The sequence below is a fragment of the Neoarius graeffei genome, chromosome 3 (assembly GCF_027579695.1).
Source record: "Neoarius graeffei isolate fNeoGra1 chromosome 3, fNeoGra1.pri, whole genome shotgun sequence".
NCBI classification, from domain to species: Eukaryota; Metazoa; Chordata; class Actinopteri; order Siluriformes; family Ariidae; genus Neoarius; species Neoarius graeffei.
In genome coordinates, this window is record NC_083571.1 from 109,293,878 (window position 1) to 109,365,966 (window position 72,089).

A 72,089-nucleotide genomic window follows, 5' to 3' on the forward strand; every position below is an offset into this window, starting at 1 on the left:
GTTAAGATGCTCTTAGTGTTAAGAGGCTTTTTGGAAACCCACCGCTGATCAGTAAAGACATAAGCACAGTCTCTCTCCTGGACTGAAGCTTGACAGAATGACAAACAATTCAAACACCATTTCTTAAAGGATTCCTGGTAGTCTGGTGATTTTTCTGTAAAAATACAGTACCAGTCAAAAAGTTTGCACACCCCTACTCTACTCATTCATAGGTTTTTCTGTATTTGGACCATTTTCTACATTGTAGAACAATACTGAAGACATTAAACCTATTAAATAACATATGGAGCATATAAGGAGTTGTGTGGTTTAAAAAAAAGTGCTAAAAGAAAAAACGTTTGATATTTTAGATTCTTCAAAAGTAGCCAGCGTTTACCTTGATGACGCTTTACACACGATTGGCATTATCTTACCAAGCTTCATGAGGTAGTCACCTGGAACGCTGTTCAATTAACAGGTGCCTCGTCAAAAGTTAATTAGTGCAATTTCTTGCCATCTTAATGCGTTTGAGATCAAACAGTAAATAATAAATACAGTAAGTAACCCTATTCTACAACTGCAGTAATCCGTATGTCAAAAAACACACTCAACTAAGTAAAGAGAAACGACATCCATCATTACTTTAAGACATGAAGTGTCTTTTAATTAATAAAAATAAAGAAAAACTACTGAATTAGGAGGCGTGTCCAAGTATTGGCTGGTACAGTATCAGGTCTAATTTCCATTTTCCTTCCAATTGCACAGATGCCTATGAAGCCATCAAATGAAATCTGATCATGTAATTAAAGGTTTAATACTTTATTAATAATGTGATGGGTTTCACCAAAGCCTATTAACACTAAGGCCCTGTCCACACGGTAACGGATTCAGGTGAATCCGATACCATTGTTTATCGTTTCGGCCTGGCGTCCACACGGCACCGGCGTTTTGGGTGCCCCAAAACGCAATCTTTTGAGAACGGGTTCCAGAGTGGAAAGATCTGGCAACATTGCCGTTGCGAAGTCGTCTGGATGAGTAGAACGGATTTGTTTACGATGACGTCACAACCACGACTGTGAGTGCTTCACGCCGGGTAGAAGTGTAACGAACTTGATGCGAGTTGTCAACAAATCCTATAACTTGGTTCATGAAACGCGCTTACAAAATATTTTCACTGTGAATATTTATTATGTAATGGTGCAAAGTGAGAGAGAGAGAGAGAATATAGCCCTTAGGGCAGAGTCAATCCCGCCAGCAAAAATAGGGAAAAAAAGGAGCAATCTCACCTCTTCAGATGTTGGTTTAAGTCCTACAATACATTCCTCAAAAAGGGCGTAGAAGAACAAATTAATCCATCAACGTGTAGCATTCAATTTATTCCGGACCATTAAAGACGCCGCCTTCCGCGTAGAATCATACGTCATCCTCGCCGCCATATTGGATGGGTCAAAGCGGAGAATAAAGATGCCTCATTCATGTGCTGCGTTTAACTGTACCAACAGGTTTACCGTCCAAACGAGATCACATGGGATTACCTTTCACAGGTGAGACTGGAAAAATACTTTTCATTGTATTTGGTCATTATAACGTAATTTTACGAACAGATTTTTCTGACTTTGTGGCTAATATATGAAGTCTCGCGCATAATAGTTTATGCGCATGCGTCCTTATTTCTTCTATTGTTCTGGTGTCTCCGAAGGGACCGCCTTACAGCGCCCCTAGAGGTGTGGCATGTGTATTGCATCGTTTTCAGCAAGCGTTGCGTTGCCATATGGACCTGATATTTTACTGATTGTTGCCCATGTGGACGCGATATTTTTTTAAATAACATCTCGTTGCCGTTGTCGTGTGGATGTAGCCTAAGAGCATCTTAACTGAGAGAGAAAGTTCATTGTGCTGCTCACACTACCATTTAACGATGATCTTTGCGCTACGATGCTTTTGGGAAACTCAGCACTGATCACTTATAGGTTGGTGTAGGTGTTTAAAAAAAAAAAAAAGTCAGAATAACCAATATGTTTTTTTTTCCCCCCATAAAAGTCCAAAGTATCAAGCAGGATGACAGTCTTAAAATCAAAAACTGGTATTGCTTGTGTAGTCGAAATAACCGTGAACCCCATACCTCCCTCCCTCCCTGCACCCACACATTAGAGCTCATGTAAAACATTTATTTAAAAAAAAAAAAAAAAAAAAACACCAGCCTTCATTTTAAAAATCTTTCAATTAAAGCATAGCGACGTCTGCAGATACCCAAGTATTTAACTGGCTATGTGGCTGTTAATTCTGTAGCAAGACACCTGATTTACTCTCCTGATTATTCTAGTTACCACAAACTAAAGCAGATAAATCAAATAGCGTTCTCTCTTTTCAAAATAAGGTGGAAAAGAGCGCCACTGTGTTGTCTAGATGGTGCTTCTTCATATACACTGAAAACATTTGATCATGTAGCCAATTATTACTGCATACAGAACAACCACCACCCAAAGAAAACCTTTACTTACCTTCATAAGCATCGTATACAAACTTAGCTTTTATGATCAGAACTGAATGCAGGGTCATCGGTCATCATCTGAACAATTCTGTTTTATACTCTAGACTTTTGATGAATAATTAAAAACAAGAAAAACATTAATGGATCTGGCAATTTAGAGATTGTTCACTGCCCCATATCTGATAAAATAATACATACAAGGACACTCATGATGACAGAGGTGCTAAGTGCTGGGTTTCCTTCCTCTGACTTTCTCAGAAATTTGTCCTTGCTCAATTTGTAGTCATATAAGTAAGTGATTTTTTTTTTTTAAATCCAAAAGTAACTGTATGTAAAATACACTGAGAGCAGCTTAATTTTGTAATAAATCTGCAACTGGGATTGTAGTCAAGTTACAATGACAAATTTTAATTGATATCTTCGCAATCATCATATTTACATCCTCCATCTCCGATTCAGTGGTTACTCTGCCAAAACCATCAACACATTGATGGCTAGATGACTGGGTCTGAGCATCTCTAAAAAGACAGGTCTTGTGGGCCGTTCCTGGTATACAGCGGTGCTTGAAAGTTTGTGAACCCTTTAGAGTTTTCTATATTTCTGCATAAATGACCTAAAACATCAGCAGATTTTCACACAAGTCCTAAAAGTAGATAAAGAGAACCCAGTTAAACAAATAAGACAAAAATATTATATTTGGTCATTTATTTATTGAGGAAAATGATCCAATATTACATATCTGTGAGTGGCAAAAGTATGTGAACCTTTGCTTTCAGTATCTGGTGTGACCCCCTTGTGCAGCAATAACTGCAACTAAACGTTTGTGGTAACTGTTGATCAGTCCTGCACACCGGCTTGGAGGAATTTTAGCCCGTTCCTCCGTACAGAACAGCTTCAACTCTGGGATGTTGGTGGGTTTCCTGACATGAACTGCTCGCTTCAGGTCCTTCCACAACATTTCCATTGGATTAAGGTCAGGACTTTGACTTGGCCATTCCAAAACATTAACTTTATTCTTCTTTAACCATTCTTTGGTAGAATGACTTGTGTGCTTAGGGTCGTTGTCTTGCTGCATGACCCACCTTCTCTTGAGATTCAGTTCATGGATAGATGTCCTGACATTTTCCTTTAGAATTTGCTGGTAGAATTCAGAATTCATTGTTCCATCAATGATGGCAAGCCGTCCTGGCCCAGATGCAGCAAAACAGGCCCAAACCATGATACTACCACCATGTTTCACAGATGGGATAAGGTTCTTATGCTGGAATGCAGTGTTTTCCTTTCTCCAAACATAACGCTTCTCATTTAAACCAAAAAGTTCTATTTTGGTCTCATCTGTCCACAAAACATTTTTCCAATGGCCTTCTGGCTTGTCCACGTGATCCTTAGCAAACTGCAGACGAGCAACAATGTTCTTCTTGGAGAGCAGTGGCTTTCTCCTTGCAACCCTGCCATGCACACCATTGTTGTTCAGTGTTCTCCTAATGGAAGACTCATGAACATTAGCCAATGTGACAGAGGCCTTCAGTTGCTTAGAAGTTACCCTGGGGTCCTTTGTGACCTCGCCGACTATTACACGCCTTGCTCTTGGAGTGATCTTTGTCGGTCGACCACTCCTGGGGAGGGTAACGATGGTCTTGAATTTCCTCCATTTGTACACAATCTGTCTGACTGTGGATTGGTGGAGTCCAAACTCTTTAGTGATGGTTTTGTAACCTTTTCCAGCCTGATGAGCATCAACAACGCTTTTTCTGAGGTCCTCAAAAATCTTTGTTCGAGCCATGATACACTTCCACAAACATGTTCTGAAGATCAGACTTTGATAGATCCCTGTTCTTTAAATAAAACAGGGTGCCCACTCACACCTGATTGTCATCCCATTGATTGAAAACACCTGACTCTAATTTCACCTTCAAATTAACTGCTAAATCCTAGAGGTTCACATACTTTTGCCACTCACAGATATGTAATATTGGGTCATTTTCCTCAATAAATAAATATTGTTGTCTCATTTGTTTAACTGGGTTCTCTTTACTTTTAGGACTTGTGTGAAAATCTGATGTTTCAGGTCATATTTATGCAGAAATACAGAAAATTCTAAAAGGGTTCAGAAACTTTCAAGCACCACTGTATAAAATGGTTAGTACCTACCAAAAGAAGTCCAAGGAAGGACAGCTGGTGAACGAGAGACAGGGTCATGGGCACCCGAGGCCCACTGATGTGAATGGTGAATGAAGGCCAATCCATCTTGTCTGATCCCATAGAAGAGCTACTATAGCCAAATTGCTGTACAAGTTAACGCTGGCTATGCTAGAAACGTGTCCGAGCGTGCAGTGTATCGCAGCCGCAGACTGGTCAGAGTGCCCATGCTGACCCCTGTCCACTGCTGAAAGCACCTACAAATGAGCTTGTGAGCATCAGAACTGAACCATGGAGCAATGGAAGGCGGCGGCCTGGCCTGAGGAATCACGGTTTCTTTTGCATCATGTGGACGGCCGGGTGCACACGCTTTGCTTACTCAGGGACAAGACGCCACCAGGATGCACTATGGGAACAAGGCAAGCCAGTGGAGGCAGTGTAATACTCTGGGCAACGTTCTGCTGAGGAAACCTTGAGTCCTGGCATTCATATTGATGTACTTTTACGCATGCTACCTACCTAAACAAACAATGTTTCAGATCAAGTACTCTCATTCATGGCAACGGCATTCCCCAATGGCAGTGGCCTCTTTAAGCAGGATAATGTGCCCTGCCACAGTGCAAAAACTTTTCAGGAACATGTCAAATAGTTCAAGGTGTTGACTTGGCTTCCATAATCCCCAGATCTCAATCTGCCCGATTATCTGTAGGATGTGCCGGACAAACAAAGTTCAATTCATGGAGAATCCACCTTACAACTTGCAGGACTTGAAGAATCTGCTGCCAGATAACACAGCGCACCTTCAGAGGTCTTGTGGAGTCCATGCCTCATCAGGTCAGAGCCGTTTTGGTGGCACAAGGGGGATCTACACAATATTAGACTGGTAGTTTTATGACTCAATTAGTGTAACATGCACTGGAAAACAAGTAGGGGCTTGAAATTGCAGCCAAATTAACATCAGAAGCTTCACAGTGAAAGAGGAGGGTGTCTAAACTATGAATGTGTGTATACAGTTAACTCAATGTCGCAACCTGGTCTCAAGTTTTGAAGGGACCAGGACCAGATGATCAGCTCCAGGGAGCTGAGTGGGTGTCACTGGAACAAAAGTTCTCTTATGGATTGGCAAACTAACACGCCTACAGCTCTATGTGGGAAAGAGACTACTACTATTAGGTTCTTTGGATCCTCTTCATAGGTTTAAACCATCTTAAACTTGACAAACGAAATTGTAAACTTGTCTACTTAAAAATCAGTATCCCAACTGAAAAGCAAATGCACTGTGGTTGGTTGGAACGCCCATTGCAAGCAAGACAGCATCATTAAACCCGAGTATATAATGTACAATTTGCACAAACAAGGCAGCAAAACTTCATCTGGAAAAATACAAAAAAAAAAAAAAAAAAAACCCAAAACATTTTTACAATAAGAACAGTTAATCAAACCATGTGCAAACATCCACACAGCCAGGTCAAGTAGAACGACTGGCTGTTTTAATGAATAACCCGACCTGTTCAATGAACCAAAACGATAGAAAAGAAATGTTTAAACACCACTACAGTGTTTCTAACAAAGTTAAAATTGCTCTGTGCTGATAATTAGTTTTCATACAACAACCAGCTAGCCTTTAATCAAATACTTAATTATAATAAAACAATAGTTCGCTTTGGTCATAGGTTTCTGTCTACTTCATTTTGGCATCATTATTGAGCCGTGGTGAATGTGTATTTTTAGAGAAAGCTAGATTTTTGTTCCGAACAAACCTGTGCCTGAGGCCTTGTCAGTAAGGTCCTCTTCACAGCACCTTCTCGTCTGTGAGAAATTAAAATTAATCAGATTTAATATCAATATTTAACAAAATTACCAAGATTATCTGTACCTTTTCTGACTGAGCAGCATTTTAGTGTTAAAATGGCAGCATCTTTATTCTGACAAAAAGGTTGCAACTTCAGATTCAGCCCAATCAAGTCTCCTCGGTTTCCTGTAAATGTGAGTGAGTCAAGGAAAGGGAAGTGATATTTGGAATAACAACAGTCGTGTGTGCGCTATATAAAGCAGCATAACTAACGATCAGCACATGTCCAATATCCATTTTAAGTCTTGCGCAAATCAAAGAATGCTGCGATTACAGATCACCTGGTCCTATCTGCAAAAAAGATTTTAATTACAGAAAAATCTAGCTTATAATTCAGTAGGCACTCATGGTCTGTCGCTGAAGGAATCTCAGCACTTGATCCAAATCATCTTGCTCAAGGATAGAAAATACTAAAAGACCCTCAGGAAAACAAACAAACAAAAAAAAAAAAACATGGATTTAAATATATTTAGATTTGAAAGCAGGACGAGGTGATGATTTAATTTAATCCCTTCATTCCATGCGTAATGGCCATTAGATGATAGAGTGATTTTTTTTAAGCGCAAAAATTAAGTGAAAAGTACAATCAATTGATTGATTGCCGAGTTGTGTGATTCAGAGAAGGTATCTGCCCTCACATGAGAAGAGAGAAATATGATGGAGATGGCAAAAACACAGAAGTAGTAGTAGTGTGAGGTTTAATGACCAGTTAAAACAGCAGCCCAGGTACTAGCCCGATTTATCACATATTCAGAGGTTATCAGTCAGACAGGGTTTAAACAAATCTCAATAAGGATCATCTCAAAACTCATCACTGGGTTAAAAAAAACAAAAACAAAACAACAAAACAAACGAACAAAAAAACCACAGTGTCGATTAAAAAAAAAAAAAAAAACCATCATGTGACTTACAGCATGCGCTGGGACGGTTTGCAGCCGAGTGCGAAGCGGCTGAGATGAGGATCAGCACCTCCAAGTCCGTGGCCATGGCGCTCAGCCAGAAATGGGTGGAGTGCCTACTCCAGGTCGGGGGGGGTGCTATCTAAAGTGGAGGAGTTTAAGTATATCGGAGTTTTGTTCACGACTGAGGGTAAGGGAGGAGCGGGATTTGGACAGTCGGATCGGGCCAGCATCAGCAGCGATACGGACGCTAAACTGGTCTGTTGTGGTAAAGAGAGAGCTGAGCCAAAAGGCAAAGCTCTCAATTTACTGGTCCATCTACATTCCCACCCTCACCTATGGTCACGAGCTATGGATAGTGACGGAAAGAATGGGATCGCGGATACAAGCGGTCGAAATGCGTTTTCTCTGCAGACTGGCTGGGCTCTCCCTTAAGGTGATGATACACGGGGCAACTTTTTGGGCAATGTTGCCGAGCAATGTTGCTGGCAACGGGCAACTAGGTGAGACACAGGGCAACTTTTCAGGGCAACTAACAATGGGCAACAACAGTTAGCAACGGCAGTTTACAGTTAGCTTAAAAAAAAAACCAAAAAAATCGATGTCTTAATTTTTGCTGTGACCATTTAATCAAGCTGTCTGTTGTTTAGAGCTTTGGTGAGGTAAATTCCTCCATATAGAATATTAAAATAACTTACCGGCGTAAAAACAGATGAGGAGTCTCTTCATCTCTTCACTCCACTGACACTGAGCGGCCGCCATATTTGTTTGAAATTTCTGATCCGAACCTCACCGGAGGTCACATGACTCGATACTCGCGTTCTGATTGGCTTATCTCAAAAAGTTGCCAGAGATTATCAAAACCATTCAGAAAGAAACAATGTTGCCCAATCTCAATAGAAAAGAGTCAAAACGCAATTGCCCAGCAACACTGCCCAAAAGGTTGCCCCGTGTATCATCACCATTAGAGACGGGGTAAGAAGCTCGGTCATTCGAGAGAGACTCGGAGTAGAACCGCTGCTCCTCCACATCGAAAGGAGTCAGTTGAGGTGGTTCGGGCACCTTGTTAGGATGCCCCCTGGACGCCTCCCAAGGGAGGTTTTCTGGGCATGCCCCACCTGGAGGAGACCCCAAGATAGACCCAGGACACGCTGGAGAGATTACATCTCTCGGCTGGCCTGGGAACGCCTCGGTCTTCCCCCGGAAGAGAATGGTGGAGGTGGCCGGGGAGAGGGAAGTCTGGGCTGCTCTGCTTAGGCTGCTACCCCCACGACCCGGATCCGGATAAGCGGTAGAAGACGGATGGATGGATAGATGGATGGATGAATGAAAAAAATAAATAAAAAGGAATTGAGAATGTAATGTGGTATCACACAATCATGAAGGATTTTTAAACATTTTGTGTTTTACAAAAATGGGGTTAAAAATGATTCTTGACTCAGCCAGCTTGGTGGTCTATAAGGTTGTAATTAAAATCCATACCATAAATAAGAACGTTCACACTTATTCAGAAACAAAGACTTACAGAAATATCTTAGCACACACCCAATGGAACAAATCCAAGGATCGGGCTGCTTTCGGCAAAAACAGAAGCCACGAACAAAACACATATCCGACACACTACACAGAGTATATAACCATCCCTCCTCTTTTAGTCAGTAATCTGGTCACCCCTTTAAAAAAAAAAAATTAAAAATAAGAAAAAAAAAAAAAGACACCCCTTTCAGTACCTTTTTTTATATACAGAGTAGAAACAAAGCTTTGCGAAACACACCCAGACACACACACACACGCAAGAAAATAGAGGAAGCAAAACCACAAATAACGTGGTTGTGTTATCAATGTCCTTCATCTAGACCTTCTGTAATGGTGCCTGTGCTGCTCTCTTGCTGCTCTTTTTCACTCGGCTGCGTGCATAGACACGGAGGAAGAGTGCAAAGAACACCACGGCCACCCCCAAAATTCCCGTTGCTGAGACGGCATGGCCGTAGAGGAGGCAGGAGAGCAGGATAGCAATGGCCTGGCGCAGGGTCATAATGATGGTGAAGACGGCGGCACCGAACTGTGCGATCGTATAGAAGATGAAGAGCTGGCCACATGCGGAGCAGAGCGAGAGCAGAGCGGCGTGAGCTGCAAACTCACCGTGGCGGCCCATGAACGCCAGCGAGTCGAACAGAGCACCCGTCTCCAACAGAGAGCCCACTGTCAGGAGGCAGGAGAACAGGTTCACGCCGAACATCATCTGCACCGAGGACATTTTGTAGTGGAAAAGCTTGTCCTGCCAGTTGGAGGTGAAGCTGTCGAACATGATGTAACCGGCCAGAAGGATGACGCCGGAGAAAGTCGTGATGGTTGCGTGCTTGGTACTGCTCGAGCTCGACAAAAGGAACATACTCACACCTACTGAGATGAGCACAGCTGTAAAATATTCCCAGTATTCATAGCTCTTGTGTGACACCAGCTTGCCCATCAGCATCACAGGGATGACTTTAGAGGCTTTGGCTAACACCTGAAAACATCAGGGAAAAAAAAAAAAAAAAAAGCTCATTTTGAGTACAGTATGTCTTTATAACTTTGTTACAGAGTTCTACAACCCCGATTCCAAAAAAGTTGGGACAAAGTACAAATTGTAAATAAAAACGGAATGCAATAATTTACAAATCTCAAAAACTGATATTGTATTCACAATAGAACATAGACAACTTATCAAATGTCGAAAGTGAGACATTTTGAAATTTCATGCCAAATATTGGCTCATTTGAAATTTCATGACAGCAACACATCTCAAAAAAGTTGGGACAGGGGCAATAAGAGGCTGGAAAAGTTAAAGGTACAAAAAAGGAACAGCTGGAGGACCAAATTGCAACTCATTAGGTCAATTGGCAATAGGTCATTAACATGACTGGGTATAAAAAGAGCATCTTGGAGTGGCAGCGGCTCTCAGAAGTAAAGATGGGAAGAGAATGACCAATCCCCCTAATTCTGCACCAACAAATAGTGGAGCAATATCAGAAAGGAGTTCGACAGTGTAAAATTGCAAAGAGTTTGAACATATCATCATATACAGTGCATAATATCATCAAAAGATTCAGAGAATCTGGAAGAATCTCTGTGCGTAAGGGTCAAGGCCGGAAAACCATACTGGGTGCCCGTGATCTTCGGGCCCTTAGACGGCACTGCATCACATACAGGCATGCTTCTGTATTGGAAATCACAAAATGGGCTCAGGAATATTTCCAGAGAACATTATCTGTGAACACAATTCACCGTGCCATCCGCCGTTGCCAGCTAAAACTCTATAGTTCAAAGAAGAAGCCGTATCTAAACATGATCCAGAAGCGCAGACGACATCTCTGGGCCAAGGCTCATTTAAAATGGACTGTGGCAAAGTGGAAAACTGTTCTGTGGTCAGACAAATCAAAATTTGAAGTTCTTTATGGAAATCAGGGACGCCGTGTCATTCGGACTAAAGAGGAGAAGAACGACCCAAGTTGTTATCAGCGCTCAGTTCAGAAGCCTGCACCTCTGATGGTATGGGGTTGCATTAGTGCATGTGGCATGGGCAGCTTACACATCTGGATAGACACCATCAATGCTGAAAGGTACATCCAGGTTCTAGAGCAACATATGCTCCCATCCAGACGACGTCTCTTTCAGGGAAGACCTTGCATTTTCCAACATGACAATGCCAAACCACATACTGCATCAATTACAGCATCATGGCTGCGTAGAAGAAGGGTCCGGGTACTGAACTGGCCAGCCTGCAGTCCAGATCTTTCACCCATAGAAAACATTTGGCGCATCATAAAACAGAAGATACGACAAAAAAAGACCTAAGACAGTTGAGCAACTAGAATCCTACATCAGACAAGAATGGGTTAACATTCCTATCCCTAAACTTGAGCAACTTGTCTCCTCAGTCCCCAGACGTTTACAGACTGTTGTAAAGAGAAAAGGGGATGTCTCACAGTGGTAAACATGGCCTTGTCCCAACTTTGAGATGTGTTGTCATGAAATTTAAAATCACCTAATTTTTCTCTTTAAAAATGATACATTTTCTCAGTTTAAACATTTGCTATGTCATCTATGTTCTATTCTGAATAAAATATGGAATTTTGAAACTTCCACATCATTGCATTCCGTTTTTATTTACAATTTGTACTTGTCCCAACTTTTTTGGAATCGGGGTTGTATTTTATACGACTTCTACATTATCCAGTGGGGGGGGGGAATAAATAAATAATAATAAAAAAAATAACAATAATGTGTTTGAGCAGCATATTCCACAAGAGAGCAATTTTCAGATTAAAAAGGAAAACATAATGAAGGCTACTGGGTTTTGGTGTAAAATGAAGGCATGAGTGTGACAGTCAAAGTGTCCAGAAGAACTGTGGCTGGTTCTGTAAGATGCTCAGTAAAACCTGCAGCTCATTTCCGCATAAAACTGCACTCATTGTACCTCAGACTACTATTTTTTTTTTTAAAGCAAAAGCGTCATCTCACACCGAATATTCGCAGTTTCATTTACTATGGCTCACTGCTTACTGTTTATAGTATTTTTTTAAATGTTGAAACATTTCATTTCATCATTTTTAAGCCATTTCTGGTCTCCGGCATTTCTTTATGTGCTTTAGACTTTTACACAGTACTGTTTATTAGAGCTCCAGACAAGCAAAAGACTGAAGCAACTGACTCAGTGGCTCATACACGCTACAAATATCTGCTGTAGACTTTCATCATTTAAGTTTTTTCTTTAAGATACATAACAGAATTGAAATAAAATCAAATCTGCCTCAATAGATTAAAAAAAAAAAAAGTCTTACATTGTCTATAATATACTGTGACCTTTTAACTTTACATTTCTGAGACACCTCGCTTATTTAACAGTCCAAGCAAGTGATTCTCAAAAACTTTTTGAAACCAGGGACCCCGGTTATGCTTCATGGACCCCTTGGGGTCTCCAGATCCCATTTTGAGAACCAGTTTTCTAAATTAGCAAGCTAAACTAGCAAATCAGGCTTGTAGTACTTGAGTCCGACTCGTGCATTAATTGCAATCGGACTCGTAAATTGGAGACGAGGACTCGGATTTTTTCTTTATTTTTTGTAACATGCCATAATAATTTGGCATAAGAGATTTATATCTACATTAATTTTTGTACCAATTTCTTGCAAGAGAACGCACATTCACCTGTTCATACGTCATGTTCAGGAACAAAACTAACATTAATGCCTGGGTGCGAGTATAAAATTTTTAAAAACCTGAAAAGTCAGATGTGCATGGCGCAGCCATGCAGGGGGGTTACAAGGGTGGGGTGGGGGGGGTGAGCCCCCCCTTAGGGCTCGAAAAAAAATTTAAATTACAAGTTAAAATGGTAGTCTCTCATGCAATCTCATGCAAACGTTTATAATATTAATAGTTATATGATTTGCATATTCACATCAAGTGTTTAATACATTTCATCAATTCATCTGAAATATTTCAAGTACAAGGCTTGATATTTCAAAACATCTAGCAACTACTAATTTAAATGTTGAAACAAGCATTTTTAATATGCTTTTGCTGTGATACCTTTTTTACAATATATACACAGCTTGAGTTAAAATAAGGGGCCGCATGTCTTGATGTCCTCAGAAACTCCTGGATTTTAGCAAATAACAAGATTCAGCTTTTTCCATACACAAAAATATCTATATTTTATAATCCATTACTGACTACAAATGAGTTTTCAACCTAACAACCACATTAGAAAAGATGATAAAGCTAACAAACTTATGGCCCTTTTCCACTACCCTTTTTCAGCTCACTTCAGCTCACTTCAGCCCGACACGGCTCGCGTTTCGACTGCCAAAAACCAGCACGACTCAGCTCGTTTCAGCCCTGCTTAGCCCCTAAAACTCGCACCGTTTTGGGGTAGGGCTGAAGCGAGCCAAACCGTGCTGACTGAGGCTGGGGGCGTGAGCAGACACTCCCCTGTGCACTGATTGGTGAGGAGGAGTGTCCTCACATGCCCACACACGCCCCGCGAGCGCGCTGGGATCTGTAAACACCGCAAACCCGGAAGAAGAAGAATTACGAGAATTTCTGAAGCCTTATGCGCCTCGCCTCATCTATACACTCTTGCCAGTATCTGTTGGCGTTGTCAAGCCACAGCACCAAGACCAGCAACACTAACGACTCCATGTCCTCCATGTTTATTGTTTACTATTCGGGTCGTGAGACTACCGCTGAAAAGCTCACTGAATCAGTGACATACAGAGCATCGTGCACGAGTTCGCGGAGCGCAAGGCTCGTCGTATGCCCTTCAAATAATGCGCGCAGTAGGCTATTGATGTTTTATTATGAGCCATGTACAGTATGTCGCCGAATGTTTTTTTGTTTCTGAGTTACATGTTCGTTTGAAGGACTTAATGTACAAAATAACATAGTTGCACCCCGGAGTGTTGAAATTGGTAAACACAGTGCATTCAGTGAGGTTTGCACCGCCCTCCTTTTATTTCTGACTCTTCCTGTCACCACTCTGAGCGCTCATTCGTATGCCCTTCAAATAATGTGCGCAGTATAGGCTATTGATGTTTTATTATGAGCCATGTACAGTATCCTAATGTTTTTTGTTTCTGAGTTACATGTTCGTTTGAAGGACTTGATGTACTAAATAACATAGTTGCACCCGGTAGTGTTGAAATTGGTAAACACCGCAGTTGCGGACATTTTGTAGCCTAAAATGATGTTATGATAAGCTTTAATAAAGGGCCCGGTCATTTGCCCCGCCCCCGGCAAGGCTCTGACTTGTTCCGCCACTGTCACTGATGTCACTGTTTGCGCTGCTTAACGACATCACATGACGTCCACCCACTTTCGCTAACTCCACCCAATGTGTCCACCCACTTCCAGCCAGCACGGTTCAGCGCGGTTGTAGTCGAAATGCAACTCCAACAGCCCCGCTCAGCTCGACTCAGCTCGACTCGGCACGGCACAGCTCAGCCGCGTTTGTAGTGGAAAAGCGGCAATATTTCAAGACCTACCTTACTTTTATTTAATAATTGAAAGGGAATCAAATGTAAAAAAAAAAAAAAAAAGTTTATAAAAGCAGATACGTGCGTGAAACATGATATCACACATGTATAACACCGTGAAACAACGGGCTAGTCAGGACCGCTCGTCAGTGAGCGGCGTACAAATTGAATGTGGTTTATGGCGAAGACGAGATGAAAAGATTTGTCTCGTGCAGAGACTGTACCGCGGTAACCCGGTAATACGCTGAGTGTGAGACAGTGAGAGGGCCACCCCTATACCCCCCCCTGAAAATCTCAACGGATTTACACGATTTGGAAAAATGACTTTTTCAGAACCAAAAAAACCGGAGCTTCCGGCACATGCCAGAAAACTTGCACCCATGTTAATGGCGCTAAAATGCCTGGACAGAACGCCCCTAGGATTGTCCGCTTTGCTTATACAAACTTCTCGTGCAGTGGGGGGAGGAAAAAAAAAAAAAGTGCTGCTACGTGTTCGATATGTAGAAGAACTATCGAGGAAACGACGGGGACAACCTCAAACTTCAATAGTCATTTGGCGAGACACCACCCAGAGAAGGAAGTGACACGCTATGTTCACTGCGCTGTTGATAGTGGGCGGGGCTTGCTGAGCGATGAACTAGCATTTTGTCTGTAGCCTGTTAACTAAAATGGGGCAGTTGAGCAGAAACATTAGTCCGACACAGCAGCAGAGACGCTTTCACATAAAGGCTGCAACAGACACCGTCACATGGTGCGGGTGGAGTCTTGTTCTCGGACTTAACTCGAAATTTTCTTTAATATGACTTGGGCGGGCGGCACGGTGGTGTAGTGGTTAGCACTGTCGCCTCACAGCAAGAAGGTCCGGGTTCGAGCCCTGTGGCCGGCGAGGGTCTTTCTGTGTGGAGTTTGCATGTTCTCCCCGTGTCCGCGTGGGTTTCCTCCGGGTGCTCCGGTTTCCCCACAGTCCAAAGACATGCAGGTTAGGTTAACTGGTGACTCTAAATTGACCGTAGGTGTGAATGTGAAGGTGTGTGAATGGTTGTCTGTGTCTATGTGTCAGCCCTGTGATGACCTGGCGACTTGTCCAGGGTGTACCCCGCCTTTCGCCCGTAGTCAGCTGGGATAGGCTCCAGCTTGCCTGCGACCCTGTAGAACAGGATAAAGCGGCTAGAGATGAGATGACTTGGGCTTGAACACTGGGGACTCGAGACTGGACTCGGACTCAAGGTTTCGTGACTCGACTACAATACGGGTAGCAATATAAATATTTGTAGAGAAAATTAGGTAACTTAGGATCAAGAATGTATCTGTAGACCTCAGAAGGCGTGTCCAAGTCCATAGGTGAAAATAAGAACGGCTCTGAACGGTTACGGATAGAAACATGGGCATATTTTAGAATTCACTCTTCATGAAGGAAGAATCCTTTGGCATCCATAAATGATCATAATTTTCACTGCTAAGGCCAAAAAAAAAAAAAAAAGTGTGTTTCCGGTAACATGAAATACTAAAATAAGGTCGGTAGGTAGGAAAATTTTTTTTTTCTTAATTTTATTTTGTTCAAAAAAATTAACACAAGTAAACATCTTACAAAATAGTATTTTGGCACAGAATCCTTTATACCACACATCATAATAAAATAAGTGTTTTAAATCTTTAAACGAATAAAAAAAATATATATATATATATATCGCGAGAGTTCGAGTTATGATCTACGGAAGCGATATTTCATGATATTTTCATGTAATAACGTGAAAACACCTCATCAAGAAATAACGTGAAAATAACGTCCTCGGCTAGGCTACTTCCATTAAAAGCAGACGGCCTAGTCTAGCCTACTGTAGAACTTGGGTCGAGCAAAAACACCGAGCAAAAACATGGCTGAATCCTGAATGACTCCTATTTGTATAAATAGGGGACTACATAGGCGGCAAAATGTAGTGTTTTTCCCTGCCATGGAAGTGCACTTGTATACTGAAAAGGAAGCAATTTGCATTACAGCCTTGAATGAGGATTCAAAATGGCGGCTCGGCTCAGTTTTCCCTTCCTCCTTCAGTATACAAGTGCGCTTCCATGTTTATGCAGGAGGGCTGATAGAAGTGGCGAAACATTTTACTTTTTATCGTTTCTTTCACAACTTGAATGCGTTGAAACAAAAAATGACAAACTAACGCCGCTTACACTAAAATATCGAGGGAAATTTGTAATAAAAACTTTACGGTCGGCAATTTCGACGCGGAAATTCTCGATCGGTCGGGTTACCGGAAACACGCCATTTTTTTTATTTGGCCTAACCTTAGCCAAGAGGCTACGATGAGCTTGTTCAAAACTTCAACAATTAGTGTCCTCAGGTCCCAAGCGCTTACTGAGTGTTAAAAGACAAGGTGATGCAACACAGTGGTAAATACGCTCCTGTCCCAACTGGATTGTGTTGCAGGCATCAAATTCAGAATGACTGTATATTTACCAAAAAAAAAAAAAAGACGTTTGAATTTCAACATTAAAATATCTTGCCTTTGTATTCAACTGAGAAGGATTTGCAAATCATTGCATTCTGTTTTTATTTACGTTACACAGCATTCCAACTTTTTTGGAATCGGGGTTGTATGACGGATGTCTGAATTTACATTAAGACACACCTCAATCAGCTTAACCTTCAGTGCCTGAAATAACTGAGAAATTATTTTGCTGTGCACAGTTTACCACTGACTGCAATTTAAAAAAAAAAAAAAAATAATAATTCCAATTGCAGCTTTTTTGTCTTTAAAAGCACAACGTTTTAAGTAAAAAGCTCAATAATTAATAGTGTGTGAAACGTGAATGCATCACTTATTATAATTTAAAGTGTAGAAAATCCGCAGAGCCGAACGATCAGTTTGCATCTTACTGGCATTTATTATAAAATGTGGCTGATAATTAAAGTTAGACGGCCTTTCGATTTCATAAAAATCGGTGAAATTTAGTTCCGTCTGAAATTTGGTCACTGCAATGCATGTTTATTTCTGTAATATCTAGAAGGAAGGGAAACAACAACTAACCAACCAGGTCATTCTGTGGCTGGGAAGTTATTTAATTTCAGGGGATTCCCTAGCAAATAATGTACATGAAATCGCTCACGTCACGCAATTACGCAGACAGAGGAAGTCCATGTGAGCATGTGCACGCTTACCTTGACCGTGCACTGACAGTTCCGTCATTCTGTCGCTAAACGAACAGCTGATCACACCGAGGTGCTCGCTGAGCGCCGATATTTATTAGTTTGGTCCTGCGTTTCCTTTCCTTCATATGTAACTGTGGCAGCGGGGGCGTGGTCAAGCGCCGGTCTGTGACAGGAGGGCGGAGTCAGGGAAGGTAAGTGGCAGAATCACTACACCTGATGTCAATTAACCTGTGTTTGTGTGTCTTCCCAGTGACCGCGCCCTATATAAAGAGAGAGAGCAGAGGAAGAGAGCTCTCTCCTGAACCAGACACTTGGGTGTGTGTATATATGTATGGAAGAGTGTGTTTTTGCATCTGAAAAGAGCAAAATAAAAAGAGTTATGGAACTTTATTCTGGCCTGCCGTCTTTCTGTGCTCCTCCCCCTCCTACGAACTTCCACAGTGGTGCTGAAACGCCCATCGATCTTCTTGCTGCGCCAGCACCAGGGCCTCGAACCGGCGCTCTTGCTCCTTCCGGAGGGTGACTAGCACCTGGTGCTGGCTCTGCTGGGCCGTGGCGAGGGCGTGGACCAGGTCTGCGAAGGGGGAGGACTCCATGGGGCTGTTCTGTTCCTGTGCTCCGTCCCGGGTTTCGGCACCACTGTGGAAGTTCATAGGAGGGGGAGGAGCACAGAAAGATGGCAGGCCAGAATAAAGTTCCATAACTCTTTTTATTTTGCTCTTTTCAGATGCAAAAACACTCTCTTCCATACATACATATACACACACATACACACACACCCAAGTATCTGGTTCAGGAGAGAGCTCTCTTCCTCTGCTCGCTCTCCCTTTATATAGGGCACGGTCACTGGGAAGACACACAAACACAGGTTAATTGACATCAGGTGTAGTGATTTTGCCACTTACCTTCCCTGACTCCGCCCTCCTGTCACAGACTGGCGCTTGACCACACCCCCGCTGCCACAGTAACATAACGTCTTTTCTTCTCGCTTTCTTTCCGTTACTGTAGTCGGTCTTTCACGTTTTCATTCGCACACTCACGTCTGACGTTTTTCTCTCCTGTTTCAAATTTGTATCCCACAATGCCTTGCGTGAACAGGGAAAGCACACCACGTCATGCTTGACGTAGTCTTTTGTATTGAGTCACGGTGAAGCAGAAAAAAAAATAGCGGAGAATTTAGGGCCACATGGCCCTAAATTCATTAATTGCTCCGTTTAAAAAAACAAAAAAGAATAAAATTGGAAGTCTGTGATTCAAATTCAGTAGCTTTCGGTTCAATAAAACAAATAATTAGGTATCATGGGAAAAAAAAATTTTTATGACCTACATTTGAAAAATCTGAAAGGCAGTCTAGCTTTAAACACAAGCTAATTAACACAGCACAGGATAATTATTTTAGCTCGTTTCTTGTGTTCACAGAATCAAAGATAGGCTAGGGAAAGTCCGATCAGACATATTTAGATCCGACTATTTCCTTAACAACAGGAGTAATTTGCATGTAACTACACAAATTTGGCAAGGTGCTTGCATTACTTCAACAAGCTGTTGGAAACATTACTTTAGGACACGTTGGCATGATCGCGTCAGAGCCGTCATCAGTGCATTCATGCTGCGAATTTCCCGTTTTACCACGTCAAAGACACTCAAAAGACGAATGAAGTACACGTGTCATGCTTGTGAAATTAAGCCATTCAAGAAGACAATGAAGTACATTCCTTGTGGAACTATTTTAGACGACCTGTGCTTTGTAACTTGGTGCATTAACATGCTGGAAGTTGCTGTTAGAAGATAGTCAGGTTCATAAGTATTTGGACTTTTTTTTGTAATTTTGCCTCTGTATACCACGACCACAAAGAATTTGAAATGAAGCAAATCAAGATCGGATCGAAGCGTAGAATTTCAGCTCTAATTCAAGGCATTTAGCAAAAATATCACATTAATAATTTAGGAATTCCAGCCATTTTTACAAAGTCCTATTTTCACAGGCTCAAATATAACTGGATAATTGACTGAAGCGGTTTCATGGCCCGTTTCCTCGTTATTCCAGGGCAAATTAAGGAGATAAAAGGTCTGGAGTTGATTCCAAGTGTTTAAATTGCTTTTGGCAACTTTCGTGGAAAGTTCATGTAAATAATTTGCTTTCAAGTATTTACAAGAGTGCTCAGAGTACAATATCCCCCGCTGGCAACTCTGCCATAACTCTGGTAAAATGCGACTGAATTGAACAAAATTGCAATATGCGTATTACCGACATACAACAAAGAATCCTTCCAGGTTTCATGAAATTCCTCCAAAATTTCTGAGAGGAGTTGATTTCAGAAGCTGAGTACCCTTCCTGGGATGGACGGACATCGCCACGACATAATCCCCTTTCGGGCCTTTTGGCCAGCCGGGGATAAAAATTGTAAGCGAAGTTGATTTCAGAAAGCAAGCACACTTTGGCAATTTCATCAAAGTACAAGTTTGTTAATAATCGAGGGCATAACTCTGGGAAAATTTGCCCAAATTAAACGAAATTTCAATCTGTGTATAACTGTCAAAGAACAAAGCTTTCTGCCAAGTTTGGTGAAAGTCCTCCACAAATTGTGAGAGGAGCTGATTTCAGAAGAAAGTACACCCTCATGAAATTGTCCAAGTTATTTAATCAAGGGTCAAAACTGGGAAAATTTTCACAAACGAAATTAAATCGCAATATGCGTATTACCGTCATACAACAAGGCCTTTTGCCAAGCTTCGAGAAATTCGTCCAAAAATTGTAAGAGGAGTTGATTTCAGAAGGTGGTGAGTACCCGTCCGTCCGTCCCAGGAAATCGCCACGACCTAATCCCCCTTCAAGCCTTTCAGCCAGCGGGGGATAAAAATTGTAAGGGAAGTTGATTTCAGAAAGCAATCACACCTTGATGAAACTGCCAAAGTACAAGTTTGTTAATAATCGAGGGCATAACTCTGGGAAAATTTGCCCAAATTAAACGGAATTTCAATAAGCGTATAACCGTCATATAACAAAGCCTTCTGCCAAGTTTGGTGAAATTCCTCCACAAATTGTGAGAGAAGTTGATTTCAGAAGAACGTACACCCTCGTGAAATTGTCAAAGTTATTTAATCAAGGGTCAAAACTCTGGAAAAATTTTCACAAACGAAATTAAATCGCAATATGCGTATTACCGTCATATAACAAGACCTTTTGCCAAGCTTCGAGAAATTCGTCCAAAAATTGTGAGAGGAGTTGATGTCCGAAGGCGAGCCACCTTCATGAAATTGTCAAAGTACAAGGTTGTTAATCAAGGGCTGTAACTCTGGTAAAATGCGACCGAATTTAACGAAATTACAATATGTGTATTACCAACATATAACAATGCCTCTTGTCAAGTTTCGTGAAATTCCTCCAAAACTTGAGAGAGGAGTTGATTTCAGAAGGTGAGCACCCTTCCCAGGACAGACATCATCAAGACATAATCCCCCTTCGGGCCTTTTGGCCAGCGGGAGATAATAAAAACATTATTTTGTTTATATTAGTGTGTCCAATTACTTTTGAGCCTATGAAAATGGAGGTACTATATGTCAAAATGGCTGATGCAATAAATTTTGTTAAATGCCTTGAATTAAAGCTGAAAGTCTACACTTCAATCACATCTTGACTGTAACATTTCGAATCCAGTGTGGTGGTGTACAGAGACTAAATTACAAAAATTGTGTCACTGTCCAAATACCTGTGGACCTGACCTATGACCTATGGTCATAAGTGGATGCACAAATGGCCAGCAAGAATACGCAGATAGACCGTGGTGTACAACTGATGCTAGATTGGTACTAAGGAGCACCGTCACCGGCAGCCTGAAATGTTTTTACAAGGCAGATTGAGTGCATGGACTCATGCTGCTGAAACCAAATTGAGACCCCTCCGGCTGCCTGGTGCAGAATAAATCCAGATTCATCAGACCAAAAAATGTTGACAATCTTCAACGGTCCAGTTTTAGTGATCCGTCCAATGTAGCCTCAGAATCCTGAGGAACCCATCCACCTCAAAGATAGAAGTGCTAAGCATTCAGAGATACTTTAGCCTTCTTATTAGCTCTATCCAGTTTGGCCACTGTCTGACCTCTCTCAACAACAAGGCATTTCGATCCAGAGAACTGACGCTCATGGTAATGGCAAAATGTAAATACTGCTGTGCGTGGAAATCTGAGGAGGTCAGGAGTTTCTGAAATACTCAAACCAGCCCAACCGACAACAATCCCAAGTTTTGCCCATTCTGAGGTTTGAAGTGAACTTTAATTGAAGCTACTGAAGTAAACAAACGGGTGCCATCATTAACTCTAACGTAGTATGCAAGACTACTCTTTTCTCAGTAGCTCACTGTATATTGGTAAATCGCCATTAAAAGATGACCTGAACAGAGTTGGTTCACCATTTCTCAGTTTTACACTACAGTAAAACTATAATGACCCAGCAGTTCACTGTAGGCCTTTTATACCCTGTCCACACTCGGGATTTTGTACCGATACGAAACTACTTTCGTACCGCAACACCTGTCCACACTAGCAAGTATACCGGTACTGTAGCGGTATAACTGTATCAGTACGAAACCCACAAATGTATGGGTTTCGTACCGGTACAGTAGCGCTTCGCTGTAGTGTGGACAGATGAAGCGGTTCTGTATCGATACAAATATAATGCGCAATGAACCGTTCCTACATCTTCCGGGTTATTCATACAATACAATACGCACGCGCTTTCCAGCTGTAAATAAAACGTCAAAATGGCTCAAAACGACCGTGGAGCTACATGGAGCAAAGAAAGGAGGAAAAAGGAGAGAAAGGGAGGGGAAGAGAAGGGAAGAGGGAGAAAGTGAGATTCGTTTTCTTTGTTTCTTTCTCAACTGCCTCGCGCATTTTATACGATTCGACTGAATAAATGACCACCAGAAATACAGACTGTACATTGACAACAAAAAGCGCACACACGTTGCTTCATCTGCCATATTCTCAGAAGGAAGTTACTCGGTAACCACGGAAACATTTCGTGCACTTCAACTTCCGTGAAAGAAAACCGCAAACATTTCTCACTAGTGTGGACAGATGCACTAAACTGTACCGGTATACTTTGTATCGATACAGTTATACCACTTTCGTACCGGTATAAGTCTGAACACAGCAATAATGTCCTATTCCCAGAATACTGCCCGTCCGTGCTAGTCTGGCTAACGCGACTGCAAAGCTCTCCGAGCTATTGGTCTGGCCAAGATATTAAGCCCAACCGTTTCCCAGAGCCCGTGGTTGACCCGCCTCCCTGAAATGCCTCAGTTTGCTACTGGTTGAAGCCAGAAAAGGCTGTGACGAAGCTTAAACCAATCACATCACTCTTTCCTCTGACGTATGCGACGCGACGGGGCTAACTGGTAGATTAAACTCTTACCGAAGCCAGTCGGGAGCAAGGCGAAAACGTCCTTCCTTTCAATAAATACCTCCAGGGCTGCTCTTCGCTCCGTTTTCAATGAGAACTTCCCGTTGAATACTTTCAATACAGCATCTATGCGTAATAGATGCGGAAGCGTGAATGAAGCGCTTCCGGCATAGATTCTGTAAACATTCTATGGCTTCCGGTCGCAGTTCTACTACGTCAGTGCCTTGAACACGCCTCTACCCAGGGCCGTTGGAGATGCTCAAAGTTGATTGGTTCCCGATTTTTCGGGAGCTTGGAAGAGCTGTAGATAGCTTGCCTGGCCAGACTAACCTTGCAACAGGCCCTCGTGTTGCGTCACGCTTAGGATGGGCGGGCCCAGGCTACGCCCCTGCACCCCCACCAAGTGCCTTCAACCACCTCAGCTCAAAAGCTACATTTCTAGAAGTCTCATCTCTCAGTACAACAAACAAACATAGGATATCAAACATGTTTAAAAGTTAAATTAAGGTTAACGTGTGGGAATGCTGGTGTCTTGCTAAAATTTACAACAAACAAACAAACAAAAAAAAAAGTTTGTACCACCACTGAGGGCTGTTACAAACCACCAGCGCTGATCATCACCTGCGTAGGGAAGCTGATATATTTCAGGGCTTCATACTGGCACCAGCTGCTCAGGATGTTGGAGATGGAAGCAAACGAGTACTTGTACATGGGTGCCGTGTGCTTGGGCTGTTTAAACAGTAGGCACCAGAGGCCAGCCACAGTAAGAGCCAGGATGCGGTTCATGAACACCAGGAACTGAGAGTCTGTGAATCGTTCGCCGGTTTCCCCATGTTCATTGGCTCCATACGAACGCGTCATCACTCGCTCCTGCAGCACGCCCCACGTCAAGTATGAGCCCTGTCGCGCAAAAAACACAGACAAACTAAAGAATTTGCATCATGAACCTGATTTTAGCCCTCTGTTTGTCAGACAACGACAAATCTTGTGCAGCAGTTTTTGCACTTCCAGATTCGATACGCTGTGTTGTGTGCATGTTTAGACGTAATGTCTTATTGAAACAGCAATTTAAAGTGTAAAATTTGTATGTGCAGCTTGTAAACATCTGCAGCTATTTAACACAAATCTGTCTTAAATAACTCATTTCTTTAAGAAAAAGATCAATATTATTTGAATTGCATGGCTCCGTCTCAGAAACTGGTCTCTCATTTGGGACATTATGGTCAAAAAATAAGTTTTCTAATATTTTACCTTTTTTTTGCATTTACCTAACAATCAATGTTTCTTTTGTCATGTTTAATAAGAATAAGGATAGCATCTTGCTTTATCTGGCCTCCACTGTGGAAAATTTTTTTGATTACAATTCAAATGCTTTTGTAAAATTGATTTCCATATAAAATAACTCCATCATGAAGAATTAAAGCCCCTCCTTCACAGATGAGTGAAAATACTGAATAAAATTTCCTCTTTTTGATTGCTTGGGTTAAAAATGCCAAGTTATGATGACTGAATTGATTATTCACTTAAATATGAATAATATGATACAGTTTGGGTATTTGATATGGCGAAATAGGACACAATGGAAAAATCAAGAACACACTGGAAAGATGAGAATAACGGCGGTGGTAAAAGAACAGCGACTGTACCGACTGAAGGTCGCGTGGGTCTCTGCTGCAGCGCGCGAGCAACGGGACATCACTACCGCACCGGACGGAGCGCGAGGCGGGGGCGGGGCAAAACGACTAGCCGTAGATTCTATCAAAAGTTCGATCTAAATTGACCATGGTTGCAAAATATTGGCCAAAAATATGCAAACACTACGAAATACGAAAGTAAGATGAAAAAGAAAAAAAAAAAACATTCTATTACCTTATGCTGCAAGAAAAACAAAATAAAACTGTCAAAACTCACCTTTTCAGCGATAACATCCGAACAGATCACCCGCGTAACAGAAAGACCGCAAATGGAAGCGCGATCAACTTCTAACTGTCGGAGTGGAAAATTCCATTCTACACATGCAAATTGTTAATGCGTGTCCTTCCCCGCACACAAATAACACGCTACGGTAAAAAATAGACCACGACTCATTTTATAGCTCAGAAATTCATACAAGACCAGCTACCATCGTAACATTCTCTAAGAAACATATTCTATACCGAACTTTCAGCTTTCATTTTAAAAAACAAAATCGCAGATTTATAACTAAATTTTTATACGGCGTAGTGATTTTAAGTTACTGCTTTTGGTGAGGTCGTGACCTCGACCCTGAGGCTTTCCGTTTAGATCAAAACACACGATCGTATTGGTTTTGAGTTTGCGGAAAATGGAGTTACGACGGTGATGAAATATTTTGCGTGATGTTTTATTACGGTTATGATTATTCTGTGAGTGCACCGATCCTTAGGTGTATAAAGTTACAACTTAAAATACAATTAGTGATAACTGTAGACTTTTCAGTGGACTACAACCTTTTTAAGGGAACGCGATGTAGTCGATCGTTTATCATGTCCCAGACCAAGCCGCCATTTTTCCACTAATTTGCAGAATTTTTGCCAAATTCTGAATATTCACATCAAAGATTTAGTTTTATCTGTATTATTTCTTTCATCATTTTATTTCAAATTAAAACCAACACCATTCAAAACCGTATAGTTTATTGACGAATATATTTAGTGGGGTTCCCCCACAGTACCCAGTTTCTGAGACAGACCCATATACACTGAAAGAACAGCACGCTAATATAAAGAAGCACAAATATAATCTAAAATGTCCCATTTGAAGCAATCAGTTACCGTCTTATACTTACCTGGAGTCCTGCTGCACAGAAAAAGAGTTTGATGGCTTGCTGTGCCGATGAAGTGGACTCGGTTCTTGGTATCTCGGATACATCATCCAACAGCGTTGGTTTAGAGTCACTGCCAAACACACATGCTTTTATAACGGGAAACCAAATCCCTCGACCTGCAAGACAAGAGAAAATGAGAAGCTTTGGGGCCAAGAGAAGAGACAAAATAAAAAAAATAATTAAAAAAAAAAAAAAACACGAGTACTACAACAACAGACAAGCCAGTCCAGTCCAACCCAACAGAACTCACCAGATCACACTTAAACAAGATACGCAGAGCCATGGCCTCACTTTTTGTTTATAAATGCCTTGAGACTTCAAGAATGGCACAGGAATAGTTTTAAGCGTTAACAATAAATCTAATATAGTAATTTTTGTGATTAAAGTGATTCATATAGGTAGTGGTCTGAGTGAATGACCTTGACATCTGTGACGTCACAGCAGGAAGACTATCGGTCTCATCGCCATTTCCGCTATACTAAAACACAGAGCTGACTGCAACTCTGATCCTCCATTTTGAGCTAATTTATCGCCATGCCACGTAGATGTGTTGCTGGCTGGTGCAGTAACACGACAGAAGGTGGATTTACGTTGCATTCATGGCCCAAGAAAGTTCAAACTGAAAAGATTTGGATGCGTTTTGCGAGAAGTTCACGGGCGCATCGGACGCCTACGAAGTGGCCTCTCCTCTGCTCTGAACGTTTTACTGAAGACTCGTACGAGACCTCTGATCTGTTGAGGAGTGTTGGCTATAGGCCCGTATTGAAAAACGGTGCAGTACCAACAATTAAAGGAAAAGAAAACTATAAAAAAGGAAAGCAAGTTCAGTTGCACCAGCTCTCCCAGAGTGTGAGCCGGGGGTTGTTGCTAAAACCCGAGCCGGAACGGGATGGGCAGTGACCTCCCTGAGGTTGTTGTTAAAACCAGTGATGTCCCGTCCCGGGTTTTAGGAATTGCCTGAGCCGAGCAGTAATGGCGGAGTACTCGGTATGGAGAAAATGGAGAATGAGTGGCCCAGCCGTTTGATTTCTCCGCTGGATATGCTCGCGTCAGCAGCAATATCTCACCCTTATGTGGAAGAAGCGAATGAACGGAGAACTGAAAAGTCAGATTGTTTAAAAAACAATCGGCCACAAGATCAGCCTTCAAGAAGCGAGAACGCAGACGGGTAAGATGCGACTCTCATTTGGACACAAAACAACAAAAACACTCGTTGTTTACCTGCATTTAGATTAATATGTGTAACTTGTATTGCGTATTTAAGTTACCAGTATAAGATTATTTAATTGGCTTCAGAATGTGATTGTCTCAGTTCATCTGATTATTTAATTAGCCTTTTACGTTTTATCAGTGAAAATGCATGCATGTTGCATAAGTTATAACACCTATCCTGTTTTAATGAGAGTCAACCCACAATCAATGAAGTCAAATCAGTCTTAGTTGAGAAAGTCGGTAACGCCATTTCTTACTTTCACCATCAATTTTTATTTATATGACTTTGGTCGATAGCTGTCAAAGGCCTCAGCCTTAAAACCGGTTACCGCTGTGACATCACTCACTCAAGGCTGGCTGGCTCAGCGTGGCAGCTCGAATGCCAACTTTGTGGTCGATTTTAACTCTCAAAAATATATTTTTTATTCCCATTTATGCAGCATACAAGAGTCAAAGATAGAGATACTATCCACTCAGAAATGTATTTAAAAATAAAGGTTCTGCGTATCTCCTTTAAGGCAAACATGACCTCTGATCCTTACAATACATTTTCCCATTACCTACACATTATTATTATTATTATTATTATTATTATACACACCTGTGTCAAGATAATTAGCATTCCTGAAGTAGCGAATCAGGAGATATCCAGGGACGATGATGGTGCCATAGCCCAGGATGTTGAGGAAAAAACGGAAAAGCCACATATCCTGCCAGCCTTCCAGGAGCAGAGTTTCCCCAATCCCAGCCGCCATGGGCGTACAGAGACACAGCAGCAAGATCGGACGCACGCTGCAAAACACACACAGTGGTTCATATCCATGTTTATTTTCTTCACCACTGGTGGACACTTCACACTCAAGGTACATAAAGGCAACATTCAACTACACAACGGCCTCTTTCAGCAGACTTTCCGTCTTACTCCAAAACCTGTTCCCATCATCAGGGTTCAACATGCTCTCCAAAAATAAACCCAAATTCTTAGCTACTCTTGAAGTGAAGTCAAATATGAAATGCTTTCAGGTGCCCTCTGCATGCTCGGACACACTGCGCTGTAGAGTGAGCGTAGAGCATAACCACTCTACAACTACGGTGAGCAGAAAAGTGACACGGCGAACCTTAAGGGTGGATGCACTACAAAAGCAGAAGACCCCAGCTGGTTGCACTCCTGTCAGCCAAGAGCAGGAGCTCAGTGACACTAAACCGCTAAAGGCTGGGAAAAGACCAGGTGATTCTTAAGCTGTACCTGCATGATTTTATGCACCGTAGCCACTTGATTGGATAACGGCATGAAGCAGGTGCATAAGCGTGTGCGTACAGTGGTATGCAAAAGTTTGGGCACCCCTGGTCAAAATTGCTGTTACTGTGAACAGTGAAGCAAGTTGAAGATGAAATGATCTCCAAAAGGCATAAAGATGACTCATTCCCTTTATATTTTAAGCAAAAACAATTTATTTTCATCCTTTACATTTTCAGAATGACTAAAAAGAAAAAGGGCATGAAGCAAAAAAGTTTGGGCACCCTGCATGGTTAGTACCTAGTAACACCCACTTTGGCAAGTATCACAGCTTGTAAACACTTTTTGTAGCCAGATAATAATCTTTCAGTTCTTACCTGGAGGATTTTCACACATTCGTCCTTGCAAAAGGCTTCCAGTTCTACAAGTTTCCTGGGCTGTCTTGCATGCACTGCTCTTTTGAGATCTATCCACATAGCCCAAGAGCATTAGCTCAAAATTGAGTCCAACCCGGAACAAATTAGTAACAAGCTGAATTTTTCAGAATATGTTCAGAATACCCTTAGGAATAACATACTAAAAGTCCCCGGGAATCCACCTTGTGCTCTCTGAGAAATTCAAGATGGCGTCCAAAATGGCCGCTGATTGGAGATTTTTCAATATCTCAGGGATAAAACATAATATAAATGCAATTAAAATGTTAAATTATATGTTCTCTCATACAAGCAATGCAAATTCACCATTGTCACACTGTTAAAATTAAATTAACCAAGATTACAAGGTCATTAATGTGGAAATTACATGGAATTTGATGGTTGACATGATTGACAGATTAGCTTAGTAGGCTACCTACATACATGAACATAATGTAAGACAACAATTAGACATCAATTTCCTTAATATTTAGTGCATCTTTAAGCTTTGATAAAATATTAAAGGGAAATTAAATTTGAGAACTCTATCTTCTAAAACTACAATGGCAAGCTGTTTCAGTACACTTCTTCAACATTCCGGCGACTTTCATGACAAAAAGGTCTGCCTCAATAAAAGCTCTTGCTTATAAACAATGAGTAGACTTAAACACTTCTCAGTGCCTCAGTTGTAATGCTTGGACCTTTGTTGTACCATCAATGAAGTAGGGAATTTATTCAAGCTTGTTTAAGGGTGGAAAAAAATTAATCTTTGAGTTTCTAGCACCAGTCTTTAATGCCAGTGTGTTCGGACAAAAAATGACTCAACTCAGCATGACCTTTTAAAAATGACTGAACTCAGCATGACCTTTTAACATGCCATTTTTCATTTTACACCACCAATTTACTTTAATTAATATTAAATGAAAATAAGTGCTCCAACCCCTAGTAATTGTGTTGGTTGTTTTGTGAACAGAATAGGATGATACGGAGTGAACGAGTAACCAATGGATCCACACTCTATAATCGGGAGTGTACATTAAATAGCACATGTATAGATTTACAATTATAAGTCTGTAATTATTAGTCCTAAACATTAAGAACTGAAGCCATTTCAAAAACATATGAGATATCTTCATGATACCATAACGATTATTTTGTCATAACAGTCATTGTTATTTCTTCTTGGATGTGAATTTATGGGCCAGGGCGTTTCAAGATTGATACTTGATTCAAGGATCGGGCTGGATGAAACCTACACACATTCATAGTACTGTGCACACATTCATAAATGTGAACTGGTGACGTGCCAAAAATATGACAATCTAACCAGACATGGCAAGTGAACACATTATACACAAATATACTGTTATAATAATATGTACATTGTTATTATATAATGTTAATACACAATGTAATTAATACACACATGTTGGAATTTACTCTCCTACCCTACAAAACATATATTCTGACCTTTTAATTGCATTAATATTTTGTTTTGGGCCTGAGATATGGGCAGATCTCCATTTGGTGGCCATTTTGGACGCCATCTTGAATTTCTCAGAGAGCACAAGGGGGATTTCCGGGGACTTTTAGTATGTTATTCCTAAAGGCATTCTGAACATATTCTGAAATTTTCAGCTTGTTACTAATTTGTTCCGGGTATAACCCTATTACTCCTGGGCTAACAGATTTTCAATGGTGTTTAGGTCAGGGGACTGTGAGGGCCCGGGCAAAACCTTCAGCTTGTGCCTCTTGAGGGATTCCATTGTAGATTTTGAGGTGTGTTTTGGATCATCGTCTTATTGTAGGACCCGTCCTCTTTTTAACTTCAACTCTTTTTACAGATGGTATGATGTTTGCTTCCAGAATTTGCCGGTATTTATTTGAATCCATGCTTCCCTCGACCAATGAAATGTGCTCTGTGCCACTGGCTGCAACACAACCCCAAAGCATGATCGATCCACACCCATGCTTCAGAGTTGGAGAGGTGTTCTTTTCCTGGAATTTGGCACCCTTTTTTCTCCAAACATACCTTTGCACATTGTGGCCAAAAAGTTCTATTTTGATTTCATCAGTCCACAGGACTTGTTTCCAAAATGCATCAGGCTTATTTAGATGTTCATTTGCAAACTTCAGACGCTGAATTTTGTGGCTAGGACGCAGGAACGGTTTTCTTCTGATGACTCTCCCATGAAGGTCATATTTGTTCAGGTGTCGCTGCATAGTAGAACAGTGCACCACCACTCCAGGGTCTGCTAAATCTTTCTGAAGGTCTTTTGCAGTCAAACAGGGGTTTTTATTTGCCTCTCTAGCAATCCAACGAGCAGTTCTTTCAGAAAGTTTTCTTCATCTTCCAGACCTCACTTTGATCTCCACTGTTTCTGTTAACTGCCATTTCTTAATAACATTACGATCTGAAGAAACGGCTACCTGAAAACACTTTGCTACGTTCTTGTAGCCTTCTCCTGCTTTGTGAGCATCAATTATTTTATTATTCAGAATGCGAGGGAGTTGCTTAGAGGAGCCCATGGCTGTTGATTTTAGGGACAAGTTTGAGTCAGAGAATTTATACAGCTTTGAAATCTGCATCATCTGACCTTTCCTAACGAAGAATTTGAACAAGCCACAGCTCAATAAGCTAATTAAGGTCTGGAACCTTGGTAAAAGTTACCTGAGAACTCAAATGTATTGGGGTGCCCAAACTTTCACATGGTGTTCCTTTTCTTTTTTCACTCTCCAATTGTACAAAACAAAAATAATACACAAATCTTGCAGAAAACGCTGAAAAGAAACGTGTCGTCTTTACCTTTATGCCTTTTGGTGATCAGTTCATCTTCTGCTCACTTAATTATTCACAGTAACAGACATTTTCAGCAAGGGTGCCCAAACGTTTGCACGCCACTGTATACAATACAGTTACAATGCCGTATAATATCAGCGAGAACCCACCTGAGGTTTCTGAGATGCAGGGTTGCCTGAGGAAGCTAAAGAATTGTAAATGCCAGGGCAGTGATGGGATTTTTAGTGAGCAACTGAAATCATACCTGCAAACTCGTCAGAGAAAAAAAGGTGACAGTGTCCGGGGGGGGGGGGGGGGGGGATAATGGTGACGCCGACCTCAAGTAAGTGTTAAGAAATAAGAAAACAATAAAAGAACCAAAACACAAATTATATTATACTGAAAAACATTTATTTTTTCCTTCTCTAGCCTGGACAAGGGCTTCACAAACACTCTTACGCACGCAAACACCATGGAGGGAAACTGAAAAACACTATTTTTCAGTATGTTTTGCATGAATAATGAAAATGAATGAATATGTTTTACTTGAAAAACATTCATTTTTTTTTCTTCTTAGCATGGACAAGGGTTTCGAACATTAGTACGAATGTTTTGCAACGTTTTGTGCACCTACAAGACTGATGCACGAGTTTTAAAGATCATAGGATGAATCGCAGCTCCCTGTGCGTCTGTTTTGCAACAATGAGACTGTTGCGCAACATTTTATGTAATCTTGCAATGTTTTACTATCAGTGCGCGATTTATCAGCTTCAATTTGCCACGCTTTGTCACTAGTATATAAACTCTGTATAGTCAGCTGCTTCAGACCACCACTGACCATGGATGCTGCTGCACCAATACCTCCTCGCCGTCTATTGGGATTGCTGAATGTCCGAGTACAACTCCGAGAACTCCAGCGAAGACGTTTGGGCGTGCTGGCATTACTTATCCGTCGTCAACTCTAACCTGACTCTTACGTGCACTCGTACCATGGATTCGTTAATTGCACGAGCGCCGCGCGTTCAATCGTCCAATTACCAGATGATTCGCGCCACCCTATCGCACTCTCTTACAACACCTGCTTTCATTGTACAACAGTCGCAAGATATATCGCAAGATTTCATGCTTTTGCATTGCACAACGGTCGCTTTAGACGTGCAGGTTTTGCACGACTACTTTTTCATATGCGATTATTTCGGCAACAGTTAACGATCAATATGAAAATGTATCGGTCGCACGAATGTTTGGTCGCTTCTGATCGTGATCCAATTGTGAAACATGCTTTAGCAAACAAATATCTGTTGTTTTAGCTCCAAAAAGGCTGACTTACCTTCAATTACCATCAGAGTTTCCACATTAGGTTCAGGGGTCTCTTAACAAGCGCGAACATAGATGGCAGTGTGTTTCAAGATCCTGAGGCAAAGGCTGAGATTCCGATTGGTCCAGAAAAAAATGTCAATTATAAGAATTGTCCAATAATGGCCTATAACATGGCAGCAAGCCCACCCCCCCTCTCTTGACAGGCGCGAGCTCAGTTGAGATTACGATCGGCCCAGATGCCGCCCCCCCAAAAAAAAACCAAAACTCTCCGGTTCTACACGATTCACGTGAATGACCCAATTGACAATGAAAAAGGTGACTGTCGCCAAAAAGCGACAAGTTTGCAGGTATGTGAAATACTCCATCTAGAAATTTACTTCAGCATTTGGTTATCCTAAGGGGCATTGTTCAGTCCTGTACCGTGGTGCCCAGTTCATGGTTACCATCAACAATAAGCTTATCTGAAAACTACCATGGTATTTCAACTTCATCAAAAGTTGCATCAATGATTATTGTAGAGAGGATTCGACCAGTATATGAGAAAATTCTGCAGTCAACACAGTTTGGTTTTAGATGCAATAGTTCAACATGCGATGCCATCTTTATGACTTGATATCTAACAGAAAAAGAACAGGAACCATTGTTTATCTGCTTCACTGATCTTAAAACAGTTGACGATTGGATCCCTCGAGAAGCATTGTTTGGTGTTCTAGAAATCCGTCTTTGTTGGGTCGTCTCAATCATCAGAGCCCTCTACACTGGAACGAAAACTTGTATAAAAAGGGTGCAAGCTATCATTTTGAGAGCCTGGTAGGATGTCGTCAAAGGTGCCTTCGTCTATCTTTAACATTCATATGGACTTTGTCATGCGATGTGCAAGACACAATATCTTGAAACAACTTCCTGAGACTGGTGTCATGGCTGAGTTTGCAATACCAACAGAAGTGTCACCACGTGAACTTCACAGTAGATCGTCTGCAAGTGGCAAAACCCATGTAAATGAGCTTATCTATGCTGATGATGTGGCAATATTCTCAAAAAGTATTACAGAGCTTAAACAGATCTTGGAGATATGACATGACAATCATTTCAGAAGGTTTGGCCTACACATGACCTGTAGCAAGACTGAGACTATGGCATTCAATGTGGATGAATCCATTAAGGACAAGAAGTCCTTAATAACTCCAACAGGACCCTGCCCCCAAAAGGCCCCCCCACACCCCCCCCAAGGTCTGGAGGAAAAATGCAGGAATGCAGGTCTGTTGTAATTTTTTTTTTTATATATATATAATTACAGTTCTAAAATAAACATGAAGACAAACATGACTCCTTTATTTGTTCAGGTCCAAATGCTCTATAATAAGAGCCACAGGGAGGGGCCCTGCAGGTGACCATCCTCATCCAGCACAAAACTTAGGGGAAAACACTGGATGCTCAAAAATAACCAACTAACAAACTGGTCGTTGACTTATGACTGACCGGTCGTAAACCGATCTGGCCGTAAGTCGGCCTATGTTAAACAAATGTAAGTATATTGTGATGTGTAATGATATTGTAATCATCTTAAAGTCTTATTTTATCAACATTTTCTTATTTCATTACCTTGGCTCATTATTTGGTTTAAGTCAAACACTGCATACTACACTGCGTACAGTACAATTCATTTAATATGCGCAAAACAAAAAATACGAAATACAGGTGTGAAAAATAGAAAACATTTTAGTTTATAACATACCAAAATATGTAAAACATAGCAAAATACAAAACTTAGTGACCGCTGGCATCACTGGTGCTTGGCTGTGGGTCGTCTACGTCATCATCAGCTGTTGCTGCGCTCGGGCTGGCGGGAGGATTTGCTCGTTTCATAAACCAGGAGCTGGGGTGGAAACTGTCGTATGCGGCGAGAGGCGCTGCCGGGAGCTGGGGCGGAAACTGTCGTATGCGGCGAGAGGCGCTGCCGGGAGCTGGGGCGGAAACTGTCGTATGCTCAGCTAGCTCAACTGGGAAACACTTGCCATTCATAACCAGACGGTCGTAAAGTCGATCGGTCGTAAGTCGACAACTACCTGTATAGCATTTTATAATTTGGTAGTGTGGTGACTTTGAATACTTTCCTCGAAGATCTGTTGGAATAACTGCCCTGAAACACTTCAACTTATTACCGCCGCCCCCCCCAGTGTGTTTGAGAGCACAGTTTGAGCTTCTTCGAGAAGGACTGTCCCAGGTCACATACGAACAGCTGTATTTGAAAGGCTCTAGGAAACATGTCCTTCTTGATGGTGATTCTATAATTCCTGGAGTAATAAGGTGTATTTTAAATAACAATAATGTCATAATAATATAAGACTAACATTTTTCAATAAAGGGTCAGGTAGTATGAAATTTTAATAGTAGCCCATTACTAACATGGCCTCGACTTGTAAAATAAAATGGCAAGAACGTTTGCGCGCGTCTCATCTCATTATCTGTAGCCGCTTTATCCTTCTACAGGATCGCAGGCAAGCTGGAGCCTATCCCAGCTGACTACAGGCGAAAGGCGGGGTACACCCTGGACAAGTTGCCAGGTCATCACAGGGCTGACACATAGACACAGACAACCATTCACACTCGCATTCACACCTACGCTCAATTTAGAGTCACCAGTTAACCTAACCTGCATGTCTTTGGACTGTGGGGGAAACCGGAGCACCCGGAGGAAACCCACGCGGACACGGGGAGAACATGCAAACTCCGCACAGAAAGGCCCTCGCCGGCCACGGGGCTCGAACCCGGACCTTCTTGCTGTGAGGCGACAGCGCTAACCACTACACCACCGTGCCGCCCCGTGTGTGTGTGTGTGTGTGTGTGTGTGTGTGTGTGTGTAAGAAAATACATTATACATTCTTGGAGTGGGCCTCCTTCAAAGCCAAACAGAGCGCCTTTGTGAACGAGGCTCAACTCCTTAAGGCCATGACAGCAGGAAAGTTTGCACCTCACAAGCTCATTAAGGAGGACACTAGCCCATCCTGCCATTTAAAAATTTTTTTAAGATTGAAAAGCACTAGATCTGAAGAAAGCAGGTCACGTCATTTTACTGATGACACATGAAAAAAAAAAACTATTACAGTGGTGTTTGAAAGTTTGTGAACCCTTTAGAATTTTCTATTTCTGCATAAATAAGACCTAAAACATCATCAGATTTTCACACAAGTCCTAAAAGTAGATAAAGAGAACCCAGTTCAACAAATGAGACAAAATAATAACAACAACAACAACAACAATAATAATAATAAATACTTGGTAATTTAATTATTTTATTTATTATTTTTTTTAAAAGATTTTTTTGGGGCTTTTTTCACCTTTATTGGATAGGACAGTGTAGAGACAGCAAATGATTAGGAGAGAGAGACGGGGACGGATCGGGAAATGACCTCGGGTCGGAATTGAACCCGGGTCCCCGGATTTATGGTATGGCGCCTTAGCCACGACGCCCCGGTAATTTATTTATTGAGGAAAATGATCCGATATTACATATCTGTGAGTGGCAAAAGTATGTGAACGTCTAGGATTAGCAGTTAATTTGAAGGTGAAATTAGAGTCAGGTGTTTTCAATCAATGGGATGACAATCAGGTGTGAGTGGGCACCCTGTTTTATTTAAAGAACAGGGATCTATCAAAGTCTGATCTTACACTTCCACAAACATGTGTTGTGATCATGGCATGAACAAAGGAGATTTCTGAGGACCTCAGAAAAAGCGTTGTTGATGCTCATCAGGCTGGAAAAGGTTACAAAACCATCTCTAAAGAGTTTGGACTCCACCAATCCACAGTCAGACAGATTGTGTACACATGGAGGAAATTCAAGACCATTGTTACCCTCCCCAGGAGTGGTCGACCAACAAAGATCACTCCAAGAGCAAGGCGTGTAATAGTCGGTGAGGTCACAAAGGACCCCAGGGTAACTTCTAAGCAACTGAAGGCCTCGCTCACATTGGCTAATGTTAATGTTCATGAGTCCACCATCAGGAGAACACTGAACAACAATGGCGTGCATGGCAGGGCTGCAAGGAGAAAGCCGCTGCTCTCCAAAAAGAACATTGCTGCTCGTCTGAAGTTTGCTAAAGATCACGTGGACAAGCCAGAAGGCTATTGGAAAAAATGTTTTGTGGACAGATGAGACCAAAATAGAACTTTTTGGTTTAAATGAGAAGCATTACGTTTGGAGAAAGGAAAACACTGCATTCCAGCATAAGAACCTTATCCCATCTGTGAAACATGGTGGTGGTAGTATCATGGTTTGGGCCTGTTTTGCTGCATCTGGGCCAGGACGGCTTGCCATCATTGATGGAACAATGAATTCTGAATTATACCAGCGAATTCTAAAGGAAAACGTCAGGACATCTGTCCATGAACTGAATCTCAAGAGAAGGTGGGTCATGCAGCAAGACAACGACCCGAAGCACACAAGTCGTTCTACCAAAGAATGGTTAAAGAAGAATAAAGTGAATGTTTTGGAATGGCCAAGTCAAAGTCCTGACCTTAATCCAATGGAAATGTTGTGGAAGGACCTGAAGTGAGCAGTTCATGTCAGGAAACCCACCAACATCCCAGAGTTGAAGCTGTTCTGTACGGAGGAACGGGCTAAATTCCTCCAAGCCGGTGTGCAGGACTGATCACCAGTTACCGCAAACGTTGAGTTGCAGTTATTGCTGCACAAGGGGGTCACACCAGATACTGAAAGCAAAGGTTCACATACTTTTGCCACTCACAGATATGTAATATTGGATCATTTTCCTCAATAAATAAATAAACCACCAAGTATAATATTTTTGTCTCATTTGTTTAACTGGGTTCTCTTGATCTACTTAGGACTTGTGTGAAAACCTGATGTTTTAGGTCATATTTATGCAGAAATATAGAACATTCTAAAGGGTTCACAAACTTTCAAGCACCACTGTAACTAATCAAAGTGAAAACTTTCAAATCACAATGGGAAAAGTGACCGTCAAGTCACTACAACTTCAACTTTAAATAAAAGGTTTGCATAAGAAGATCAATGCATAGAAGTAAATCAAGAGTTCAAGTTTAATCACCCGTTCTCACAATTAACCTGGACGTACCTCCATGAAGACCATTTCAAATTTCTTTATAATCTCATTTGTCTGAATGTAGACTGCTCACTTAAAATCAGAAAATTTATTTCTAGTAGGGTCCAAACGTGGAAACCGAGCAGGTGTTATCCGACCTGAGCAAACCCAGGATGTGGTGACTGACACACACTGACAAAACATTTCCACCATTCCTAGTGACTCACTATATATTCTCTGAATATTTGAGTGTTTTAACATTTCAAAAACATATTCACAACTCGTGCACATACCTCTTAAATAAGTCCATTTTTCAAATCTGTACATTTCAGATTCTTCTATTTTTTTTTATTCTATCACCAAAACAAATTCCTGCATGCGAGAACATACTTGGCAATGAACTTGATTGTGATATCAGGTTTGAGCTGTGTCAGCGAGACCAGAGATGATATCTTTATCTAGTGAGTAAGATCTGATCATCAATTTGCAGGATTCCTCTGAACAACACGCAACATTTATTACAGATAAATTCCCAGCATTACGCAATGCGGTATATTAAATAAATGCTTATCAATACACTTCTAGACAAACTGTATTTCACATAAAACTTCATCCATTTCAGAAACAGGATTATTCTTCTCTACATAACAAGCTCCACATCATTTTCTACAAATACTGTCTAGATCATAAAGGTGCTTTCAAATTAATTTATATAGAAATCATGAATTTACAAGGATCTAGATTTTTAGCTGGACTTGAAGTGATATCAGGAAACAGGATTAAAAAAAAAATCAACAGTGAATTTCTAAAGCTGTGCTACGTTTACAGTTGTGGTCAGAAGTTTACATACAGTGACATGAATGTCATGGCAATATTTGGGGTTTCAGTAATTTCTTTTTCTGTGGCAGAATGAATGTACAGCATACATCTTTAATTTAAAAAAAAACCCTAGAATTTGGTGCACAAGTTTTAATTTTCTTTGGATTTACTGAAATCAACACAGGGTCAAAAATATACATACAGCACACCTAGTATTTGGGTAAAATGTCTCTTCGGAAGATTCACCTTGACCAAACATTTTTGTTTACCATGAACAAGCTTCTGGCAGAATTCTGGTTGGATATTTCACGACTTTTCATGGTAGAATTCAATTAATTTTTTTTTCTTGGCATGGACTCTACTTATCAGCACGGTCCATACATTTTCAATAGGGTTGAAGTCAGGACTTGTTTTAAGCTTAACGTTAGCCTGCTGTATCCTCCACAACCAGCTCTGATGCGTGTTTGGCAGGGCTCGACATTAGCACTTGCCCGATGGCCCGGCGGTGTTTTTTACGTCTTTCGGGCCAGTTCGGGCCACTAAATTTGGCCAAACAGTGGCCCGGGCGGGCCAGTACGTTTTCGATACAAATTAACAAATTTTATTACTCATATTTTACCCAGAATTGTGAAGAAATTGTTCGTAAAATGCACCTTTTCAATACGAGGTCCGCCATCTTTGTTTTCGTCACGCTCCGCGCCAGGAGTGTGTCGTCTTCGTGCATCTTCGGAGATGTTCGGCGCTGTTCAGAAGCGTCATTTTGGCAGGAAAATAGCATCTTGTAGACGAAGACGGTTGCGGCAAGGAGACCAGTGAAATTCAAATAGAAATATGTTCAAACTCCACGCTCCCCAACCTGGCCAAAGGCCAGGTCAACAGTTTAAACACGATCGTGCGTAAATTAACTATCGGGTGTTAACGAACGGCTTCATTTTGAACTCGGCAGCCAATCAGAGCGCGCGACGTCACGCTCGGTTTATAACTCACCAAATCGTAAAACAGCATTTCAACACACGCGCTTTAGCTTCAGATGGTGTAAAATTGTTCAGACTTTGTATATCAATATCAAAATTTCAGGATACACTGCCAAGAAATATGGCTACACGTGTATCAACTTTTAGTGATTAAAGAATGAAGTATAAATGTTGGTTGCTATGACTGAAATAGAAGAACAGATAAAATAATGTGGTACATTAGATCTGATCCCATATATTATATTATTCAAATATCCAAAGATAACGAAATCTATCAAAATAGCCAAACTAGGTCTACATTAGTTCATTACAACAAAAATAACTATTCTGACCCTCTCTGGTACAACCAGACCATGCTAAACCCAGTATACCCCCAATTGCTAGGGTATTTGCTGTTGCCATGGCAATGGTTTATGCAAATGAGCTGAATTTGCAAAAATGTACTACTAGTTCCCCCAAGGACATATCCTGAAAATTTGGTGTTTATCTCTTGTCTTATTAAAAAAAATACAACATTTCACCCCTTTTTGGCTCACCTGAGCATACCTGTTAATTAGCTAATTAACAGGTAATTAGGGTTATAAATCACCCCCGAGCAGGTAAGGCTTTGCAAAAATCTCACGAGATTATTTCCCAAAGTCCACCCTTTCAGGAAATGTATGGTTTGTCAATGATTCTCATGATATTTTATTAATTAAGAAATAAAACTTCTTCATGGGCAATAAAAATGCCCATTTAAATCCAGCATGATAAGGGTTAGTATGCCACCCTCACCTTTCATCCAGACTTGGGACTGGCCTGTGTGTGTCTTGTGGCTATTATATAAAGATGCATTTAAAAAGTTCATTGTAATTCTATTTCTATAAGAATATCTACAGTGGTGAGAATTCAATATCTACAATGTTGAGAATATATTAGCCAAAGTTGAAACCATGACAAAAAAGGAAAATATGTCTACATCACACAGGGTGGGTTACAGGCAAAGCTTATTCTATAAACAAGTTAGTTGCATGGTGAGGCAAAACTTAGCTTATTCTAAAACTTATACAAACAATTAATGTAAAACAGTAATCAACAGCATGTGTTAAACGAACAGAGAACAAGAACAAAGGAAATTTTTAAATGTAACTAAGAAATTGATAGAACAAGAAATGCAAACAAAATATCAATGTGAACAAACAATAAAGATATAATAATGTTAGCAAAATATGAATAACCTTAAAATGCACCAGAATGCACGAATATGAATTGAAAAATCAAAATTTTCCGGGGGAAGGCCCCCGGACCCCCCTGCGGTGCTTGCAGCGGCTGCCTGTAGCAGAAGTGGTTCAGGTACCGCGCGTATTCGGGCCACCACATTTTGCATTTGGGCCAGTAACTTTTCAATTCCACTGGCCCAATGGGCCACCAGGGGTAAATGCTTAAATGTCTAGGCCTGTTTGGGTTCACGGTCCTGTTGTAATTCCCAAGTCATGTTCAAGTTTCTGATGGTTTATGCTGAAGAATTCTGAGGTAGTCCTCCTCCTTCATTATTCCATTCACTTTGTGTAATGAATCAGTTCCACTGGCAGCAAAACAGCCCCAGACCATGATGATCCTACTACCATCACCAGCTGGTACAGTGTCTCTCTGTACACGGTGGTCATTGTGACCAAACAACTCAATCTTTGTCTCATCTGACCATACAGCTTTCCTCCAGAAGGCTTTTTCTTTGTCCATGTGGTCAGCTTCAAACTTTAGTTAAGCTTGAAGGTATCAATTTTGGAGCAGGGGGTTATTTCTTGAATAGCAGCCCCTTAGTCCATGGTGATCTGAACTGTAGACAGTGATCCATCAGCTTCCAGTTCATGGCAGGGCTGTGCCATGGTAACCTGGGCCCGCCCATCCTAAGCGTGACGCAACACGAGGGCCTGTTGCGAGCTTAGTCTGGCCAGGCAAGCGATCTACAGCTCTTCCAAGCTCCCGAAAAATCGGGAACCAATCAACTTTGAGCATCTCCAACGGCCCTGGGTAGAGGCATGTTCAAGGCACTGACGTAGTAGAACTGCGACCGGAAGCCATAGAATCTATGCCGGAAGCGCTTCATTCACGCTTCCGCATCTATTACGCATAGATGCTGTATTGAAAGCATTCAACGGGAAGTTCTCATTGAAAACGGAGCAAAGAGCAGCCCTGGAGGTATTTATTGAAAGGAAGGACGTTTTCGCCTTGCTCCCGACCGGCTTCGGTAAGAGTTTAATCTACCAGTTAGCCCCGTCGCGTCGCATACGTCAGAGGAAAGAGTGATGTGATTGGTTTAAGCTTCGTCACAGCCTTTTCTGGCTTCGACCAGTAGCAAACTGAGGCATTTCAGGGAGGCGGGTCAACCACGGGCTCTGGGAAACGGTTGGGCTTAATATCTTGGCCAGACCAAAAGCTCGGAGAGCTTTGAAGTCGCGTTAGCCAGGCTAGTGCCATGGTGGTTCCGAGGTTGTTCCTGACCATCCGAACTAATTTCCTTTCAGCTGAGAGTGACAGTTTGGATTTCCTTGACTACACCTCACAATAACTTGGATACAATTGTTTGAACTGATCTTGAAAATTTGCAGTTGTTTAGAAATGGCTCCAATAGACATTCTGGAGTTGTGTACATCTGTGATCCTCTTTCTCAGATCTGCACTGAGCTCCTTGGACTTTCCCATTTTACTGTATGGTAGTCAACCCAATGAGTGCTGTAAACAAACCCTTTTTATGAAGGCACAGAGAAGCTACCAGCTGTAGTCAATCATGATTACTAACAGGAAGTTAAGAGACCTCGGCCTTGGCAAGATAAGAGACATTTTGGAAGTTTCAGCACCTCTGAATTAATAATCTAAGTGAGCGCATGTAAATTTTTGACCCTGTATGTATAATTTTGACCCTGTGTTGATTTCAGAAAACCCAAAGAAAATTAAAACTTGTGCACCAAATTCTAGTGGGTTTTTTTTAAATTAAAGCTGTATGCTGTACAATCATTCTGCCACAGAAAAAGAACAGTTCAAAGAAATTACTGAAAGCCCAAATATTACCATGACATTCATATCCAAGATGACATTTATGTCACTGTATGTAAACTTCTGACCACAACTGTATACAACATGCGTATCAATATAATAAAATATATTACACATTTGTCTTTCAGGCTCTTTGAGAATCTGGAGTGTTAGCACCTTTCACCAACCTAAGGACGCCTGACAGAGGACTGGTACTACCGAAAGACAAAACAGAAAAGACAAATAACATCAAAAGAAGGCAGAACAGATAAGAGAGACAGAAAAGGAGAGAAAAACAAAACAAAACAAAAAACAACAATTACCATGAAGACAGCAGATTTGCTCAAAGCCCAGAGAAAAAGACAGAACAGTCAGTGACCACCGGGCACTTTTCCCTCAAAGGTGGATAGTTTCCAGGATTTATGGTCATTAAATTTCTATTTAAACCTTCCTCGATCGATGCATCACACCATGGTGTCACAGACACCTCACAAGTCATTTCATCTCATTCATTTTCCAGAATATATAATTATCATTTGCTGTCACTAGGATTTCTCAGCTCCAACACAACAGCTTCAGCGGCACGGTGGCGTAGTGGTTAGCGCTGTCGCCTCGCAGCAAGAAGGTTCTGGGTTTGAGCCCAGTGGCCGACGGGGGCCGTTCTGTGTGGAGTTTGCATGTTCTCCCCGTGTCTGCGTGGGTTTCCTCCACAATCCAAAGACATGCAGGTTAGGTTAACCTTGGGCTGAAGTGCCCAAGAGTGGCGGCGCGCACGTACGCACGCAGCGGCTTTGCTCTCCTTTGATGAACTAAATTTCATTGCGCAGTGACAAAGGCATTCTATTCCATAAAGGTTTCGGTTTTAAAATGGATGCGTTAGTGTATGAACAATACTACAATAGCAAATACCCATACAATAGCAGAAGTTATCTCTACACGTCACAACTGTCTCAACTAAAACAAGGATCAGCTTTGTAGATAGGACATACCTGCTCTACGACATTTTTGAAAGTATAAAATGTCACAGCTATCTCATCTCATTATCTCTAGCCGCTTTATCCTGTTCAACAGGGTTGCAGGCAAGCTGGAGCCTATCCCAGCTGACTACGGGCGAAAGGCGGGGTACACCCTGGACAAGTCGCCAGGTCATCACAGGGCTGACACATAGACACAGACAACCATTCACACTCACGGTCAATTTAGAGTCACCAGTTAACCTAACCTGCATGTCTTTGGACTGTGGGGGAAACCGGAGCACCCGGAGGAAACCCACGCGGACACGGGGAGAACATGCAAACTCCACACAGAAAGGCCCTCGCCGGCCCCGGGGCTCGAACCCAGGACCTTCTTGCTGTGAGGCGACAGCGCTAAGCACTACACCACCGTGCCGCCGGTCACAGCTATTTATTTCCCAAAGATCAGGGGTTAGAAGATGCTCGTTATAGAATATCTAACCTCCTGGAAAATGTTTCAGTAAACATAAATGCTTGTTAGCGCCATTAGTACTTTAAAATCCACTTGTTTAGCCAGGCCTAAACGAGTTCTTTCATCGTGTTGAATATAATTTATGATTTTCGTACATTTATAGTAACATAAATAATGTTAAATATATGGGGCAGTCATCAACTAAAAGGTTAGACAAGCAGCCTTTGGCCCAAAGAGTTGCCGGGTTGATTCTTTGGACCTGCAGGAAAATCTATGGCTGAAGTGCCATTGAACAAGGCACCTAACCCCTACCCTACCCCACCCCAGCTTGTGCGTGCACTCTCAGTGTAAGTTGCCCTGGATAAGAGTAGGGCTGGGTATCACAGTCAATTTCCTAGATCGATTCGATTCTTAGGGTTTTAAATTGATTAATCATGATTCAATTCGATTCAATCTGAATCAATTCAATCTGGTCTTAAATAATGAAAATATCTCCATACAATACCTTGGTTTTATCAAGCTCTTCGTCCTTCGTCATTTTAAATTTGAAATGATTCCACACATCAGATTTCATTTGAGACGGCTTGCCGAGTGGTGTTTTCCCTGCCTCAGCCATGGCCTCAGCCATTTTGTGTGCATGCTTGAACGTCACGACCAGCGCTCGAAACTAACGGTGTCCCGACGTCCCGGGGACCATAAAAAATGTCATCGGGACACAAAATTATCATATCTGGGACAATCCCAGGACAATGGAAAAAAATAGATCTAGAAAAAAAGTTCTACATTAATATTATTTACAAAGCCGTAACACATACGTAGACATTCACCTAATTTGTCAATTTTAATTTTAAAACGTTAACAGCGAAAAATACATAGTAGCTACACTTTCGATGCACCTGCATCCGTAGGCTACAGAGCAGCGCATTCTGTTCTAGAATCTTCGGCCGGTGTCCGCATTATATGGACTTGGAATGGAATTGCTACCGCACACGCTGCGCCGACTCTTGCCAGAACAAAAATGCTTAAGTGGTTGAAGCGGACCGACCGCGGGGAAGAAACTGAAAGCCCAGACATAACGTCTCCGGGACCTTCAGGATCCAAAGTGTCATCGCCTGGTCTGCAGGCAACGCTAGCAACTGAATGAACTTAATGAACACTGTTAGACACGTTATAAAATACAACAGGAATGATGTGGATGATATTGACGGAAGATACCGTTCAACAGAATAAGTGAGTTTTCTTGGTGTCTTTCTAGTTCAGAAAGTTTAGTCAGTCAGCAGCACAGCTAGGCTCGGACCTGCCACTATGTTGATGTTGCTAACATTTGCACCCACGTTTCGGCAGCGAAAGTTCATAAAAATGGATAACGGTAATGGATAACGGAAAGTTCATAAAAATGGATAACGGAAAGTTCATAAAAATGGGTAACGGTAATGGATAACGGAAAGTTCATAAAAATGGATAACGGAAAGTTCATAAAAATGGGTAACGGAAAGTTCATAAAAATGGATAACGGTAATGGATAACGGAAAGTTCATAAAAATGGATAACGGTCTCATCTCATTATCTGTAGCCGCTTTATCCTGTTCTACAGGGTCGCAGGCAAGCTGGAGCCTATCCCAGCTGACTACGGGCGAAAGGCGGGGTACACCCTGGACAAGTCACCAGGTCATCACAGGGCTATGGATAATGGTAATGGTGAACATTATAAGTTGGCCTTATAAGTGCCAACAGATATTCAAGGTATAAGTAGATGAAATGAACATAAAAGGGGTCTTATTTTCAACTAAAGTGTACTGCAGATGTAGGGAGTTGAAACATTTTCTGAATGAGCTAGTTGGCCCCTTTAAATAAACGGGTATCTATTCATACAGTGAGATCGCCAAAGTTTAATAAACTGAAAATGCAATAACTGTAATTTTGAAGTAGATGATGTATAGGACGTGTCGCTTGTGTCTTGTGACTTATTGTAAAAATGATATAAAGGGTTCAAAATCGCATAGTTACAAATATAATAGTAACTTCATATGATAATATTAACCACTGGTTATTTCAGAGAGGAAAAAAATGGGGACACTATTGCTTCCATTCGGGACAATACAACACAGAATTCGGGACCACTGGGGGACACAAAGAAAAAAAAGTTAATTTCGAGCCCTGGTCACGACATACAACTGCACAGCTGCGTCATCACGCACGAGACGGCTGAGGGAGGAAAATCACATAACACACGAGATTGTGTTGTGTGAAAAACAAACAAACAACAAAAAAAACACTCGATCTCATGCCCTGTGACTCGATAGTGCGAAATTTAAATGAAATCGATCCAAAATCGATGAAATCGATTTTTTTACCCAGCCCTAGATAAGAGCGCCCGCTAAATGCCTGTAATGTAATGTAATGCAATGCTAATACTGATTGCAGAAAATTTTTAAACTCAATTATAAATAAAGCCATTTATCATTTTTATATACAACAATGACTATTAACGTCCTTATCATCAAAACCATCATGACCCAACCTTTATCTGGAATGCCTGTTTAACCTGACGCCAAGGTGGAATGTTTTCTATCCGATTACACATCTAATCCTAACTACATACTCAATTCATAAATTTTAGCTACACATCTATCCATAAAGGAACATTAAACAGACCTTATAATGAGAATTGTCCTTATTAAAGGGGAACTGAAGGCAAATTTTTATCAAAATTCTACTACTCATTTTATTAAATATCGGAATGCATTTTTGATCGCTATTTTGTCGCTACTATAGCAAGTTCTGAGTGTTTGAAATATGATTCCACATTTTTCACAGATTCCACATTTTGCCACGCGATTGAACTTCCTGTTTACGCACTTCCTGTTTCCTGAGTTGTTCGCGCCGAGTCCTTTTTCCCGCGAGTGCCGGCGTTAATTACTAATCCTTTTTTAACTTTTTTTCTATAAATAAATTTCCAGTATCGTCTTCATTTTTATTATACTGACGTTTTTATTTTTGTACTTTTCACTTTCGCTTTCCTTTTTCCGTTTTTTTTTCCGGTTTTTTCTCTTTCTTTTTTCGGAAGAACGCCGAGACCGGAAGCTTTCTTTTTCTCTCCTCCTGTGTAAAGTCCACAAGCGGAGGCCATCTGATCTGCTTTAATATCAACAGATCTTCATTTAAGGTACGTGAATCTTTTCATCATGGCACACCTTCAGCCTGTTCAGTGTGCTGAGTGCAGGATGTTTAGTCATTCTTCCTCCGTCACTAGCGATAGCTCTATTAGCTTTACTTGTGATAAGTGCAGATTAGTTAGCTCTCTGACGGAGAAGATTTCAGTGCTAGAAGCGCGTGTCCAGGCTTTAGAGCAGGTTAGTGAGCGTGAGAACAGTGTAGTTTCTGTTAGGGAAAGTCTGGACGCCCTAGGTGGAGTTAGCAATCCCCCAACTCCGGCATTAGAGCCCTTACAGCGGGGCGAATGGGTGACGGCTCGGCGGCATAAGCGTAGAGCCAAAGCTACCGCTGAGGCTCGCCCACAGGAGCACCACTCCTCTCCGCGTCACGTGTCGAACAGGTTTGCTCTCCTTAGTGATGCACCCACTGAGAAACCTGAAAGAGCTCTGGTTATAGGGGACTCTATCATACGGCACGTGAAATTAGCTCAGCCTTTAGGGGCACCAGCAGCTTTAGTCAGGTGTATACCGGGAGCCAGGGCGCCGGACATAGCAGGTAATCTTAGGGTCCTAGGCAAGCACAGGTTCTCAAAGATAGTTATCCATGCAGGAGCTAATGATATACGCCTTCGTCAGTCTGAGGTTACTAAGAGTAACTTTGTAGAGGTGTTTAAATTAGCGAAGGCGATGTCCGATGCTGTAGTATGCTCTGGCCCCATCCCAATGCGGCGTGGCGATGTAGCTTACAGCAGGTTATGGTCGCTGAACTGCTGGCTGTCCAGGTGGTGCTCTGAAAACAGTGTGGGCTTTATAGATAATTGGGCTAATTTTGAGGGCACTGCTGGCCTGTTAGGGCGGGACGGTATCCATCCCACTCGGGAAGGTGCTGCTCTCATTTCCTGCAGCATAGGTCATAGTCTCAGAACAGGCCTAGTTAATTTCTGACAATCCAGAGCCAAGGCCAGGGAGCAGACGAACAGGCTAAACCGACTGTCTGCTAGCTGCACAGAGTCGTCACTCAGGGCCCACTACATCGAGACTGTGTCTGTTCCCCGAGCTCAACAAAAAGGTAGAAATTTTCAGAGAGTTTGTTCCAGTAACCTAATCAATAAAAAATTAGATCAGACTGACTGTACAGCTGCTGCCAGCACCTTTGATCTAAAGGTGGGGCTATTAAATATTAGATCTCTTACATCTAAAGCGCTAATGGTTAATGAACTCATTACTGATCAGGAGTTTAATGTACTGTGTTTAACAGAAACATGGATTAAGCCAAATGAATATATAGCATTAAATGAAGCGAGTCCTCCTGGATACAGTTATATACACCAGCCTCGTCTAACTGGCAGAGGAGGAGGCGTCGCGGTTATTTATAACGATTATCTAGGTGTAACACACAAACCTGGTTATAAATTTAATACATTTGAAGTTCTTCATACTCATATAATGTATGTAGCCTCGAAAAAAAAGTCTACCCAGTTAATTCCATTGCTTATTATTTACAGGCCCCCGGGGCCATATTCTGAGTTTCTTTCTGAATTTGCAGATTTGATCTCAGATCTGGTTATTTCCTTAGACAAAGCTTTAGTTGTCGGAGATTTTAATATTCACTTTGATAACCCAGAAGACCCTTTAAAAACAGCGTTTGTGTCCATCTTAGATTCAGTCGGGATTAAGCAGAATGTCATAGGACCGACCCATAATGGTGGTCACACCCTTGATCTAATACTAACATTCAGATTAAACGTAGACAATATAGTCATACTTCCACAGTCTGAAGTTATCTCAGATCATTGTCTCATCTCATTCAAACTATGTCTGAGTAATAATATATGCACCTCACCACGCTACTGTATTAAACGTACTTTCACGTCAACTACTGCACAGAGCTTTATAAATGATCTCCCAGAGCTGTCAACTTTGATTGGGTCACTGTCAGCCCCTGCAGAACTTGATCAGGCAACTGAATGCTTAGAGTCAACATTCCGCCATACTTTAGATAATGTAGCTCCTCTAAAAAGGAAAATGGTCAGAGACAAAAAATTAGCACCCTGGTACAATGATGACACTCGCACTTTAAAACAGACCACTCGAAAATTGGAACGTAAATGGCGTCAAACAAAATTGGTAGTGTTCAAATTGGCGTGGAAGGAGAGCTTCCTGAAGTATAGAAAAGCTCTTAGTGCTGCGAGATCAACATATCTCTCCTCCCTAATAGAAGATAACAATAATAATCCTAGATTCCTATTTAATACTGTAGCAAAATTAACCAGGAATAAGTCCACTATAGACAGATGCACACCTGCAGTATGTAGTAGCAACGACTTCATGAATTTTTTTAATGACAAAATTGAGAATATCCGACAAAAAATTCAAACTACTAATTTAAGGTTAGACAATGAAAGTGACCTTGTAGTTAACAATATAACTGTATCAGATCATCAGTTAGAATGTTTTACTCCCCTAAAAGAAACTGAATTACTTTCATTAATCTCTACATCAAAAGCCTCAACTTGCGTATTAGATCCCTTACCGACACATCTATTCAAACAGATAATGCCTGGAGTAATTGAACCGCTTCTAAAAATAATAAATTCTTCTCTTATGATTGGCTATGTACCCAAATCCTTTAAACTAGCAGTTATCAAACCCCTGATTAAAAAACCTGACCTTGATCCCTGTCAGCTGTCCAATTATCGGCCAATATCAAACCTCCCCTTTATCTCCAAGATCCTTGAAAAAGCTGTGGCACAGCAGTTATGCTCATATTTATATAGGAATAACATCCATGAAATGTATCAGTCAGGATTTAGACCTCATCATAGCACAGAGACAGCACTGGTTAAAGTAGTAAACGACCTACTGTTGGTGTCTGATCAGGGCTGTGTCTCGCTGCTTGTGTTGCTTGACCTTAGTGCAGCATTTGATACCATTGATCATTCCATTCTTCTGGATAGACTAGAAAATGTTGTGGGAGTTAAGGGAATGGCCCTCTCCTGGCTCAGGTCTTATCTAACGGATCGTTATCAGTATGTTGATATAAATGGTGATATTTCTAGACGTACCGAGGTAAAGTTTGGTGTTCCACAAGGTTCTGTCTTGGGTCCACTGCTTTTTTCTCTATATATGTTACCTCTGGGCGATATTATTCGTAAACATTGTATTAGTTTCCACTGTTATGCTGATGACACACAGTTGTATGTCTCTGCAAAACCTGATGAGAGACACCAGCTTAATAAAATTGAGGAATGTGTTAAGGACATTAGACACTGGATGCTTATAAATTTCCTTCTGCTTAACTCTGACAAGACTGAAGTACTTGTGCTAGGACCACATACAGCTAGAAGTAAGTTTTCTGATTACACAGTAACTCTGGATGGCCTTTCTGTTTCTTCACGTGCAGCAGTAAAAGACCTCGGAGTGATTATTGACCCCAGTCTTTCATTCGAAACTCACATTGATAACATCACCCGGATAGCTTTCTTTCATCTCAGAAATATTGCTAAGATAAGAAATTTAATGTCATTGCATGATGCAGAAAAACTAGTCCATGCTTTCGTTACCTCCAGGTTGGATTATTGTAATGCCTTACTGTCTGGATGTTCCAATAAGTGCATAAACAAGCTCCAGTTAGTTCAAAATGCCGCAGCAAGAGTCCTTACTAGAACTAGAAAATATGACCACATCACGCCTGTCTTATCCACACTGCATTGGCTCCCAATCAAATTTCGTATTGATTATAAAATACTACTATTGACCTTTAAAGCACTAAATGGTCTCGCACCACAGTACCTGAGTGAACTTCTGCTCCTCTATGACCCGCCACGCCTACTTAGATCAAAAGGTGCAGGCTATCTGCTGGTACCTCGTATAGTGAAGGCTACATCAGGGGGCAGAGCCTTTTCTTACAAAGCCCCACTGTTATGGAACAGCCTTCCAAGTAATGTTCGGGAATCAGACACAGTCTCAGCATTTAAGTCTAGGCTAAAAACATATCTGTTTAGTCAAGCCTTTTGTTAATGGTGTTTGAGGTAAAGGAGTAGATCTGGAGGGTCCTCAGACATAGAGTGTTTTGGTAAACTGGGATGTATGGATGCTGTCAGTCCCCACTCGCTTGCTCACTCGAGTTTGTTGACGGTGCAGTGGCTGGCTGCTTTATGTCCCGGGGCTCCCTCATGCCTGTGTTACCTTCTGGCTCTCTCCTTTTAGTTATGCTGTCATAGTTAGTTGCCGGAGTCCCTGCTTGTACTCGGTGCAATATGTATACTGTTCCTACTTATTCAGGTGACATTGGGCATACCTAACCACCTGTGTTTTCTTTCTCTCCCCCCCCACTCCAAATCTGTCCCTCTGAGTTACATGGAGTCAACAGGAAATCTTTTGGTGGAGACGGTGGGGACCTCGACTGGCTATCGTAGCCTGCAGGGAATCGGCCGTCAGACATTCTGTCGCATGTCCCAGACCCGGTGAAATGTAACTGAATTGTCTTGGCCAGGCCTAAGGGTCCCATCTGCATCTCATCATTGCTGAGGAGTGTGCTCCCATCACCCAATCAAGCATCCAGCCAGAGCAGGGCATACCTAACAACATGTTTTCTTTCTCTCTCCCCCCCCCCCCCCCCCATCTGTCCCTCTGAGTTACATGTTGATCCTGGGATTGAGATGCTGGCCTCTTCTGCCCCTCGGACCTGCTTGATCCATCCTGGTGCCCTGTGTCTGGTCGGAGTTTTATCGCCCCACTCCTGTGAAGGACGGCCCCATGAGGACAGCTGAGGGTTATACCTGTTAAAACTGTTAATATTATAGTCAGGCTGTCTGTTGTTGCCCAAATGAGGATGGGTTCCCTTTTGAGTCTGGTTCCTCTCGAGGTTTCTTCCTCATGTCGTCTGAGGGAGTTTTTCCTTGCCACCGTCGCCACAGGCTTGCTCATTGGGGATAGATTAGGGATAAAATTAGCTCATGTTTTAAGTCGTTCAAATTCTGTAAAGCTGCTTTGCGACAATGTTTATTGTTAAAAGCGCTGTACAAATAAACTTGATTTGATTTGATTTGAATATGCTCTGTAATACATCAGTCCATATGTCAAAGCAATGGCCGTAAACGAGACTCACTGAGACCTGTGCGAGACATTGTAGGACGGAAGTAAAACGTACAGCGCAAATCAAAATGACTGACATCTGCCAACGTCGTCAAAAGACGCGTGCGCCCTCTTTTGAATGCTGACGTAATCAAGCCGGAAGTGTGGACGCCGTTTTGTAGTGCTGTCCGAAACCTTAGAGAGGATTATGTGGGAAATGCGCTCAGTATAATATGGATTTATGACAAAAAAAAAAACAAGCATGTATTTATTATTTTGAAAACCCACCAGTTGCCTGATCTGGCACGTTTTAATTGTGCGACAGGAACGACATAAATACCAGCGCGATGGACTAGTCCTTATCCTGTCGTCTTTCCAACTCTTCTCTACTCCACGTTGGTTCCAAGTCGTATGGAATAATCTCCGTCACTGATGAAGCTGGCAAATCTTGAAATTAATCTAAATTGGAATGATATGGTGATCTGGCCGCTGTGTAAAAAAGTCTTCAAAATGGCAGCGCTGACACTTCACATTTGAAGTTTCGCACAAGTCACGCGAAGATCGTGCGGATAAGCGACGCCTGCCGTGGACCAAATGAACTACATTCAACATGGCTAAAAACCGAAAAGGCTGAGAAGTGTAATATAATATGCCAATACGAGTCACGAGATAAGGTTAATAAAACTGAAAACGTAATTGAATAAAATGTTAATTAAGAATTAAAGCAAGTTTTAAAATGACTCCAATTCCCTTTTAATATATAAAACTGATATTCATCGATTTGTAGATGAGTAAGTTAGTCGCCCTGGATACAGCCTCATACCAATCTAAGCCATCTGCACAAAAATACAGCCAACTCATTTGACAAAATATCAGCTAATAAGGAGTCACAAATATTCACCGTTCCTAAGGACATTTGCACAATGCAATTGCCTCTCAGCAAATGATAGAGATGCCCCCAACGTGGACGCCTTTAAATCCAGACTGCAGACAGTTGATCTGTGTGACATCATCCAAAACACCCTGCTCAAAAATGAATATCCTGCTGGGTCGACTTGCGCCTTTGTGTTACATCCCGTCTGTGGAATTTATGTAGTAGCTCACCAAGAATCCTCTATTTGTCACACGTACACTCAAGCGCACAGGGAAATTTAACCTCTGCATTTAACCCATCCGAAGCAGTGAACACAAACACCCCCCCGCAGCAGTGGGCAGCTATGCTACAACATCCGAGAAGCAGTTGTGGGTTCGATGCCCTTGCTCAAGGGCACTTCAGCCCAACCTCAGGTCATGGTTGCCCTGCCCCGTGTTAACCTAACTGCACGTCTTTGGACTGTGGAAGAAACTGGAGCACCCAGAGGAAACCCACGCAGACACGGGAAGAACATGCAAACTCCACACAGAAAAAGCCCATCAGCCACTGGGCTCGAACCACCAGAACCAAGAACCAGAACCAGTGTCCAGGTAGTTCAGCAGAACAAGAAGAAGCAGTCTTTATTTGGTTGTGTGTACTCAAGCACAGTGAAATTCCTCCTCTGCATTTAACCCATCTGAAGCAGTGAACACACACAGACAAGTGAGCAACGAGCGCACATACACACTCAGAGCAGTGGGCAGCTATGCTACAGTGCCCGGAGAGCAGTTAGGGGTTCGGCGCCTTGCTCAAGGGCACTTCAGCCACGATACAGAGGGAGGGGAAAGTGCTGTTCATTCACTCGACTCCTCTCACATTTTTCCTGCCAGTCCCAGGAATCAGGTTGTTGTTAAAACCCATGACACGGAATGGGACGTGACATATTCTCGCTCGGGCAGTGACCACCCTACGATACAGGACGGGATGGGGCGGACCCTACCTTACTGTCCATATGCCAGAGGATAGCGAATTGTATTTCAGTTATACTAAATGTAAACAGTGGTATCATCCATCATGTGAAGGACTGGGGCATAAAACTCAGGATGAAATTAACAAAGCAAAGAATTTAAAAATGTATCAAATGTCAGAGCAAACGTGGAAGACCAAAGAAGAAATAAATAACACATACACATTTGTTTTTCTTTCTTTTGATTATTCTTAACTAACTAGAGTATGTTATACAAACTATACCATGGCACGTGACAGGACAGCTAAGGTAAGATCGTGACAAGAGTTCAACGTCTATGAGCGATAATATGTCCGTGACAATTATTCTGGTCCGTGACGGGATGGGGAGGTCACTGACCATGAGCGATAACATGTCCCATCCCAGGTTTTAGTAATCGTCCAGGAATCAAACCGGCAACCCTTTGGGCCCAAGCCTGCTTCCCTAACCTTCAGGTTGCCATTACATATCTGTGAATGGCAAAAGTATGTGAACCTCTAGGATTAGCAGTTAATTTGAAGGTGAAATTAGAGTCAGGTGTTTTCAATCAATGGGATGACAATCAGGTGTGAGTGGGCACCCTGTTTTATTTAAAGAACAGGGATCTATCAAAGTCTGATCTTCACAACACATGTTTGTGGAAGTGTATCATGGCACGAACAAAAGAGATTTCTGAAGACCTCAGAAAAAGCGCTGTTGATGCTCATCAGGCTGGAAAAGGTTACAAAACCATCTCTAAAGAGTTTGGACTCCACCAATCCACAGTCAGACAGATTGTGTACAAATGGAGGAAATTCAAGACCATTGTTACCCTCCCCAGGAGTGGTCGACCGACAAAGATCACTCCAAGAACAAGGCGTGTAAGAGTCGGCGAGGTCACAAAGGATCCCAGGGTAACTTCTAAGCAACTGAAGGCCTCGCTCACATTGGCTAACGTTAATGTTCATGAGTCCACCATCAGGAGAACACTGAACAACAGCGGTGTGCATGGCAGGGCTGCAAGGAGAAAGCCACTGCTCTCCAAAAAGAACATTGCTGCTCGTGTGCAGTTTGCTAAAGATCACGTGGACAAGCCAGAAAGCTACTGAAAAATTTTTTTGTGGATGGATGAGACGAAAATAGAACTTTTTGGTTGAAATGAGAAGCGTTATGTTTGGAGAAAGGAAAACACTGCATTCCAGCATAAGAACCTTATCCCATCTGTGAAACATGGTGGTGGTAGTATAACGGTTTGGGCCTGTTTTGCTGCATCTGGGCCAGGACGGCTTGCCATCATTGATGGAACAATGAATTCTGAATTCTACCAGCGAATTCTAAAGGAAAAATGTCAGGACATCTGTCCATGAACTGAATCTCAAGAGAAGGTGGGTCATGCAGCAAGACAACGGCACACAAGTCGTTCTACCAAAGAATAGTTAATGTTTTCGAATGGCCAAGTCAAAGTCCTGACCTTAATCCAATCGTAATGTTGTGGAAGGACCTGAAGCGAGCAGTTCATGTGAGGAAACCCACCAACATCCCAGAGTTGAAGCTGTTCTGTACGGAGGAACGGGCTAAAATTCCTCCAAGCCGGTGTGCAGGACTGATCAACAGTTACCGCAAACGTTTAGTTGCAGTCAGTGGTTCTCAACCGGGGGGGCGCGCCCCCCTGGTGGGGCGCGGAGGTACTCCAGGGGGGTCGCGAGTAGGCTTCATGTATGGAGGAAAAAAAAAATCTGGGGCTAACAGGCTATAGTAGCTAAGCAGATGCAACACATTTACCCATGTCAAAATGCAGGACATTGGACTATTACATACAAATCAATACTATTATAAAATCTATCATCAATCTATCATAAAATCTTGTGTGTGTGGCCGCATCAGTCGGGGGAACTGTGATATGTTCCCAAGCCTTGCAGACTTTATCAGTAATGCAGGCACTTCCCACGATTTCTCATCTGTCTTTCAAGCAGCGTCAGAGCACCTGTCGGTAATGAGAAAACAGTTTGCGGCATACTTCACAGAGGATTATCGCTCTTTTGCGTGGGTTCGAGATCCATTTGTGTGTACTGCTGACGAACTTCCAGTTGACATGCAGGAACAGCTTATTGAGCTGAAGAGTGACAGTAGACTTAAGGCAGTCTTCACCTCATGCCCTCTTTCGACATTCTGGGCAGCATTGATGCAGGAGTACCCGCAACTGTGTGACGTAGCCTTGAAACTGCTCATCCCATTCGCATCGACCTACTTGTGTGAGGCAGGATTTTCAAAAATGACTGCGCTCAAAACGAAATATCGCAATCGTGCGCAAATTGAGGATGACTTGAGACTGTGCTTGTCAAACATTTCGCCAAGAATCGAGGATCTTTGTAAGGCAAAGCAGGCTCAGGTCTCGCATTAACGCAAATCACAAAGGCACAGTAAAAAGTAAAACCTAAATTCACGCCTGGTCCCAATTCCCAATGATATCAATAGCCAGCTAATGATAAGCCTAATAAAATACCTAATAAAAACACTAATAATAATAATAATGATGATGCCTATTAATAATAATAGCATAATAATAATAATAGGCCTAATAATAATAATGCCTGAAAGAACATAAGTCTTGTACTACTGCCAACAGCTTAGTAATGATAATAGGCCATAATAATAATAATAATAATTATAATAATTATAATTATAATAATGCCCGAAAGCAGATTAGAAATGTGGTGCTACTGCCAATTATAACAATAGCCTAATAATGATAATAGGCCTATGTATTTCTATGGAATGGATAATGCTACTACTGCTACTGCTACTACTAATAATAATAATCTAGCCCAGGGCTATCTATCTATCGGTCGATATAAGGTGCTGTAGGTCGGGTGGCGTCACTGCGGGTGAGTGTGTTTGGGGGGGGGATGGGGGCGGGGCGAGAAGAGGGGCCCCCAACTGCAATGAACCAGCTTTGGTGGGGCCCAGGTTGCAAAAGGTTGAGAACCCCTGGTTGCAGTTATTGCTGCACAAGGGGGTCACACCAGATACTGAAAGCAAAGGTTCACATACTTTTGCCACTCACAGATATGTAATACTGGATAATTTTCCTCAATAAATAAATGACCAAGTATAATATTTTTGTCTTATTTGTTTAACTGGGTTCTCTTTATCTACTTTTAGGACTTGTGTGAAACTCTGATCATGTTTTAGGTCACTTATGCAGAAATATAGAAAATTCTAAAGGGTTCACAAACTTTCAAGCACCACTGTATACAGTACAAAGCACACCTGTGTGTATCATGTTATCAGTGTGCAGGTATTTCTTTAATTATCAGGTCAACAATCGAGTCCCAGTCCCTGAATAATCTATTTCACTTACTGTAGGAAATCACTACATTTGGAAATCAGTCCACACACAGCTAACAGGCTAGGAAGCAAAGTAAGCATGACAATAAACAAACAAACAGTCTCTACGCATTTGTTATTATAATTATTTGTTATCCTACCATATTTTTAAACCCTAGAATACGGAAAAAACACACACTCCGGTCTTACCTGCATTGTAAAGGTGGCATTTTTCACAAGAAAGTTTTGCTAAGCTCCAGCTAGCTGCACAGCTAGCGTTACACCCCCTGAAAAACTCTCTCACAGCCTGTACTTGTGCAGAACATGAATACTTAAAACGTTCTCAGAGCTGTTAGACAACTAATGGCTCGAATAAAATCTAAATCCTTCAAAACGTCTTCTTCCCAGAAAAGAAACTTTGCTCTTAATAAACTTGTCGGTTCTCAGTAACTCAGTGCTCTGTTTCTGCAGATAAGCTGCCAGTGTCACTAATACGTCTGCGTACGCATGCGCAATAGAGACCAGGAACTGTCCTGTAGTTGGCTTTTAAAAAAATACATCATAATTATTAAAATACAGAAATATCAGTCTATTAAATATCATTAGTGATGTAGTATCATCACAAAAGCGCCCATGTAGAAAAATATACAACGAATAATTTATCTAATACGTTTAAAACGATTCAGGAAACAGTTATTAGCAAACAGTTTCATGATTAGCACGTTTCCCTGGCAACACAGTCGCTTCCGGTGTTGCAGAAATAAATAACATTTTATTATATATGTTCATGACACGCTTCTTGAACATTGCGTGGAGGTTGGGGACAGCGCCTCTGGATTGGCAGACTGGGGCCCCCAAGGGGGACCAGAGAGTGTGTTCCAACTATAGGGGGATCACACTTCTCAGCCTAGCTGGGAAAGCCTGTGCTGGAGAGGAGAGTCCGGTCAATAGTCGAACCTCGGATTCAGGAGGAACAATGCGGTTTTCGTCCCGGTTGTGGAACACTGGACCAGCTCTTTACCCTTGCAAGGGTACTGGAGGGTGCGTGGGAGTTTGCCCAACCGGTCTACATGTGTTTTGTGGACCCGGAGAGGGCTTACGACCGTGTCTTTCATGGCGCCCTGTGGGGAGTGCTTCGGGAGTATGGGGTTCAGGGCCCACAACTGCAGGCCATTCGGACCCTGTATGACCGGAGCAGGAGTTTGGTTCGCATTGCCGGCAGTAAGTCGGACTCGTTCCCGGTCAGAGGTGGACAAAGTACCCAACTTCATTACATAAGTCAGAGTACAGATCCCACTACTGAAATGTGACTCTGATACAAGTGGAAATTCATCTCATCTCATCATCTCTAGCCGCTTTATCCTTCTACAGGGTCGCAGGCAAGCTGGAGCCTATCCCAGCTGACTACGGGCGAAAGGCGGGGTACACCCTGGACAAGTCGCCAGGTCATCGCAGGGCTGACACATAGACACAGACAACCATTCACACTCACATTCACACCTACGGTCAATTTAGAGTCACCAGTTAACCTAACCTGCATGTCTTTGGACTGTGGGGGAAACCGGAGCACCCGGAGGAAACCCACGCGGACACGGGGAAAACATGCAAACTCCACACAGAAAGGCCCTCGCCAGCCCCGGGGCTCGAACCCAGGACCTTCTTGCTGTGAGGCGACAGCGCTAACCACTACACCACCGTGCCGCCCAAGTGGAAATTGTGCAGTCAAATTTTTACTTAAGTTAAAGTACTGAAGTACTTGCTTTTAAAAATACTTAAGTATTAAAAGTACATTTTCTGTCAACGCATCGTTGTATTATTGCCACAACGCTTACAAAACCTAATGCTGTTATCAAAGTGAACACATGCTGTGCCATCATGGTGGTTTAACGTTAAGCTAGCTAGTCAGTGAAGCTCCACCTGACATGCTAGCAAACTCTTTTCAAACTCAAAATCATATTGGGTAGCTAACGCTACTAGAAAAGAACGATTTCTACATTGTTTATTTGGCAAAATTATGCTAAAACATCTTTCTAAAAGGATTTCAGAGAAGTTAATGTTATTCATGTTAGCATAACTCCTTTTTTACATGCTAACTAACAGTGCCCAAGTTAACTAGCTATGTGTAAACGTTAGCCGTGGACAAGGCTACGGCAACTTGGTGGGCAAATCCATAGAAAGTCATTTGACTAATCAGACTGCATAGCTATGTTTGCAATGTTATCCCTAGCTCTAAAAGCACAGACAACTTCGTTGCAAGCTTTCTCTTGGAATAAAACGTTTAAATATCTCAATATGCTTCCGCAGGTTGGATGGCGAGTTTTTGTAGGCCGTGATGTGGTTCGTTTTCGGCAAACATTTAAAATGAAACGAATTGTTAATCCTTTCAGAAAACTGAAACATGCGTTCTAGGTAAAGCCGTGGGTGCGTACATTCTCCAGAAGAACCGCCTCCTTCCAGTCTGCCATCAACTGATCGTGTTCAAATAATGCTGATGAGAAATTGAACTTGATTTTATACAGTCTATGGACGTGACATAACCCTAGTGATTACTGATAGGCTGTCTCATTGTCACCTGCAAAAAAAATCAATCACATTTTAGAAAAAAAAACAAAAAAACAACCACTTTCAAATCCACTTCATAGTAACGACTAACGAGGACCTTGATAGAAATGTAGTGGAGTAAAAAGTATGATATTTGTCTTTCAAATGTAGTGAAGTTAAAGTCATAAGTTTAAAAAAAAACAACACTCGAGTAAAGTACAGATACTCAAAGTGTACTTAAGTACAGTACTCAAGCAAATGTACTGCGTTACTGTCCACCTCTGTTCCCGGTGCATGTGGGACTCCGCCAGGGCTGCCCTTGTCACCGGTTCTGTTTATAACTTTTATGGACAGAATTTCTAGGCGCAGCCAAGGGGCGGAGGGTGTCCGGTTTGGTGGCAGCAGGATCATGTCTCTGGTTTTTGCGGATGATGTGGTCCTGTTGGCCTCATCAATCTGTGACTTACAGTATGCACTGGGACGGTTTGCAGCCCAGTGAGAAGTGGCTGGGATGAGGATCAGCACCTCCAAGTCCATGGCCATGGCGTTCAGCCGGAAAAGGGTGGAGTGCCTATTTTGGGCCAGAGGGGAGTTGCTACCTAAAGTGGAGAAGTTTAAGTATCTCGGAGTTTTGTTCACGAGTGAAGGTAGGGGGGAGCAGGAGTTGGACAGACGGATCGGGCCAGCGTCAGCAGCGATGCAGACGCTAAACCGGTCTGTTGTGGTAAAGAGGGAGCTGAGCCAAAAGGCAAAGCTCTCAATTTACTGGTTCATCTGTGTTCCCACTCTTACCTATGGTCACAAGCTGTGGGTAGTGACCGAAAGAATGAGATTGCGGATACAAGCGGCAGAAATGCGTTTTCTCCGTAGGGTGGCTGGGCTCTCCCTTAGAGGCAGGGTGAAAAGCTTGGTAATTCAGGAGAGACTCGGAGTAGAACCGCTGCTCCTCCACATCGAAAGGAGTCAGTTGAGGTGGTTCGGGCACCTTGTTAGGATGCCCCCTGGACGCCTCCCAAGGGAGGTTTTCTGGGCATGCTCCACCGGGAGGAGACCCCAGGGCAAACCCAGGACACGCTGGAGAGATTAGATCTCTCGGCTGGCCTGGGAACGCCTCAGTATTCCCCGGAAGAGCTGGTGGAGGTGACCAGGGAGAGGGAAGTCTGGGCTGCTCTGCTTAGGCTACTACCCCCACGACTCAGATCCGGATAAGCAGTAGAAGATGGATGGATGGATGGATGGATGGATGGATGGATATATGTTCATTTAGCTACACCAAGACTGACAAAGGTTTTGTTGTTGTTGTAAAATAACAGTGCAACTGGTTACACTCCCTCCAACATATTTTGTTGTAGGAGTTGTCAAAATGGTAAATAGAGCGGCAGCTACAATTACCGACAGTCCATAATTATTGACACCTTTTCAGATTTACCAATAAAATTTTTTTTACAAAGGTGAGTTTCAATTACAACAGTTATTATTGGTTAATTAATCAACCCCCCTCACCCTTTGATCTTGTCGTCTGATGACACAGCTCGTTACCTGAGATGGATTTTTTTTTTTAGCACGATCAGAAATTTGAGGAAAACCTGGACGTTATCATCACAGGTAAGCATGGTGGAAAGATCATGGACATGTTTTTACTGATCAGATTCACTGATATTTCATGATCTCCTTGTCAAAACCTACTTTGTTTCTTATTCTTTCATTTGACACTCGCCATTTTGTATCTAAACGCGCGTTTGAGAAGTCACGTGTGTGAGGTGTCGATAATAGTGATCACTTTCACCGGTGTCCACCATTATCGACACCCTGTGGAATTAAGGGACATTTACAACTGTTATGGATCGATCTTTGGGTAACATTGTTGAAGTAGATGAAGTACTTTAAAAAAATAAAAGCGCTGTGATTTATAATTTTTTTTTTCTGATTCATGACAGAATGGAATGTTTATAGAGTATTTGGAATCCTGTTGCAATAAATAGAATTAGAACAGAATTAAATTCCTAGCATATAAAAAATTACATGCTTGAAATATTCAGATTTTTCTATTCTATTCAGAATTTTTTTTTTGCAGTTTGTTGTAAATATCTGCCACATATTACAATATCAGTAGACATTTTATATTCTGGTTTGAGGAATAATAATAATAATAATAATCTCATCTCATCTCATTATCTCTAGCCGCTTTATCCTTCTACAGGGTCGCAGGCAAGCTGGAGCCTATCCCAGCTGACTACGGGCGAAAGGCGGGGTACACCCTGGACAAGTCGCCAGGTCATCACAGGGCTGACACGTAGACACAGACAACCATTCACACTCACATTCACACCTACAGTCAATTTAGAGTCACCAGTTAACCTAACCTGCATGTCTTTGGACTGTGGGGGAAACCGGAGCACCCGGAGGAAACCCACGCGGACACGGGGAGAACATGCAAACTCCGCACAGAAAGGCCCTCGCCAGCCCCGGGGCTCGAACCCGGACCTTCTTGCTGTGAGGCGACAGCGATAACCACTACACCACTGTGCCGCCATAATAATAATAATAATAATAATAATAATAATACAAGGACACTTTACAAGAACAAGAATGACATGCAACCTTTGACCTGGATTTCCATGCGGTTACAATGTCGATTGCCTGTTGACGTTTATTGGTAAACTACAAAACTAGAAATTAATACAAACAACAACGAATGATTAACAAAATGTGATCTACGAAAATACATAGAAAGTGGAACAAAAAGATTTCCTGACACAGGTTAAACATTATCAGCTCATTTGTTTACAAACATTAGAATTACTTCCTCATTTACATAATCACCGACATCCATATATTTATATAAAATACATTTTGTACTAAATATAAGTCTATGTAAAACAAATTTTAAATAAAAACTATGTTTTGTTAACTTAATACCACATACCGATTATCCATCCATTATCTGTAACCACTTATCCTGTACAGGGTCATGGGCAAGCAGGAGCCTATCCCAGCTGACTATGGGCAAGAGGCAACGTACACCCTGGACAAGTCACCAGATTATCACAGGGTTGACACATAGAAACAAACAACCATTCACACCTACAGTCAATTTAGAGCCACCAATTAGCCTAACCTGCATGTCTTTGGACTGTGGGGGAAACCGGAGCACCCGCAGGAAACCCAAGCAGACGCATTGAGAACATGCAAGTTCCACACAGAAAGACCCCTGTCTGCCACTGGGCTCGAACCTAGAACCTTCTTGTTGTGAGGCGACAGTGCTAACCATGACACTACTGCGCCGCCCTCACATACCAAATATTTTTTTTATAAATAATCATCTGGGTGTCGATAATTGTGGAACGATGTCGATAACTGTGGACAAAGGTGTCAATAATTGTGGAACAGTGTCACGTGATCTGATACGCGAAGTAATCAGGAATCAACTAATTTTTTTCCCAGTGGAAGTTTGAGTACAACCCCGATTCCAAAAAAGTTGGGACAAAGTACAAATTGTAAATAAAAACGGAATGCAATGATGTGGAAGTTTCAAAATTCCATATTTTATTCAGAATAGAACATAGATGACATATCAAATGTTTAAACTGAGAAAATGTATCATTTAAAGAGAAAAATTAGGTGATTTTAAATTTCATGACAACACATCTCAAAAAAGTTGGGACAAGGCCATGTTTACCACTGTGAGACATCCCCTTTTCTCTTTACAACAGTCTGTAAACGTCTGGGGACTGAGGAGACAAGTTGCTCAAGTTTAGGGATAGGAATGTTAACCCATTCTTGTCTAATGTAGGATTCTAGTTGCTCAACTGTCTTAGGTCTTTTTTGTCGTATCTTCCGTTTTATGATGCGCCAAATGTTTTCTATGGGTGAAAGATCTGGACTGCAGGCTGGCCAGTTCAGTACCCAGACCCTTCTTCTATGCAGCCATGATGCTGTAATTGATGCAGTATGTGGTTTGGCATTGTCATATTGGAAAATGCAAGGTCTTCCCTGAAAGAGACGTCGTCTGGATGGGAGCATATGTTGCTCTAGAACCTGGATATACCTTTCAGCATTGATGGTGTCTTTCCAGATGTGTAAGCTGCCCATGCCACACGCACTAATGCAACCCCATACCATCAGAGATGCAGGCTTCTGAACTGAGCGCTGATAACAACTCGGGTCGTCCTTCTCCTCTTTAGTCCGAATGACACGGTGTCCCTGATTTCCATAAAGAACTTCAAATTTTGATTCGTCTGAACACAGAACAGTTTTCCACTTTGCCACAGTCCATTTTAAATGAGCTTTGGCCCAGAGAAGACGTCTGCGCTTCTGGATCATGTTTAGATACGGCTTCTTCTTTGAACTATAGAGTTTTAGCTGGCAATGGCGGATGGCACGGTGAATTGTGTTCACAGATAATGTTCTCTGGAAATATTCCTGAGCCCATCTTGTGATTTCCAATACAGAAGCATGCCTGTATGTGATGCAGTGCCGTCTAAGGGCCCGAAGATCACAGACACCCAGTATGGTTTTCCGGCCTTGACCCTTACGCACAGAGATTCTTCCAGATTCTCTGAATCTTTTGATGATATTATGCACTGTAGATGATGATATGTTCAAACTCTTTGCAATTTTACACTGTCGAACTCCTTTCTGATATTGCTCCACTATTTGTCGGCGCAGAATTAGGGGGATTGGTGATCCTCTTCCCATCTTTTCTTCTGAGAGCCGCTGCCACTCCAAGATGCTCTTTTTATACCCAGTCATGTTAATGACCTATTGCCAATTGACCTAATGAGTTGCAATTTGGTCCTCCAGCTGTTCCTTTTTTGTACCTTTAACTTTTCCAGCCTCTTATTGCCCCTGTCCCAACTTTTTTGAGATACCGTATGTTGCTGTCATGAAATGTCAAATGAGCCAATATTTGGCATGAAATTTCAAAATGTCTCACTTTCAACATTTGATATGTTGTCTATGTTCTATTGTGAATACAATATCAGTTTTTGAGATTTGTAAATTATTGCATTCCGTTTTTATTTACAATTTGTACTTTGTCCCAACTTTTTTGGAATCGGGGTTGTAATTATTCATACACAGCTTACGTATTGAAAGTCTTTTCTACTTTTGCAAAGGCCAAAAGATCATTGAGGTGTCGATAATTGTAGCCGCCGCTCTACTCAAATATTAGATACGTGTCCAATAATATTTTTGCCAAATTATTTTACAACCCCGATTCCAAAAAAGTTGGGACAAAGTACAAATTGTAAATAAAAATGGAATGCAATAATTTACAAATCTCAAAAACTGATATTGTATTCACAATAGAACATAGACAACATATCAAATGTCGAAAGTGAGACATTTTGAAATTCCATGCCAAATATTGGCTCATTTGAAATTTAATGACAGCAACACATCTCAAAAAAGTTGGGACAGGGGCAATAAGAGGCTGGAAAAGTTAAAGGTACAAAAAAGGAACAGCTGGAGGACCAAATTGCAACTCATTAGGTCAATTGGCAATAGGTCATTAACATGACTGGGTATAAAAAGAGCATCTTGGAGTGGCAGCGGCTCTCAGAAGTAAAGATGGGAAGAGGATCACCAATCCCCCTAATTCTGCGCCGACAAATAGTGGAGCAATATCAGAAAGGAGTTCGACAGTGTAAAATTGCAAAGAGTTTGAACATATCATCATCTACAGTGCATAATATCATCAAAAGATTCAGAAAATCTGGAAGAATCTCTGTGCGTAAGGGTCAAGGCCGGAAAACCATACTGGGTGCCCGTGATCTTTGGGCCCTTAGATGGCACTGCATCACATACAGGCATGCTTCTGTATTGGAAATCACAAAATGGGCTCAGGAATATTTCGAGAGAACATTATCTGTGAACACAATTCATCGTGCCATCCGCCGTTGCCAGCTAAAACTCTATAGTTCAAAGAAGAAGCCGTATCTAAACATGATCCAGAAGCGCAGACGTCTTATCTGGGCCAAGGCTCATTTAAAATGGACTGTGGTTGGGGGCGTCGTGGCTCAGGTGGTTAAGGCGCCATACCATGAATGTGGGCGACCCGGGTTCGATTCCGGCCCGAGGTCATTTCCCGATCCCTTCCCGTCTCTCTCTCTCTCCCCCGCTCATTTCCTGTCTCTACACTGTCCTATCCAATAAAGGTGCAAAAAGCCCAAAAAAAATATCTTTAAAATGGACTGTGGCAAAGTGAAAAACTGTTCTGTGGTCAGACGAATCAAAATTTGAAGTTCTTTATGGAAATCAGGGACGCCGTGTCATTCGGACTAAAGAGGAGAAGGACGACCCAAGTTGTTATCAGCGCTCAGTTCAGAAGCCTGCATCTCTGATGGTATGGGGTTGCATTAGTGCATGTGGCATGGGCAGCTTACACATCTGGAAAGACACCATCAATGCTGAAAGGTATATCCAGGTCCTAGAGCAACATATGCTCCCATCCAGACGACGTCTCTTTCAGGGAAGACCTTGCATTTTCCAACATGACAATGCCAAACCACATACTGCATCAATTACAGCATCATGGCTGCATAGAAGAAGGGTCTGGGTACTGAACTGGCCAGCCTGCAGTCCAGATCTTTCACCCATAGAAAACATTTGGCGCATCATAAAACGGAAGATACGACAAAAAAGACCTAAGACGGTTGAGCAACTAGAATCCTACATTAGACAAGAATGGGTTAACATTCCTATCCCTAAACTTGAGCAACTTGTCTCCTCAGTCCCCAGACGTTTACAGACTGTTGTAAAGAGAAAAGGGGATGTCTCACAGTGGTAAACATGGCCTTGTCCCAACTTTTTTGAGATATGTTGTTGTCATGAAATTTAAAATCACCTAATTTTTTTCTTTAAATGATACATTTTCTCAGTTTAAACATTTGATATGTCATCTATGTTCTATTCAGAATAAAATATGGAATTTCGAAACTTCCACATCATTGCATTCCGTTTTTATTTACAATTTGTACTTTGTCCCAACTTTTTTGGAATCGGGGTTGTACAATGATCATAACCCATCCGATTCAGATCTGTCAAGTAGCCTGATCGGTAGGGGAGAGCAGGGAGACTTGGGACAAGTTTTCAGCTTTTGTAGATTGTGTGAAATTCTTTGCAGGATGCGTCACATTCTTATTGCATTAGAGGGTATTTATTATATCCTCTTACCACAACATTAGTTTCTCAGTTTGTCACATATACTGGCCTTCAGGCTTCACTTTTTTTGTCATTATTTTTGTGCGGGGAGACATGAGACATTGACGGGAGATATGTGGCAGATCACAGAATCCAGGGACACATGTCGGCCCGGGGGCATTTTGAGTTATTGACAGATTCAGAAAGTACAGTTTCTAAGCCTTCCAATGATGCCTTCAATGTGGAGATCTGACAATATTTGAAGAATGTGTGGCCTTTTGAAAGTGTATACCTCTTAAAACAGAAAAGGGAGAAAATCGCCCTCAAAGTTTTCCATCTCAGCTACTCTGGGTGTAGGGCGGGCACATAATGGTGCTCATTTGCATGACATTAAGGAAAGCCCTACCCCCTACGAGCTAGCACGATACTACTTTCATGTAAACAAAGATCACCACGTCAATTTTCCTTCCATGCAAAGTATGCCCAACACACTTATGAAGTACAAAAATAAGTCCTAAAGTATACTTTAACGTTCTGTGGTTGAAAAATTACTCACACCGTAAGAAAGAAAGATAGCACGATGATGACACAACTAACACAACACTAGTTTCATGTAAAGCCTCGGTCACAACCGGCCGTACGGTACGCGCTCCTACGGCCGGTCTACATGCAAAAAACGCAAGAAACACGGAGAGCGCGCATGAAACGCACGAGAGCGCGCGTGTGAAAAGCACGAGAGCGCGCGTGTGATGTGCTGATTTTCGAGCCGCAGACCGGCCGCAGAGGTTCTTTGTCATGTCAAACAAACTCTACGGGCGCTTACGTTTTTTTCAGGTTGCAAGACAAACTTACGGCCAACGCGCGTCTTTCTCCGTGAACAAAAAAAAAAACGCAGCGATTTGGGAAACGCCAAAAATCACACGGCCAAAAAATCGTACGTCCGGTTGTGACCTAGGCTTAACCAAACCACAACACTCTCCGTTACATGCAAAAATAACCACACAGCCTTAGATTAATAAACTTACCCCATCAGAAAGAGAAACGGCACCTTGCACACACCAATGCCTCCGATGGAATGTAATCCTAGAACGGTCCGTGTATCATCCAATCATTCAAGTATTCCATTCAATCTGGAAAACGAGGTTGCGGGGTTTTTTTGCTAGAAATGGTGATCTCTGATGTAAATACCGTGTGTCTGTTTGCTTCGCGGTGTTTCAGCTCCTCTGCGCTCTGTTTAGTAACTCATTCCATAGTGAAATCACACGCCTGTATGCAGGTTAAGTAGCCATGCGCTCAGCTCGTATCATGCAGCTGATTCGCGGAAAAAAACAAACAAATGACTTAAATCATCATGTGAATGGCCCATATGGTAATTTACCCACACCCCCCAGCAGGCTACAGTCCTGACAAAAACGAGACAATTTGCAACAAAAAATGTATGCTTTTCCAACAAAACAATCTATTATCTGAAATACTGATTGCATTCTTCAAGATCTCAACTTGCACATGATGGAAAAAAACAAAAATCACAAATTTCGAAAAAAAAAAATGCTTCTTTTGCGATTATCTCGGATTCGTTTCGGCCGACATGTGTCCCTGGATTCTGTGATCTGCCACATATGGGACATTATGTTGGGAGACTTGAGATATAGTAAGGAGACATGGAACAAAAATAAAATATCTAGGCCTAAATTTTAAATTTTTATTTATTATCAAAACTTGTAACATATGAACTGTATGAACACACAATGCTGGTACAGCGAAAGAAAAATGTCAGTTTACCCAAAACCTGACTCGACAAAACAGCTCCATTCTCAAGAAGGAATGAAATAAGATTAATCTGCATGCAGGTACACACCACATTTTTAAGAAAAAAATGTAAACGAACTGTCCCAATTCTTCCCATCTGGCCATTTTGGAAAAAAAAATCATTAAATAGGGCGGCACGATGGTGTAGTGGTTAGCGCTGTAGCCTCAGAGCAAGAAGGTCCGGGTTCGAGCCCCGTGGCCGGCGAGGGCCTTTCTGTGCGGAGTTTGCATGTTTTCCCCGTGTCCGCGTGGGTTTCCTCCGGGTGCTCCGGTTTCCCCCACAGTCCAAAGACATGCAGGTTAGGTTAACTGGTGACTCTAAATTGACCGTAGGTGTGAATGTGAGTGTGAATGGTTGTCTGTGTCTATGTGTCAGCCCTGTGATGACCTGGCGACTTGTCCAGGGTGTACCCCGCCTTTCGGCCGTAGTCAGCTGGGATAGGCTCCAGCTTGCCTGCGACCCTGTAGAACAGGATAAAGCAGCTAGAGATAATGAGATGAGATGAGACAAACTGTCCCAAGTCTCCCCATCCCAATTCTCCCCTGCTCTCCCGTATGTGATATCAATAATAAATATAATAACTTTGATATTGGGAAGTTGTGATTTACACTGCTGTAATAAAATGTAAAAAAAAAAAATAATAATAAAAAAAATTGTGGACTTCCTATGGCTATATCCCACTTTAAGAGCCATGAGTATAAACTTTTTCCAGTGTGATGGTCACATGATCCTAAACTATCCATTATCTGTAGCCGCTTTATCCTGTTCTACAGGGTCGCAGGCAAGCTGGAGCCTATCCCAGCTGACTACGGGTGAAAGGCGGGGTACACCCTGGACAAGTTGCCAGGTCATCACAGGGCTGACACATAGACACAGACAACCATTCACACTCACATTCACACCTACGGTCAATTTAGAGTCACCAGTTAACCTAACCTGCATGTCTTTGGACTGTGGGGGAAACCGGAGCACCCGGAGGAAACCCACGCGGACACGGGGAGAACATGCAAACTCCGCCTCGAACCCAGGACCTTCTTGCTATGAGGCGACAGTGCTAACCACTACACCACCGTGCTGCCTGATCCTAAACTAATGAGCAAAAATATTAAGACGTGTTTTTGTTGCTTTTGCTTTTCTTTGCTTTTATTTTTGCACTATATTGCCTTTACTTTGTATTACTTCTTCCGCCTATTTATTTATTTGTAATTAGCATTCATGGTGGACAGCAAACCAAGAATTTCATTGTGCAAGAGGACATGTCCTTACTGTGTGTATGACAATAAACACTTTGAACTTGAACTTGATGATGATATAAAATCCTATCTTGATGGGATAGTAGATAAATTGTTAGTGGCCATTATCATCAAACGTGACTGCGATATTTATTCATGGCCATTATGAGTCATATGTCCTGGCTCATGATATTAACATTTCAATGGATGATATTAACATAACAGATCTCATCTCATCTCATTATCTTTAGCCGCTTTATCCTGTTCTACAGGGTCGCAGGCAAGCTGGAGCCTATCCCAGCTGACTACGGGTGAAAGGCGGGGTACACCCTGGACAAGTCGCCAGGTCATCACAGGGCTGACACATAGACACAGACAACCATTCACACTCACATTCACACCTACGCTCAATTTAGAGTCACCAGTTAACCTAACCTGCATGTCTTTGGACTGTGGGGGAAACTGGAGCACCCGGAGGAAACCCACGCGGACACGGGGAAAACATGCAAACTCCGCACAGAAAGGCCCTCGCCGGCCACGGGGCTCAAACCCGGACCTTCTTGCTGTGAGGCGACAGTGCTAACCACTACACCAGCGTGCCGCCCCATAACTGATCTTATACAAAAAATATTATAAGAAAAAAAGAATAATTAATAACCTTCTGAAAGCTGTTAATTATGTACCCCTAAACAAAATAAACTTTCACAATTAAATGTAAATGTATTTCTTTAGAAATAAGAAATGAGCACAGAAGGTTAGTATAGCATCTATTTAAACGATGCAAATCAGGAAATAATGTAGAAAACAAGTAATGGGAATTCCCTCCAGCTGAGTCATTCACTTGTCTGTGTGGACACAGCATTTCATTCATGTGACACCTGATATTCTATCTGACAATACATACAAGAAATTTTCTTGTCAAATGTTTCTGAAGTGGGTGGTACGGTGGTGTAGTGGTTAGCACTGTCACCTCACAGCAAGAAGGTCCTGGGTTCGAGCCCAGTGGCTGATGAGGGCCTTTCTGTGCGGAGTTTGCATGTTCTCCCCGTGTCTGCGTGGGTTTCTTCCAGGTGCTCCGGTTTCCCCCACAGTCCAAAGACATGCAGGTTAGGCTAATTGGTGGCTCTAAATTGACCATAGGTTGTCTGTGTCTATGTGTCAGCCCTGTGATGACCTGGTGACTTGTCCAGGGTGTACCCCACCTCTTGCTCTGGGATAAGCTCTAGCTTTTGTCTGCAACCCTGTAGAACAGGATAAGCAGCTACAGATAATGGATGGATGGATGTTTCTGAAGTGACCTTCTTCCCTTCATGTCACTGCTGCGATGTCTCTTGTACCAAGTAAGATATAGTACCGAGGTCGATTAACACAGACAGACCTTCATGAAGAAGAATAATTTTATTTATATGGCACTTAAAAAAAAAAAACCTCACAAAATGTTTTACCCAAAGTAGCTATAACAGCAATACAGAAATAAAAATCCATCCATCCGTTATCCATAACCGCTTATCCTGTGCAGGGTCGCGGGCAAGCTGAAGCCGATCCCAGCTGACTATGGGCAAGAGGCGGGGTACACCCTGGACAAGTCGCCAGATCATTGCAGGGCTGACACATAGAGACACACAACCATTCACACTCACATTCACACCTACGGTCAATTTAGAGTCACCAGTTAACCTAACCTGCATGTCTTTGGACTGTGGGGGAAACCGGAGCACCCGGAGGAAACCCACGCGGACACGGGGAGAACATGCAAACTCCACACAAAAAAACCCCCATCGGCCACCAGGCTTGAATCCAGAACCTTCTTGCTGTGAGGCGACAGTGCTAACCACTACACCACCATGCCACCCCCCAAAATAAAAAGACACTCCTAAATAAGAGTAAAATAAAGGAATGCAAAATGTTAATTAAGTGCACTTACCTATTT

The 72,089-nt window shown here is 42.0% G+C and overlaps 2 protein-coding genes across 2 annotated transcripts; one reads left to right on the top strand and one right to left on the bottom strand.

The window, feature by feature from the left end:
• Positions 1-7,142: 7,142 nt before the first annotated feature.
• slc35b2 (solute carrier family 35 member B2) lies at positions 7,143-57,988 on the bottom strand. Its single transcript, XM_060917873.1, has 5 exons — positions 57,644-57,988; positions 27,595-27,785; positions 25,743-25,897; positions 23,558-23,836; positions 7,143-9,869 (listed from the first exon to the last, which is right to left on the bottom strand). The coding sequence occupies exons 1-5, from the start codon at positions 57,661-57,663 to the stop codon at positions 9,213-9,215; spliced, it is 1,302 nt and encodes a 433-aa protein (XP_060773856.1). The 5' UTR covers positions 57,664-57,988; the 3' UTR covers positions 7,143-9,212.
• Positions 32,311-57,453, top strand: LOC132882470 (uncharacterized). The gene is made up of 3 exons (XM_060915588.1): positions 32,311-32,399; positions 50,309-51,200; positions 57,424-57,453. Exons 1-3 carry the CDS (start codon positions 32,311-32,313, stop codon positions 57,451-57,453), a joined length of 1,011 nt encoding a protein of 336 aa, XP_060771571.1.
• Positions 57,989-72,089: the final 14,101 nt, after the last annotated feature.

What these genes read in the sequence shown, in the direction of transcription:
- LOC132882470 (XM_060915588.1), top strand. Translation starts at nt 32,311, where the DNA reads ATGTCCGAGTACAACTCCGAGAACTCCAGCGAAGACGTTTGGGCGTGC. An exon ending in AACTCTAACCTGACTCTTAC is followed by an intron (nt 32,400 to 50,308) that starts GTGCACTCGTAC and finishes TCCACTGCTTTT; the next exon opens with TTCTCTATATATGTTACCTC. An exon ending in AAACATATCTGTTTAGTCAA is followed by an intron (nt 51,201 to 57,423) that starts GCCTTTTGTTAA and finishes TTTAATTATCAG; the next exon opens with GTCAACAATCGAGTCCCAGT.
- slc35b2 (XM_060917873.1), bottom strand. Translation starts at nt 57,663, where the DNA reads ATGCCACCTTTACAATGCAG. An exon ending in ATGCCACCTTTACAATGCAG is followed by an intron (nt 27,786 to 57,643) that starts GTAAGACCGGAG and finishes TGTGTTTTGCAG; the next exon opens with CGTGCGTCCGATCTTGCTGC. An exon ending in ATATCAGCTTCCCTACGCAG is followed by an intron (nt 9,870 to 23,557) that starts GTGATGATCAGC and finishes TGATGTTTTCAG; the next exon opens with GTGTTAGCCAAAGCCTCTAA.